This window comes from Haliotis rufescens, unplaced genomic scaffold, assembly GCF_023055435.1.
Source record: "Haliotis rufescens isolate VD_foot unplaced genomic scaffold, xgHalRufe1.0.p SCAF_39, whole genome shotgun sequence".
NCBI classification, from domain to species: Eukaryota; Metazoa; Mollusca; class Gastropoda; order Lepetellida; family Haliotidae; genus Haliotis; species Haliotis rufescens.
This window is the reverse complement of record NW_025964101.1, coordinates 2745333-2799645: the sequence shown is the minus strand read 5'-3', so window position 1 is coordinate 2799645 and position 54313 is coordinate 2745333. Positions and strand designations below refer to the sequence as shown.

At 41.2% G+C, this 54313-nt stretch overlaps 3 protein-coding genes across 6 annotated transcripts; all 3 read left to right on the top strand.

The window, feature by feature from the left end:
- Nucleotides 1-9866: 9866 nt before the first annotated feature.
- On the top strand, nt 9867-28248 carry LOC124147192. The gene is made up of 11 exons (XM_046517816.2): nt 9867-10045; nt 10422-10510; nt 14801-14896; nt 16088-16660; nt 18339-18461; nt 19204-19322; nt 22319-22394; nt 23757-23902; nt 24237-24339; nt 25170-25246; nt 28166-28248. Exons 1-11 carry the CDS (start codon nt 9979-9981, stop codon nt 28218-28220), a joined length of 1524 nt encoding a protein of 507 aa, XP_046373772.2. The 5' UTR covers nt 9867-9978; the 3' UTR covers nt 28221-28248.
- Nucleotides 28249-29483: 1235 nt separating this feature from the next.
- Nucleotides 29484-37037, top strand: LOC124147193 (E3 ubiquitin-protein ligase TRIM33-like). Its single transcript, XM_046517818.2, has 3 exons — nt 29484-29529; nt 32778-33866; nt 35744-37037. Exons 1-3 carry the CDS (start codon nt 29511-29513, stop codon nt 35806-35808), a joined length of 1173 nt encoding a protein of 390 aa, XP_046373774.2. The 5' UTR covers nt 29484-29510; the 3' UTR covers nt 35809-37037.
- Nucleotides 37038-40957: 3920 nt separating this feature from the next.
- On the top strand, nt 40958-53786 carry LOC124147195 (1,5-anhydro-D-fructose reductase-like). 4 transcript variants are annotated; one of them, XM_048381512.1, is made up of 11 exons: nt 40959-42373; nt 43805-43961; nt 45025-45141; nt 46408-46479; nt 47864-47986; nt 49198-49307; nt 50161-50221; nt 51725-51808; nt 52886-52968; nt 53316-53353; nt 53517-53786. In XM_048381512.1, the coding sequence occupies exons 1-10, from the start codon at nt 42324-42326 to the stop codon at nt 53344-53346; spliced, it is 888 nt and encodes a 295-aa protein (XP_048237469.1). In that variant the 5' UTR covers nt 40959-42323; the 3' UTR covers nt 53347-53353; nt 53517-53786. The 4 variants fall into 4 exon arrangements, 3 of the variants coding, with proteins under 3 accessions (XP_048237470.1, XP_048237469.1, XP_048237468.1); XR_007218036.1 differs by having other exon boundaries at nt 40960-42373; nt 43794-43961; nt 52886-52991; XM_048381511.1 differs by having other exon boundaries at nt 40965-42373; nt 43794-43961.
- The last annotated feature ends 527 nt before the right edge of the window (nt 53787-54313 follow it).

Genomic DNA, 54313 nt, shown 5'->3' with positions numbered 1-54313 from the left:
GTCTGGTACCGTTGCTGGAGCCTGTATATGGTCCTTACGTAGACTTGAAATGCATTGGCTACTTGCTGGGCAGTTTATCCAGCTTGCAATTGTCCAAGGGCTTGGTGTCGCTGATTTCTTGTCAGTCTTGGCATGTGGTAGCAATTCAATAACGTATGAATGTTATCTGATCTGGGCGGATTTATATAGGGCACGAAATGGGGGAACGTATGTGCATTTCAATTTACACAGAACTTACATGTATCGGGTTACCATGGATGTTGCCATGATGCGTTTGGGCGATCCGTTAAATTGTCATCTGCTTTGATTTTTTATCATCAAATTTCATTTTTCCGGACAAAGTAATGTTACATTTTAGAAACTTTGACAAAAATTACTCAGATATTTAAATGACAACTGTTCATGCAATGTTACTTTGGGTGACGTTTCTTTTGCGGTTCAGTATATATTACTATGTAACGCAACTTCATTTCTTTATTGCCTCTGAAATGGTTGCAGAAATGCCATTGCAGCAAGGGGGCAATTCCACTCAAAAACACCATCAGGTGTAATGAAGGCCTACTTGTGTTTTGTATCTGGATGGAGTGGTATTTGCCAAAAGCCACAAACACAATCAAGGACATTATAAACATTAGCAGGTTGAGGGTAGAGGGATAAATTTAGGCTTGTTAACTGCATTGAGGCGCCTATAATCTACGGCAAAGCGGCAAGAGCTATCATGTTTTTCAACCATGGCAATGGCTAAGTGCCCTTCAGAAGAACTGGGCTGAATGATATTGCCTTCTAATATTTCTTGCACCTGTGATGATGATGTAAGTGAGTGTGTCCTTATTCTGACCAATCAGAGGCAAAAACTAATCTTTGTGATTGGAGAAGTGCATTTTACTGTATACTTTCAATATTTTAAAAAAGATTTTGGGGACAAAAGTGGAACAATGTTCAGGGGTGTTGTTATGGTGCACGGCTAGTCACCAACGGTATCGCACGTCTCCCGTCCATCCTGCGTGCCTATAAAGGACCATGCCATCAGCCTGGTGACTGTCATTTAGCTACAGCCAAAACTCCCCTCAACTTGGTCATGCGTTGTTTCTTCCTGTATCATACCAATGGCTTGTTCTTTCAGTACTGTTAATCTTAGCGTGTTATTTGTCACAGTCCAACGGTTTTAGGTGTGAATGAACAGTACATCGTTCTTTTTATATCCATATCTTTGTTGCATACCTCAAGTTCAGCAAATGTTTCACTTCAAATTCAAGTTCCACTGATCTTGGTACATACTTTAGCACGTGCATTACTCAGCAAACCGTTTTGATTTGTGTTTGGGCAATTGATTTTCAACCATTTTGTAACAGTATTCAGGGTTTGGATCCAACATGTCCAAGTTTCAGTATAGAAACATTTCTTTTGTTCATCAGTTTACATCAAAAGTTATGTCCACCATCCACAATCTTAGTAATTGAAAAGTACATTCCTCCTGTAGATGTGAGTACAAACATGGCAATTTGACTGAGTTTTGCTACACTTGGTTTTGTAAAAAATAGTCTTTTATTTTATAAAAATGCCTTATTATACTGCTATTTTCATTGTTCTGTTTCAACATTACCTACGTCTTTACTGTTTTAATGAACAGTGAGAAAACTTAAACATTCTTTCCATAGATTGAATTTGAAATATGCCGTAAAAAACATCTCAGCCTTCTTTTCGGAAGAAAAAAATCTCAGCCCCTAAAAATGAAGAAAAAAACCATGACTTCCCTAAATATCAAATGGCCCGCCCCTTACCATGAGTACATCAGTACATCCAGGCATGCACCTGGTATGTACATTTATTTACATTAGGTCAAAGACTTCAAGAACACGATCAAACAAATTCCTTGGAATGAAGCATACACATTTCATATAAATCTTATACCACATAAACCAGACAAGAAAAAGACTGCTTCATACTAAGCTTTCCCTTTATGTCAAATCATATTCAAGCAGCTCCAGCCTTTGGTGTACGTTTCACACCTTTTGATGTAGAACTTTCACTTTGTGCATCGACGTGTGGGTGGATTTCCAAATTTGACGCATCAGTGACAAAAATGATATCAGATGCAATTCCCTATTTTGACCATATGTTCCCTTACTTTTTCAGTTGAACAATTGGGAGACTCATACATAGTATTCCTTGTCGTGTGAATGAATATTTGACTAATTGTGTCGGTATTACGCACTACGGATCCAAAAGCGTCAACTTTGAAATGCCCAAACTTAACCCTATGCCCCTTTAAAATCGTTGATGGTCATAATATCTACTCTGGGTCACTACCGAGTGTAATGTTTTCCTAATTCGTACATTATTATCATACAATTATAACTAGAAACTAAGATCTCCTATAATTTATGACATTTGAAGTAATTTCCGAGCACCCCCAACTTTCAGTGAAGAGTCTATAAAAGTCACACCTGTAACCAGCACGCAGTGTTGACATCCGGCCTAAGGAAACAAATCATACCTCCTTTTGGCGAAATCCTCGTTGCTAGCACTCTGGACAAATCCAATACGTATCCAAAACCAAAGGAAAAGAGCAAATACGTTCCCATGCCAACTTGTATATATGTAATCCTATCTTATTGTAAAAAAAGCCATGACTTTGACATGGTTTATGTACTGTGTTCTCTCCATAGTGAATTAGTTGATGGCATTCTATAACCCGTTTGCAAATTGTATTGTCATGTGTAATCATATCATTTCACGTTTACATATCAGTTTTAAGTACAACACTGTGATAAGATGGTTGTTTTACTTTCCTTTGTCGACAGATTATATGTAATATAAATGAATTGATTATTATTATATCATCGCTATATGGCTGCAGTATTGTTGATGTGATGAAAGTTTTTAACTCACTCACTCACTCTTTCACTCACTCTCTCACTCCATAGTGAATGTTCATAAAGCATATAGGAAACAGATGAGAATAATACGAAAGTAGGGTATTTCACAGCCTTCATGACCACTTGTCTTCTTGCACACTTGCACACCTGTTACTTATGTGATTATTATGTAGAAATACAGAGCAATTGGTAATAATGTGTAAATATCTAATAATTTCAAGTGCACAATTTGTCGATATCATTATACATTAAATTATTGTACTGGCTATACAAGGCACACCATCTCCTAAACAGCCAAACTATGTGTTCCATTGTAACCATTTTATTCCATCCTTTTTAAATACCATTATGTTATTATATGTTTTCATATTTCCCTTGTTATAGGTCTGAAGTATATACATGTATGAACAAGGCCCGACAAAGTGCTTGCCCACTGAGATCCCATGAGGCAGTTTTACATGGATACCTTACTCAGACACATTATACTGACACCAATTCAAGCAGTCCTTCTGCTCTTCTGGCAAACGCTTTATCCACCATCTCACGTCAGAGCTCTCTAATGATTATTGAAACGGTTTTGTCTCTTATATTTCTCTGCATACATCATACAGTGGCGGTTTGCTTTCAGGCTTTCCTGGCCTTTGTGATGCTTTTGTTTTAATAATGAGAACCTTAAAAGCATTGATCAACTTTCACGCCATTAACCATTTGTCTTTCTTACCATTGAGGAATATATCTGCCAAAACTACATCTGTAATTATTCACTTTAGACTTGACTCTAAAGCCTGAGGACATGACCACTACTCTTTTATACTGGATTCCAAATCCAAAACTCAGTACAAAGATAGAGATATTGTAGGGTCCAGTAAATGTACCTCCAAATCCTAATCTTCTATTGTCAGCATGATGCTTGATGCTTATCCCAGTTTTCACGTTTTGGCACCTAATCTTTATGTAAATTGTGTGAGTGGTAGAGCAGCACATGATTACCCCTATCATTGATTTCAATGATCCATTCATAATATTTTAATAAATAGTTTGCCTTTTTCGGTAGATATTCGAGTTGCTTTTAGGAGGTCTCTAAAATTCATTACTTGACAAAAAAAACATTCATTTATTCTATTTCATGAACATATCTTAAATTTAAAGATAACCCCGATGACGTCAAAGCAGTATCGAGGCATGACATCACAAGACAGTCGCTCCCATTTGTCTTTATCCTCTAGTATCTGCATCAGCTTCCTTAGCCTGTCCTTGTACTCCAAAACATTGTCCAGGTAGTCCTCACACATGACTATGCAGATGAGGCCTCCTGCCAAACATATTTACGAATAATAATGAACTGTACATACAATATTGAATTACAAGAGGGATGACTTCAACTTTCCAATAGTCCCCTTTCCCTTTATGTCAAGCAATAATCCAGCAGCCCCAGCCTCTGGTATCTACATTTCACACATTTTGAGTTACAATCGGTCCAATCAAAGTTGTTTGATCAAGGTTACAATATTCACGGCCTCATTAAAACTTTCATAAAGGTCTATGGTAGACTTGTGGATGACATTTCCATTAGTGACAAAAATATGCAATTTCCTATTTTACATTGTACCATATGTTTCAGGTGAACAATTGACTTGCGCTTGCATGTGTTTGTTACGAGTGTCACTGGTGGGGCAGGATATGCCAATCTCATTAAAATCAGATTTTAGTTCTCGCTACAGCTAAACAAAGATCTGAGGACATCCCATTAGGGTGTCACGTCAGAACGACCTTTCATCCGACCAATCAGAGCGTCGCTTACAAGATCATGAAAGTGGCAGACGGAATTGATTTCTAATCATGCAATCTCGAAAACTTTAACACAGGGTATTCCGAACGATAGTTACGTGTTTAACGACCGAATCTATACAATCTAGACCACATATTAGCTATCCCAGAATGTTCTTTTGTTCAGGTTTCAAATTTTTAATGGAGATATTGTCAAAATATGTTTTGAAGCGTAGTCGCCAATTTAAAATTAGTGCCGTAAAGCATGAGAAAGATGCCTTCTGATTGGCTAATGTCGACTTCTTGTCAGTCCTTTCATTGGTTGGTCCAAATTCGTGCAAGGTCGGTCTGACGTGACCCGTAATGGGATGTCCTCAGATCTTTGTTTAGCGATAGCGAGCACTAAGATCTGATTTTAATGAGATTAAGAATATGCTTACCTTTTCGCGAACCCCTGGTATCATGACTATGATGTGGTCGGAATTTTTCATATAATAATATACAATATTTAATCGACAATAAATATTTCTTGTGAATATTGAAAGGGTTTTGTTGCTTCTATTCTGATCATTGAGACACTGTTCTCATGTACTCGGCGTTTTTGGATACATTGGAAAGAGTGAGGGTGTTTGACTGCATGTTTGTGATCGAACACCCATCCCAGCAACAGAATAAAGAATTCCACACCCACACTATTGACTCGATCTGTGCCTTGACTGACAGTCAACGGCAATCTATGAATTTCAGTTTTATTATCACACTGCTTTATTTTTGTACTTTATCGATAGGTATTAGATATCCATTATTAAATGTTATATGTTAAATCACTAAATATAAACCATTCACAATTCAATATGAAATCATCTCATTCGGATGGGAATACATAACCCTCATCCATCACAACAGTTTATCAAACAAAATTGGATACTTACACTTGCCATCAGACTAGCAAGAACAGGAGGCATGTCGTGTCATAACTGTATTTATATAACATGCCATTAGCATTCATTTGCAAACATGTTTCGTAACATGATTCGCTATCCTTATATAACATCAATTACATATCAGTATTGCATTCTCATGAAATTATCTTCCAACTGATATACGAGAAATCATATATTTATCCTGAAGGCATAATTCAACTCATCTGCTTTGGTTATCCTAATGAGTTCGTGCAGCCCATGACACAGAATGTCTCCTTCTCCCATACCCCCAGACATAACACAGCAATGGTATGTGTCTGCAGAAATATGTTTCATGAAAAGCCTAACACCAGAGGTCATATATACATTATATGTTTTGCAGGAAAAGTATATATTTTTATTTAGATCATATTATGATTGCAGGAATACAAGTATATTTCATGTGGTAAATTATGTACAAAATATTCGAAGGTTGGTCCAAGGCTGACTAACTAAAAGTGAATTAGTCAATGTAGTACATTGTTTGAGTAGTTCATTGCAAGTGTATTTGGTCTGTGAAGGCCGTTTGTATATTTGTGAGAGCCAGTTGAACGTGATAGGGGTCCAAATGGACACAGAAATGGTAAACAACTAGCACCGAGCAGTCAAAATGTTTTTGACTTCAGAGAAAGGTACTCCCCAAGAAATTCATAACCACATGTCACAAGTGTATGGGGATAAGTGCCCTAGTTATTCCACTGTTACACGTTGGGCAGCCATGTTTGAGGCTGGGAGAAGATGCCTTGGGGATGACACTAGGTCCGGAAGTTCCTCAACCTCCCTGCCCGGAGAGTTGAAGGTCGTGGGTTCGATCCCCGGCCGCGTCTTACCAAAAGGTAAAAGGTGGTACTTGTTGTTACCCTGCCTGGGTGCTAAATTTAGGACTGGTGAGCTCAGAGTAGGGACACTGTGTCTGAGTTGGGTATCCATGTCAGACTGCGCCATGGTATCTCAATGGGCTAGCACTATAAAATCTGCATTAGTCCGGACTAGTACAAGCAGCCACACACACACACACACACACACACACACACACACGTGCATGTACGTCGCTATATAAGTGCAATAATCTTGATCGCGAAGTTAAACTTCATTTTAGCTCATCTGATGAATTGTTTGATAGGCATTACTTAAAGGTGACGGATGACAAAGTAGAGATAATTTATGCTTGACAACGGTATAAGTATCTACACTGGAACGTCGCCTTTATAGTAACTATAGAGACCCGTGAAGATTCTGGGGTAGAATAGGTCTTCAGCAACCCATGCTTGCCGTAAAAGGCGACTATGCTTGTCGTAAAAGGCGACTAACGGGATCGGGTGGTCAGGCTCGCTGACTTGGTTGATACATGTCATCGATCCCCATTGCGTGGATCGATGCTCATGATGTCAATCACTGGATTGTCTGGTCCAGACTCGATTATTTACAGACCGCCGTCATATAGCTGGAATATTGCTAGTGCTTTGTTAAACAACAAACCAACCAACCAACAAGTAAATAAAGAAGTTGTTATCCATAAGTTACCTCTACTCTAGCTTACCAGATGGTCTCGGAGTCTGAGTGAGTTAGGTTGAACGCCGCTTTAAGCATTATTTCAGTTACATCGCGGCGTGTCTGCTTAATGCCCCCCTTTCACTACGACAACGAATATCCCGAATCGGAAACTTTTGAAATTCGTGATGATTCGGACAATAATGCAAACTTTCGTGCCTAATCGGGTTGAAAAATATGAAGAATGCCAGGAATGGGTTAAGAAACATGTACGAATTACAAGATTCATGTACAGATCATGTACGAATTGTAAGAATCACCTACGACTAGGTTACGAATTTACCGAATGTTGTTCTTACTTAATTCTTATATGATTCGTAGTTGACTCGGGACATTCGTGGATGTTTCGGGATATTTTCGGGTTGAGGACAACACATTTTGGGAGCCACGAATCGCTAAGAATAGCCAAGAATGCAAAAGAATCGATTACGAAGCTGTTACTGAACATAAGAATTAATTACGAATGGATTACGATACAGCCACGAAATTGCAATTCGGGGACCCTTCCACGAAAGTTTTTGACGAACAAAAACTTTCTCGCCGATTCGACGAACTCCCGAGAACTGTATTTTATTTTGAACGTGTTGAAACAAAACATATTTTTTTCAACTTCGAAATAAACAATAAATATGTACAGAAGAAACATAACATGTGATACTGATGATTTTTGACTTTGTACTTTTCATTAAGGTGATAAGGACAACTCAATATTATAGGCTGTTGTTTGTTTGTGGCGATGCTCATGATATCAAGCACTGATTTGTCTGGCCCCATGTGAAGATCATAATAGGAAACAGATTAAATACAGTGAATAATCAAGGATGGTTATTTGGTAGAAGTAGGGAGTATATTTATATTTATTTGTGTGCGTGTGTGCGTGCGTGTGTGTGCGTGTGTGTGCGTGTGCGTGTGTGTGTAGAACTGAGGACAGCAGCTCCAAATTGACCATTTAAACAAATTGAAGAATACTAAATGTTTGGTACTTATGATACCAGTAACATACCCTGTAAGTATATAACCATGGTTGTGGGTCAGCCTTACCCTCACAGCGTTCGCTACATGCCGAAGGTCCTAGTCTCGTTCCGAACATGGATACAAAATACGTGACGCCCATTTATGGCCTCTGATCCCTCGTGATATTGCTGGACTGTTGCTCAAAGCGGCATTATAATAACTACTGACAAATCAAAGAAATGGCCGACAGGTTATCTCTATAGAATGAACAATTGTACATTTCGGTTGTAGCAAATGATTTTAACCAACATTGCTTTGTGCAAGTGCGGATGTTAGCAAGCTGGCAAATGCCAGTGTCATTGGATCCAAAACTTTATCGTCAACGGTTAACTGAAGCTACACTATCGGCATTTATCACGTCATGTGTTTAGTCCATGAATGTGGTTTACCTGTAAAGCGATACAACTCTGCAAACACCAAAGAAAACGACCCTGTCTTAACTGAGAAAACACACATGAACATACTCTTTCCATAAACTATTAATACATGGTACCGCGGCATTCGTCGTATCGCGGCATTTGTTATTTCCGGTAGTTCACGCGGGACACGCCTCTTAGCGGCTGTCCATTAATGCAAATCAGTAACCAGGAAGTGCTCACTTCGTAAACAATTTCAATTTCCTTGGAATGTTCCGTCTTCTGTTAGTAAGGAGTTATTAATGCGTTGATACTTACTTCTGGCATCTTTTTTAATATTGCCTTTTCGCTATCTATCAATGGACAACGATATAACCCCCAGTTTCCCAAGTAAACATTCTCTATCGACCTGAACTAGATCATCTGCATATTCATGGCGACTAATAAGGTAACGGAAGTTACGTACGTAGTCCGCACATTTTTTCCCGCTCCGTGGCTGGAATCTATTAGGAGATCATAATTATTAAGGGCCATTATGCCATACTTAGAAATACGTTCTTCACTAGTAGCCAAATCATAAATACATACTTTGGGCATACTAGGAGTGCTTTTTTAATATATTAAATGTTAACTTTTAACATTTTTTCATTTGTTGGACAAATTGATGTCATCCAATTTAAAAAAAATAAATCTTTAATATCATTTCTGATATTTTGTGGTAATATTTTAAAAATATTTTTTCTTACTTTTCGGTAAATATGCTTTGGATAACGCATTCAGAATTTTACTTGTGCTGTCTTTGCACTTGTCTGGACAAATCACAGAAGACTGGCATCATCATACTTAGTGGTTGGTAGAATTATGTCCTGCTTTTGTCCAATTCGGACCTTCATCACCTTGTTCATACACAACTTTTCCCTGTACCGCGATACTATGGAGTTCTCTCCCTTGTCAAACTGAGCGCCAAGCTCCTTCCCACCGCGTGACACCTTCGTTACACTCTCGGTAACATAATATAGATAGCTCCGCGAACGGGCTATCGCTATGAGGAGCTTGACTGAGCGCCAGGCCCGGCTTTTACTCGGCGAGACTAATGTAAATAATGAACTGTTATCAGTAAAATATGCATATCTAGATAAAATAAATGACACCTGATAAAGAGAACGCGAATAATCATAAAGGCTAGTGAGTCCATTTTGTTCCGTTTAGCGTACATGACAAGTACTGCGATACCCTGAGGTTGCAGGCTAATATTAGCGTAACGCTCTTCTCTGGGTATGTGAGCGATATTGGACCGGTCTTTCCCGAATGAAATCCGGGTTTATAGACGACTCCTGACAGCGTCATTTGTTGCAACGATGCGTGGAGTTGGAGATTCAGCGCGTCAACAAATGACTGGATGACCAGCTGATGACACTGACAGGAAAATGAGCTTTTCTAGTCACAGAAATGAAGCCAGCGGTGTCGGTGTTACTGAGTTGTCTATGCTTTGCACTCTGTCAAGATGACGAACCAGGTAGTGCCATGTCACTAATTGAGAGTCATGTTTCTATTTTTTGACAGATCCATTAAATGATTTTCCCAAAGAGATTCGCTCTGGCATATGTGTCATTAGATCTAGACTTACAAAGGAGAGTAGCCGTGTATTTATCTCTACATCATTCTGAATGTTGTTATTTCAGTGATAAAATTTAAATAAACGTCTACCTCAAATGAATTAACCCGGAATGCGCCACACACATTGTACCTTATATTTACCTTTTTTCAATATAAACATCTCAAATTATTTCAACAATGGTAATGTTTTATGCTATGGAAATGTATGCATAGCAAAATATGATGATGATGATGATGGTGATGATGATTATGATGGTGGCGGGCAAATGTTCCAGACTATGACAACCTTCTGTATGGTGGCATCTGGAGATTGCCAGCACCAAGTCCAACTCTTGGAGAAGAGGACATCTCAAAAGCTGTTGAGGTAAATCATGACCACCTGCTACTGCAATGCATGTATTTTCCCCTATTGTTGATACGTCTAGAAAATACACATTAAATAAAGTATGAAGGAAGGGGTGTAATGTATTCAAATGCAAATCAAGATTGGTAGCCTCATTTGTGTGATTATGCAAATGGAGGCTTAATTGACAATGGTGCAGTAACGCAAGATTTTGTAGGTTGCAAAAATTGAAAATACCGTATTCGACGTAATAAGCTCCCGGCTCCAATAAAAACCCACAGCGATATTTGCTAATATATTGGCTAGTGAACAATTCCAATTCCTTTCGATTGATCAATGTTCACAAGACTTATCTATTCGTGTATAGTAGTACACACTCGTGTGTAATATGCACCCTTAATTATGGGCAATTAAATTCTTGAAAAATATATATCTGTCATGTATGATACACACGCTTTTCTTTTGTATCATTTCAGGCTGTCAGCATAAACCACGAAATTCTTTCAACTCTGTTGTTTTTCACCAAAATTTAATTCTAATAAGAGCCCCCTATTTCTAATTTTGAGAGCGCCCTGGGCGCTTATTATGTCGAATACGGTATGGGATTATATCAGTTTGAACAGTTTAGATTTTGTAAGGAAAGTTTAGACAAATAATCATGGGTATTTTTGTATTTGCACCAGTACAGCTAGTACATTACATTATTAATGTACACTATATATCTTAGTGACCTGACGCAAGTAGAGGCCTGTGCATATGGTCATATCCCTATTGCGTAAATTGATGCTCAACTTGTCAATCACTGGATTGCCTGGCCCAGATTTTATTATTTGCCGACTGCCGTCATAGAACTGGTATATTGCTAGATGTGGCATTAAACAACAAACAAAATAGTTGTAATGTCAATGGATTATTTCATTAAGCAAGTGATAGGCAACTGGTTGGACCAAATATATATCTTTTCCTCTTCTTTGCACAAAGTTGAGTTGTAAATATTTTCTTTGTGCTTTGATAAGATAATGCGATCATTTGAAGCAAACATAAAATCCCTGCATCCAACGGTTGATGTACATCAGGTAACACTTCACTCAGTTGCCAGAAATTATGAAATGTTATTTTGTTTGTTTGTTGTTTAACACCACACTCAGTTATATTCCAGCTTTATGGCGGCAGTCTGTAAACAATCGAGTCTGGGCCAGACAATCCAGTGATTGACATCATGAACATCGATCCACGCAATGGGGATATGATGACATGCATCAACCAAGTCAGCAAGCCTGACCACCCAATCCTGTTAGTCGCCTATTACAACAAGCATGACTTGCTGAAGATCTATTCTACCCCGGATCTTCATGGGTCAATTGAATTATGAAATGAGTCCTGTAACTATGTAACTGTAACTATGATTACACATTGAAGCAATCACCCCAACATGTTTATATATTTGAATGAACAGTTTAATATATGCATGCACATTAAACCAGTTATATTTATAAGAATATTAAGTTTTGTTTTAAAAAACAATTATGTAAAAAAGACATGACTGGACGACTGGTGTTGATGATAACCTGCTGGTCTCATGCAAGGATAATCTTGGGGATTCAAACAAATAAAAAATAAAATAAGCTTCCTACATTAAAATATTTAGCCCTGGTTTTCTTTACAAAGTATTCACACAAGATTTAAAATTCCTTGTATTAGAGTGCCAATGGTGCAATTAGAATCGTAATAGCACAGTTAAAATAAGTTTAAAATTGGCCGCGTTACACAAAGTGACCCTAACGCTAAGACTTATGACAATCATAGCGCTATGATCGGTTCTTGTAACAGGGACCTGGTGCCTTAAGAGACACTTAGAGCTTATATATTTATTTATTGTTTATTATTTTGAGCCAGTGCTGACTGAACTTTCACAAACTAAGACTGTAGAAAGACGTGAAAACTGAAACCTAAATGCTTAGCGTGATGTATACATGCACTGGGAATTTAGAAATTGAACATGGCACAATGAAAGGGAAGAGGATAGTCTGTATAAACAAATCCTCAACAAATGAGTCCCAACTTAAAGGTTAACCCTATAATTTCAAAATAGCTGTATCCCCGTGAAGATCCAGGATGTAATTGGTCTTCAGCCTCCCGTGTTTGTCATAAGAGGCGACTAACGGGATCGGGTGGTCAGGCTGGCTGACTTGGTTGATGCATGTCATCGTATCCTAATTGTGAAGGTCGATGCTTGTGATCTCAGGACTGTCTGGTCCAGACTAAATTAATATAGACCTCTGTCATGAGGTTGGAATATTGCTTAGTGTGGTGTTAAACAAACCAACAAGTATAACAGCTGTCAGCCCAACAAGACAGTTGGTTAGGTGACCCAAAGTGTTGCCTGCCTATCTTCAAAATTACCTGCCCGCACTCAGGCGTTATAAATATTGAAAAAATCACACAAAATAAGTGATAAATCAAGTCTTGATTCATATGAAATAATGCAAAAAAACACTTGAGAATCTACAAGGAGTTATTATAAAACTGTATTTAAGTAGTCTTTTCTGCCAGACAGTTGGGCAGGTGGAGGGAAATTTCATGCAGCTGGACAGACTTGTGGAAACTGTCAAGGTTGACTGACTTGTGGAAACTGTCAAGGTTGACAGACTTGTGGAAACTGTCAAGGTTGACTGACTTGTGGAAACTGTCTAGGTTGACAGACTTGTGGAAACTGTCTAGGTTGACAGACTTGTGGAAACTGTAAAGGTTGACTGACTTGTGGAAACTGTCAAGGTTGACTGACTTGTGGAAACTGTCAAGGTTGACTGACTTGTGGAAACTGTCAAGGTTGACTGACTTGTGGAAACTGTCATAGTTGACTGACTTTGATGAAACTTTCAAGGTTGACTGACTTGTGGAAACTGTAAAGGTTGACTGACTTGTGGAAACTAAAGGTTGACTGACTTGTGGAAACTGTCAAGGTTGACTGACTTGTGGAAACTGTCAAGGTTGACTGACTTGTGGAAACTGTCATAGTTGACTGACTTTGATGAAACTGTCAAGGTTGACTGACTTGTTGAAACTGTCAAGGTTGACTGACTTGTGGAAACTGTAAAGGTTGACTGACTTGTGGAAACTAAAGGTTGACTGACTTGTGGAAACTGTCAAGGTTGACTGACTTGTGGAAACTGTCAAGGTTGACTGACTTGTGGAAACTGTCAAGGTTGACTGACTTGTGGAAACTGTCATAGTTGACTGACTTTGATGAAACTGTCAAGGTTGACTGACTTGTGGAAACTGTAAAGGTTGACTGACTTGTGGAAACTGTCAAGGTTGACTGACTTGTGGAAACTGTCAAGGTTGACTGACTTGTGGAAACTGTCAAGGTTGACTGACTTGTGGAAACTGTCATAGTTGACTGACCTTGATGAAACTGTCAAGGTTGACTGACTTGTGGAAACTGTCAAGGTTGACTGACTTGTGGAAACTGTCAAGGTTGACTGACTTGTGGAAACTGTCATAGTTGACTGACTTTGATGAAACTGTCAAGGTTGACTGACTTGTGGAAACTGATAAGGTTGACTGACTTGTGGAAACTGTCATAGTTGACTGACTTTGATGAAACTGTCAAGGTTGACTGACTTGTGGAAACTGTCAAGGTTGACTGACTGGTGGAAACTGTCAAGGTTGACCGACTTGTGGAAACTGTCAAGGTTGACCGACTTGTGGAAACTGTCAAGGTTGACTGACTTGTGGAAACTGTCAAGGTTGACTGACTTTGATGAAACTGTCATAGTTGACTGACTTGTTGAAACTGTCAAGGTTGACTGACTTGTGGAAACTGTCAAGGTTGACTGACTTGTGGAAACTGTCAAGGTTGACTGACTTGTGGAAACTGTCATAGTTGACTGACTTTGATGAAACTGTCAAGGTTGACTGACTTGTGGAAACTGTCAAGGTTGACTGACTTGTGGAAACTGTCAAGGTTGACTGACTTGTGGAAACTGTCAAGGTTGACTGACTTGTGGAAACTGTCAAGGTTGACTGACTTGTAACTCCATGTTGACTACATTGGGTGCAACACAAACATTGAATACAATAACTGAAGACAAACATCTTAGATAACATATTTTACTTGAATCTAAAGTATTATTCCTGTTGGCAGACCTACATTCCAAAGGGAAAACCTAAATATCTTAATGAGTACTATGTGCCACACCCGAAACAACAAACATTTCAGTCTCTGGTATCTGCTGAAGGTTTTGTGGGGTTGAGCTTGTTTTCAGTTATTATGGCGACACTTTTGAACTGACTCCACCTCTCTTTCAGACCGCCATAGCATTCCTGGAACAAAGAACGCGGCGTAATTTAAGGAAGCCTGATGGAAGTCTGCGTCCATACACCGTTCGAAACCTTCTCAAAATGGTGAGGCACATCATATTCAATGTTTATCATATACAGAGGGTCTTGAATTACAACTGTGTGTTTGTTTACTCATAGAATACTACTTGTATAATGTTGAACCCCGTTGTCTCCAACTCAGATGGGCCGAGTCCGTGGTTGTGTCAAACTTGCAGTCTGCTCCGATACCCTTATACCATATTTAGCACTGTTAACCCAAATGTGTCAAATTCGCTGTTGTCTGAAATGCAATTCATAATCCCAAGAGATAAAAATAAGCTAAAACTTACCCTGTGAGATGAACCACATTGACAGGATGGAGTTTTTTCCACAATTCATCTGTTTATGTAGCAGAGGCAACCTTACCTTGTCAGCTTGGTGACTGGTTTGTTTGTTTGTTTGTTGTTTAACGCCGCTCTCAGCAATATTGCAGATGTATGACGGCGGTCTGTAAATAATCGAGTCTGGACCAGACAATCCAGTGATTGATATCATGACCATCGATCTACGCAATTGAGATACGATGACACGCATCAACCAGGTCAGCGAGCCTGACCACCCGATACTTGGTGACTGGCTTAACATCTTTGGTCAACGAAGCACCTGACCTTGGGTCTGTTGTTTGAATTCGATCCTGAGAATTTGAAATTGTATGGCCGTTGCATTGGCGTCGAACACAGTGTTGAGCATTATTTTAGCATGATAAGTCACAGTTCCCTCCTTTGCGGTCTGGCACATACCATCTGTTGACAGGGGAGTATGTACGAGGTTCACCTCTTTGGTCATGTGGACAAGGTGTCCGACCTCGGATCAAAAGGTCCGGGGTATGAATCCTATTATTGGAATCGGAAATATTATGGAATATTTACATGAGTATAAATATAGTATAAATATAGTATAAACAATATTATTTAGATACAATGTGTGAAGCCCATCCTGGTGGGGTTTGTTGTAATGTTGAATCAGTAAATAATTCTGATAGCAGCCTCTCTCAAATAACAAGTGCGGTTGGGTTGCTTTGTGGTTAAAGTGTTCGCTTGTCATGCTGAAGACTTGGGTTCAATTCCCCACATGGATGCAATGTGTGAAGTCCATTTCTGGTGTTCCCCGCCATGATATTGATGTAATATAGCTAAAAGCGGCGTATGACCATGCTCATTCACTCTCACATAATATCATTTTTTTGTTAAGAGTTTGTTTTTTTGTTTTTTTCAGAAACTTGTATTTACAAGTGACGACCGAGAACCCTACCTTCACAGCGTCATGTCCCAAAGCGACAAACCCCAGCCGATGTCCACGTTACTTGTCTTCGGATCCACATACACATTCCACATTACTTGGACATCCAAGGATTTTGTCTTTGGGCACAATTTTATTGTTACCATGTATCCCAAAGGGAACTTTCACATATTTGCTCACACATCCACAAATGAGGAGTTTTCTCCTCATCGGAGGAAAAATCAAACCACAGTGCCATTCCATGAGGAGTCAAGCTCATCAGTGTGTTCCTTGTTGTCTAGTGGTGGATCTCAAGACGCTGCGCTGTTTGCGACGAGATCCTGCACGCTGAGGAGGGCGGACGTTTTGAGGGATCTACATTCTTGTGATAACAGCCCCCAGGGGAGTTTGTATACAGACTTTGGTGCTCAGACTGTTACAAAGTCCTGTGTTAAAAGATCTGATATTTATTTGAATTTTACAGTGATGACTTACAATACGTGGAACTTCAACTCCCGACCAGAGAAAGGGAGCCATCATTATGTGGACAGGATCAAAAGGCTTGGACAGGTAATTCTAAACTTTGTTAATGATTTTTGTTTGTTTGTTGTTAACACCGGACTCAGCAATATTCCAGATATATGACGGCGGTCTGTAAATAATCAAGACAATAATACCAGACAATCAATGATTTACATCATGAACATCGATCCACACAATTGGAATACGATGACATGCATCAGCCAAGTCAGCGAGCCTGAACCATCTGATTCCATTAGTCGCCACTTACAACAAGCACAATCGCCTTTTACAGCAAGCATGGGTTGCTGAAGATCTCTTCTAACCCGGATATTCACGGGTCACCATGTTAAGGATGTGATTGCTATCATTAAATAATCATGAGGAAAACCAGCATTTTTACCAATTAAAGTGTCCAAATTTGCTGTAAAATATTATTAAAAATGATATTTTTGATTGCATTTTTTGAATATTTTCTGAAGGAAATTGAGCTCAATATGCTCCTATCTAACTGACCAAGACTTTCATATATATAAAGAATGCAAACTGTTGTGGCCATCTGCTATTTGTCCCCATTAATATTTTCAGGCACATATTATGAATACCTGTGTATAGTACAGGCGACTGAACTGGTGATTGGCTGGACACAATGGCGTAGCGATGGTGCCAGGGTGGTTGTCCACTGGCAACTGCTATTAGCTGCAGGGCGTGTTCCTCATAGGGTTCATAGTAGGAGTGTCTTGACTGATCAAACAATCGATATCCATTCAGAAATCCTACCATTAATTTATGATTATTCAATTCTGATTGGTCGATCAAAGGTATCAAATCACAACCAGCTGATTGAAACCTGCAAATTGACAGCAACATCTCCTTTGGAAGCTAATACTTGTAGAAAAGTATTTTTTTCTCAGTCTTTGTAGGTAGGTATTATTGTTAATAATCATATGTACAACTATAGGTTTAAATATGACTATTTGTAGTTCTGTAATATTCATACTATATGATTATATATTTGGGGCAGAAAGCATGACAGAAGTTGACAAAGAAGTGTTTTTCAGGTTTTATGTATCCAGAGCTTGAAATCTGGATCCTACAGCCAACAGTGACAACCTTTCTTTTGCATCACAATGGTCGCCGTGACTTCAATATAGTGACATGGAGTATTGAAGTTAACCTTGCAAGGCTTAATTAAATTTCTTTGGGGTTGCCCACTGTTGCATTATGAAATTGACCGTGTGTTTCGTTACAGGTAACCTAATTCTTCTGAACAAAAAGTATGTTACTTCCTAAATGTGCCTGTCCCCATGATCTGGTGTATAGGATGTATGCTCAGAGAGCGGAAGGTTGGTGGTTCCATCCTAGGCCAGGTCAGACCAAAACATGTGAAAACGTGGTACTTGGTTTTAACGGTGCCTGGCACTTGGTATAAGGGGATTAATCAAGAATCGGACAAGTGCTGGCAGCTACTCACACTTGCATGCACATGGCTATATTAGTGCAATGATCTTGAATGCAACATTAAACACCATTTCACTTCACCTTACCTGAGCCGTCCACCAACATTATACTGGTGTCTCATCATATAACTGAAACAATGATTAAAGCAAATTCTTTCTCACTACATTTCATGGCAAGCAAGGATTAAGATTTATTTCCTTTGGCTAGATAGCAATAGATGTATTTAATTGTCAACACTGAAATAGATTTATCTTTGGTGTCTTTTAAGGTGATAAATGCCCATAAGCCAGACATCATAGCATTCCAGGAGGTGAGGTTCGAGTACCAGAAGGGAGGAGAGCTGGGACCAAACCAAGCTCAACACCTGGCTGACATGCTGCAGGGCTACCAGGTGAGGTTTGTGTACAGAAGGGAGATCTGGCTGACATGCTGCAGGGGTACCAGGTGAGGTTTGTGTAGAGAAGGGAGATCTGGCTGACATGCTGTGGGGGTACCAGGTGAGGTTTGTGTAGAGAAGGGAGATCTGGCTGACATGCTGTGGGGGTACCAGGTGAGGTTTGTGTACAGAAGGGAGATCTGGCTGACATGCTGCAGGGCTACCAGGTGAGGTTTGTGTAGAGAAGGGAGATCTGGCTGACATGCTGTGGGGGTACCAGGTGAGGTGTGTGTAGAGAAGGGAGATCTGGCTGACATGCTGTGGGGGTACCAGGTGAGGTTTGTGTACAGAAGGGAGATCTGGCTGACATGCTGCAGGGGTACCAGGTGAGGTGTGTGTAGAGAAGGGAGATCTGGCTGACATGCTGTGGGGGTACCAGGTGAGGTTTGTGTACAGAAGGGAGATCTGGCTGACATGCTGCAGGGCTACCAGGTGAGGTGTGTGTAGAGAAGGGAGATCTGGCTGACATGCTGTGGGGGTACCAGGTGAGGTTTGTGTACAGAAGGGAGATCTGGCTGACATGCTGTGGGGGTACCAGGTGCAGTTTGTGTGTTTCTCACATTTGTTTATAGTTTCATTGAATGAGCTTTGTCACAAGATATGTTGTTCAGGTACTGGGAGCTTATTTTAAGGAATTTTGAACCCAGGATTATTTAAACCCAGTTTAAGTGGCCATCTCCTGACTCTCGTGTTGCAGTTCGTGTATCAGCCTGCACAGCTCCAGCCTAACAGTGTAAAGGATGGGCGGACAGAGGAGGGTGTGGCCGTGTTCTCGCGCTACCCTATCACATCTCATCACTCGCTGCCTCTGTTCAGGTTGGTCTCATTAAAGCATTTGAAGTGGAATTTTCATCTTATTTGCGTCATTGTTTGGACCAGGATGTTACGTAACGGACAGGGACGGGGGGTCGGTATAGCCTAGAATATTGCTAAAACCATACTCACTTAACGGACAGGGACGGGGTGGTGGTATAGCCTAGAATATTGCTAAAACCATACTCACTTAACGGACGGGGACGGGGTGGTGGTATAGCCTAGAATATTGCTAAAACCAAAAGCACTTAACGGACAGGGACGGGGTGGTGGTATAGCCTAGAATATTGCTAAAACCATACTCACGTAACGGACATGGACGGGGTGGTGGTATAGCCTAGAATATTGCTAAAACCATACTCACTTAACGGACAGGGACGGGGTGGTGGTATAGCCTAGAATATTGCTAAAACCAAAAGCACTTAACGGACATGGACGGGGTGGTGGTATAGCCTAGAATATTGCTAAAACCATACTCACTTAACGGACATGGACGGGGTGGTGGTATAGCCTAGAATATTGCTAAAACCATACCCCCTTAACGGACGGGGACGGGGTGGTGGTATAGCCTAGAATATTGCTAAAACCATACTCACTTAACGGACATGGACGGGGTGGTGGTATAGCCTAGAATATTGCTAAAACCATACTCACTTAACGGACATGGACGGGGTGGTGGTATAGCCTAGAATATTGCTTAAACCAAAAGCACTTAACGGACGGGGACGGGGTGGTGGTATAGCCTAGAATATTGCTAAAACCATACCCCCTTAACGGACAGGGACGGGGTGGTGGTATAGCCTAGAATATTGCTAAAACCAAAAGCACTTAACGGACGGGGACGGGGTGGTGGTATAGCCTAGAATATTGCTAAAACCATACCCCCTTAACGGACAGGGACGGGGTGGTGGTATAGCCTAGAATATTGCTAAAACCATACCCCCTTAACGGACGGGGACGGGGTGGTGGTATAGCCTAGAATATTGCTAAAACCATACTCACTTAACAGACAGGGATTGGGTGGTGGTATAGCCTAGAATATTGCTAAAACCATACCCCCTTAACGGACGGGGACGGGGTGGTGGTATAGCCTAGAATATTGCTAAAACCATACTCACTTAACGGACAGGGACGGGGTGGTGGTATAGCCTAGAATATTGCTAAAACCATACCCCCTTAACGGACGGGGACGGGGTGGTGGTATAGCCTAGAATATTGCTAAAACCATACTCACTTAAAGGACAGGGACGGGGTGGTGGTATAGCCTAGAATATTGCTAAAACCATACTCACTTAACGGACATGGACGGGGTGGTGGTATTGCCTAGAATATTGCTAAAACCATACTCACTTAACGGACAGGGACGGGGTGGTGGTATAGCCTAGAATATTGCTAAAACCATACTCACTTAACAGACAGGGACGGGGCGGTGGTATAGCCTAGAATATTGCTAAAACCATACTCACTTAACGGACAGGGACGGGGTGGTGGTATAGCCTAGAATATTGCTAAAACCATACTCACTTTACAGAAATGCAGAAATTTGAACATTTCTACACACACCTGCTTTGAAGCTTTCCTAACGTTCAAACATTTGAAAGTCATTATTAGGTTTTCTGTGCATTACAATCTTACAACCCTAACTAACTCAACTGATGGGATTCCTAGGGACATTCCAGGTCAGAATAGGTTCCCAGGGCCCCATTCCATGAAGCTAGGATTGTCATGAGTCATATGTTAATGTATAGGAGTTACAGTTGTGTCTGTGCTGAGATGGAACAGGGTCCAGTGTCTCATGCATGTCGTAAGAGCTCACTTTAACTGAGACTGGATACAAATGATAGTGGTTTTCCTCATCCAAACAACTACGATTAATATTGCAGGCACAGGACAAAAAGTAATTGTAAATCAGTCAGCGGTATAAAAAACAATTTCAAATATCTTCTTTTTTTATCTACCCCCCCCCCGCCCCTCCCAAGTTATATGGGGGGATATAGTAATCACCCTGTCTGTCTGTCTGCCCATCTGTATTCATTTTTGTCCGGACCGTATCTCTCAGCCTAATAGGTATTCTTTCTTGAAACTTTGCACACACAAAGACTAGGTTGTCAAGTTAATGCTATTTAGGGAATTTTTATTTTCATTTTGACTCTGTTCATAGTGATGTGATGTGTGATATCTCTAAAACTAATAAGTACTCTTTCATGACATATTGCGTCACAAAGACCAGGTTGTCAACTGGTGCCCTTTGCTATTTAGGGACTTTTAGAATATCTTTTTTTGTTTCCACGGCAACAAGTTTGAATTTGAGTCTGTAAAGTCTACAAAATTGCCCAGATAGCTGTTCCTCAATGAAGGTAACCAAAGTAACAGAAGGGAAATGTTTTGTTAAATGTGAAAGGTGAGCTTAAGTAACTGTTGATAACTACAGTTGGTAATGCAACAGATTACAGCATAAGGCTTGTACCAGTTGTGTGACTCATACTGTTGCAAAAAAGCACATGGCATACAAATACAAAGTTCCGAATCCCAATTCCATGGTATTCTTTTGATATCTCAAGAGCTACTCTTGTATACAGACAGACAGATTAGACGGGAATACTCTCATCAAGTTGGACAGATCACTCTTTTGGGACTTGTTGTTTCAATCAAATGATTTGTTCTTTCCAATTTGTGGGGGCTTGGGGCATTTCTCATCTTATGATGACACTTGTGATGTCAGTGTTTATATTGGTTGGTTTTGTTAATTATCCTTTAAAAAAATGAAAGGCCTAACTGTACTTTGATCCCATTCAAAACCCAATGTGAAATTGTCATCCCAATCATGACAACTTGTGGTCACGATACATGATTATTTGCACCAATGTATTGTGATGCATATGTGTCACAACTCACTTGCCTGTATTGGGCAGTGGCTCTGAGAAGACACATTCTTGGTTTCTATTTACAACACTCTTGTCTGTGAGTAGTAAGGAGTGTGTGTGTCGTCCATGTTTCAGGAACCAGAGTAACAGTGCAGACCTTCATCAGAGGATGTGTCAACATGTCGAGGTTCAACTACCCAATCAGAAAACTGTAAGTCGGCTGTCCTCTTAATGTAGGTGGGGAACACATGGCCCAGTCGTGCAGAGTAGCCTCCCTTGTGCAGAGTAGCCTCCCTTGCACAACACTATACCAAGCTCTTTCACATAGCAATTACGCAATTACGTTGTAGTTGAAATGAAATGGAAATTCAAATTGACAAACAAAAAAACAAAATTAGCTGGTGGAAGAGTATTTCGCATCACGACAGTCATCACTTGTGTGTAAACGTACAGGTCAATTGGTTCAACTCCTTGCATGGTTGTAGACTGCCTAGCACAGTCAGGAGCTGTGACTGGTGAGAGCTCAGTGAATGGGCTATATCGCCGTGAGGAGCTTGGCACTATGAACAGTTTCTGTGCACATGAGGTGCTTCTTAATATGTTGAATTTGATAGTGGAGTTTTTATCCTAGTCAAATATTTCCTGAACTCCAGAATCAGATAATTGGGCACTTGAGCATTATTCATAAGTATTCAGAATATTCTGGAACTCTGTTTGACTCCTGTTGGACTGGTGTTGATGATGGAAAGAGAGGGTAAGACAGGGCTCCAGATAGATTTCTGAGGTATTGAGTATATACTGAAATGTTATCATTCACATTGGGTATTGATTGTTTTCTTTGGGTATTCAATATATTTGGAGAATTGGTCCCTGCCTAGCAACCTACGCTGGCCGTAAGAGATGACTGGATCTGGTGGTCTAAAACATGGTATTGGTTGATGGCACTTCAACATATCCCGACTGTGTGGATTCTTGCTCATATCAATCACTGGTTTAACTAATCCCGATTCAAGTAGTTTTATGTTGCTGTCATAAAGCTGGAATATTGCTGAGTGAGGTGTTAAAAGACAAACAAACAGTAAACTGGAATCAGTAAGTACCTCTGATACTGATACACTCGTCGATAAAAGTTTAAAACTCCTTGGAAAGCCTCGGAGTTTTAAACTATTATCGACGAGTGTTGATATATTTGATATCAAAAGACACAAGGTTGAGATTCTATTTATCATCCAACATCATTCTTCCAACTTTTTGAGTTTGTAGACAGTAAGAAGCAGTGTTCGTGTAAAAAACATTGCTAACAGCTTCAGTAGCAGAGCCATAAATGATGTCATTTGACTGTGATGTCACAATGGTCTGCATTGTGATGCAATTTCATTCTACAATGTAGATATCGCTTGACCCCGTCGTGATTTTGCTGGAATATTGCTAAAAGCGGCGGAATATTGCTAAAAGCAGCATGAAACCACACTTGCTCACTAGATACCACTTGATCTCACCAAAGCGATATGTCCTGTGGGAGCCAGTTTTGGACGATAAATGATCTTATACCATGCCACATTCCTGCTTCCAGGTCCACATCTTCAACACCCACCTGTCTTTGAGTCACGAGGCCAGGGAGCAGTCAGTGATGGAAATGTGGAACTACATGCGCATGTTTGAGGGAGCAGCCATTTTGACAGGAGACTTAAATGCTGAACCACAAGAAAATGCAATCAGGTTTGTCATGGCAACTTTGTAATACTTTCCTCTCTTGAAAATGAAGATTTCTTCACTGAAGTTGCCAGACTTAGGTTTTACTTGTATGTTTTTCCTTGATATGTCAAAGTTTTGTTCCATTAAACTTTCAGTCATTAGTGTTTATACAGAAACATGTGAAGGTCAATGCTGACAGCCATGTGTCTGTCCGTGTTCACATTTATAACTGTTGACTATATATCCAGGTGAGTCTCTGTGCTGGGGCACTATGTTTGTGTCAATACTGAATTCATTATCTAAAATTAAGAATTACTTTTGTATCCCTATATTAAAAGGAAGACTTTTTTCACTATAGATATCTGCGAGAGAAAACCTCTCTGATAGACACGTGGCAGCATCTCCATGGCAACAGAGGCGGATACACATTCAACACTTTAAATAAGGCCCTCACCAAAAGGGTAAATTATTATTGCTGTCATTCCTATTCATATGTCAAGTGGATACTACTAAAAGGAGGCAAAGGACCACCCTATTCTTTATTGTTACTCAAATTAATATGCCGTGCCATGAGGAGCTGTCGACAGCAGTGTGTGGAGTTCCAGAATTGATTTGTACAGTTATCTGCCCTTGTTGTACACATGACCAGGCAGACTTGATCATTCTAGACGTTTATGGATGGGACAGTTTCTAGAAGCCTGTTTGTACCTAATAAGAGTGACAAGACCCCCCAATTTTCATCCACAAATACATTTACGCTTTTTATTGTCATTGCCTTGCTGTACTGCCATACCACAACACTATGACAATGAAGGTCTGCATATAATATAGTATGTGTCGTTTCTGAGCATCATGGCATCGACACTCAAAAGAGGGTGCTGTCAAGGGTATGTTCGTGTTCTGGGGAAGATTAAAATCCTAAGATAAAAATTCCAAACTGAAGCCGAATCTGATTGGCTCAAGAACCCTTTCATCCTTCATTATATCTGAGTGGTCAAACAGGGATCCATCTAGGATTCCAAACTTCTTTAATGGTCCTGTTATCAGTGAAATACAAGCCATAACATCTGTGGAGGCTTTTTCAACATGAATTGGGAAACTTTTAATTGTAATTTAGGATTTTTGACTGCCATTTGCTGCAGGCTTGGAGCCAAATATCGGCCAACGAGCAGGTCTTAATAGATCCCTGTCAAGGTGTCTCAGATATTCATGCAGAGAGGTATCGTGTCGGAATAAAGGATCTGATTATTATTGTTGTTCCCTGATTTGTGAAACTGGTCCTTACTTGCAGATTGATTACATCTTTGTGAGAAGGCAGAACAATGTCCACATCTTGGACACGGAGGTGCTTGATGATGGAAAGAGAGGGTAAGACAGGGCTCCGGATAATTTTCTGAGCCATTGAGTATTACTCAAATGTTATCTTTCACTTCTTGTATTAGTTTTCTTTGGGTATTCAATATATTTTACTACCTTGGCTTGAGTCTATTGGGTATTTATAAACCATAAACCAATCATTTTTAGAATAATTTTGCTTAACATGCTGTTTCTGGTGAGAATTTGTGCATTATTCACTGCAGCAGAATTCATGCAGATGTGATAAATGAATTTGATGGGCAAATAAAAAACTGAAATAAAGAAATTTAGAGACCCAAACTGAAAAGGCTACATTGGGTACTAATGCACAATGTTGTTTAACTATTGGGTTTTCGAGTTTTATTTGTGTATTTGTAGGCAACTCAAAATTAACTGAGTAATGACAATTTATTTATAGATAACATATGGATAGTTTTCTGTAGGTATTCGATATATTTTAACTCACTTGGGTCCAGTCTGTTTGATATTTTTACACCAATGAGTAGATATTTAAAAAAAAATTCTGCTTGAAATGTTGTTCCAGATGACTTCTAATTTGTATCTGGTTATTAATCCCTAGCAACTTGGGCTGGTACTGGTAACTCATGTATTTGTGGGGTCCTTAGTAGGACCCGAGTACCCACAGGACTACCCGAAACCGTGATTAGTCATGTGATATACTGTTTAAACTTCATGGTAACATTACAAGTCGCTTATGTCTTTCTGGGGGCATGGGTGCCCCGTCGTCTAGGGCACCACAATTCGCTGTTCAGAGTTGCATCCCTTTGGCATACCAGAAACGTATGATTGTGGGTTCGAATCCCGGTTCGCCCCGATTATGTTTCTAGGTTTGTCAGCACCATACCCATGCTCGTGGGTTTCACCGAAGTGGTAAACGTCTGAGACCTGCATCACTTCGGGCTTTCCTCTCACATTAAGCTGACATGCCGCGATATAACTGGAACACTGTTAAAAGCGGCGTTAAACCCAACTCACTCACTCTTTCTGACTATGCCCACATTCTTTCTGACTTTTGAGTAAAGCCTAAATCAACTCCAGATTGTTTTATATGTGTATCTAAATTGTTTTTGCCAGGGATCTGGTAAAACATTTCCCAATCAGATATTTTGTACCCAACTCTGGAGACCTAAAGCGGGTACCTTGATAGGGACAGGTAATAGGGCTCTGGTACCAGGGAAGTAAATTTGGACCCGTCCCAGCCATTATACCTTGGGACACTGACAACAACAAGGGTAGAAAATGTAATAATGATTGTTGGATAATATGAAATTTGGTTGCCCCCAAAATAAGAGTCTGATTGCTGATGTAAGTATTACCTTCACGTCCTGTCAATCAGAGAGTCTGGCGCGAGAGCTACCAATCAGAAAGTCTGACATTTATACGTAACCTCATGATCGGCCAATCAGACAATTTGACGTGATACTTTAAAGGGCCAAATTAAACAGCAGGTCATGACCTAGTGAGACTTTTAATTTGATTTTACATTTATGTTTAGGATTTAGTTGTTAATATTGCCTTGTTAGTGTTCAAAGAAAGATGGAAGATCATAATTTGATGAGGCAACTCCAGTCTTACTTGACTCCACAAACTTGTGGAGATTCTGTGTTAGATTTAGAATTGGTCCCGAGCATATTAAGCTTCTCATTCGTGAGTGAGTAAGTATGTTTTTACGCCGCTTTTAGCAATATTCCAGCAATATCACGGCAGGGGACACCAGAAATGGGCTTCACACATTGTACCCATGTCGGGAATTGAACCCAGGTCGTGAAAAGCATATTCAATATCTTGAATGGACTGTGAAAGATGTGAGGAATCGTCACATGGCACTGGCCTGTGGCAGAGGTACTATGCCACTCTCCTACCCAGAGTTCCATGCGGCCTGCAGCCAGCCAGCATAGTACCTCTGCCACAGGCAAGCGCCATGTGACGATTCCTCACATCTTTCACAGTCCATTCAAGATATTGAATATGCTTTTCATCCGTTTCATGTTTGACAAATCTACCCATTTTCATAAACAAATGTCAAAGAATGATTACGGTTCATAAAGAAAGTAACCTTATATGTGAAAATCTACTTGTTTTTGCGTAGTTTTCCTTTGTTCACATTGGTTGTACGGCTCCACGTGCTGTCATCGAAGCCCAACAGAGAGCTAGCGATACGGTCACTTTGATGTATAAATATATATTGTCATGAAATTCACTGTCGCAGTTCTAGTGGCATATCTATATAATTATGCAAAACAATATGTTAAGCACCCCAAAATACTTGCATTAGTCCGTTCTATACTGATTTCTGAAAAACCGCGTTTATTTACAAAGAAGAGAAAAGTCTGGTCACGCGATATGCAAATTAGCCTGTGGCACACACTCCGGCGCAGTGGTGACTCAGCCTTCTTTGACATTTGTTTATGAAAATGTTTAGACTTGTCAAACATGAAACGGATGAAAAGCATATGCAATATCTTGAATGGACTGTGAAAGATGTGACGAATCGTCACATGGCACTGGCCTGTGGCAGAGGTACTATGCTGGCTGCCGGCCGCATGGAACGCTGGGTAGGAGAGTGCGTGTGGCAGTGGTGTTATGCTGAGTCACCACTGCGCCGGAGTGTGGTACTATCCTGGCTGGCTGCCGGCCGCACGGAACTCTGGGTAAGAGAGTGAATATCGTCGTCCAATATATGACGAATCTCCAGACGTGACGTCATGATAGAACGTTTTATCGTGAAATAAATCCCGCTTCCTTCTTTATTCTTCTTTGCGATTGCGTAGCTATCTTATATTATTATATTTTACCATGATTACACTGGTGTTTGTCCGATCACACAACACAGCCACACTTTCCTTACTTGGGTGGTTGTTGATTTCACTATGTTTATATAACATTTATATTCTGTGTTTTCTGTTTCAGAGAGAAGGCGGCTTCAGACCATGTTCCACTAGTTGCAAACTTTGGTTTTTCATAAATCAAAATAAAACAATTAGTACATGAAACATGTTATTCTTTCATTTGTTGGTGTTGATTCTGTGGTCATTAGAGGCAACTAAATAGCCTTGGCTGGTTAGATTTAGTGACTTGGTGGATGGCATGTCATTGTTTGTTTGTTTGTTGTTTATCGCCACACTCAAACGGCGGTCTGTAAATAACAGGTTTTTCGACTTTGACAAATAATACCCCACAAAGACCACCCATTTTCCATTGATTGTACTCCCTATTGGATGTAAAAGCCAAAGCACACAGTAACATGTTTGCTTTTTTTAGACATCACCAAACAGTTTTGTGCACCTAAGCAAACGTTTCTTACGTTCACATGACACAAAGTATACACTATGTAAAAATACTTATGAGTAAAAATCCTTTTGCATGACATCTTGAGGTCATGGGAATACACCCCAGGAGCAATGTTGCATGTGTAAGTAAATGCGTTCACATGGCCCATTTGCACACCAGGAGTAAATGTACTCACATATGTATAGATACTCACATGAGTATCAGCTTGCATGTGAACGAGGTATTAGTCAATAGCGTGTCTTCGTACCCAGACGTGTGCTCAAAATATCAATCACACATATAAGCGGTCGACTTATCAGCCTGGTAGGAGTGCTGATGACAATGGCTTGACATCTATTTGTTTGTTTGACTATTCAGTGACTGACATCATGAAAATCGATCCACGCAGTTGGGGTAGGCTGACATGCATCAACCAGCCGATCCCGTTAGTCGCCTCTTAGGACAGGCATGGGTCACTGAAGACCTATTCTATCCCAGATCTTCACGGTGTTACGCTTGAGAATGAGAATGTTCTGGAACATTCGCTTGTAAATTCTGTCTTGAATTGTAAGAAGGCAGATAACGACATGAGAATTGTATAGGTGTGCATCGTATCACGCTGAAACCTCAGTCACCGAAGACAAAGTGTAACATGGAACAGCTGGCTAGTGCCATACAACAGGCATTAGTCCGGACTAGCACGAGCACACACACACACACACACACACGTCTATTGGTAAAACGAAATAAAACATTTTCTAGTATCCATCTAACTTAATAATTACAAGTGTATGATTATGTCCTGTCCATAGACCGCTGTGCACACTCGGTGTAAGTTCTGGTACGTATTAACGATCCCCACAGTTTTCAGGAAAGAACTGCTTTTGAAATGAATCCAATACGAATTGTCCGTCTTGTTCCGAAATGACACGAGTGGTCACTATTGAACGGTTTTGTGACGTATATTAATTGTGTGTCTGACAACATGGCGGAAGGCGGTGCAGGTAGGCATACTTTACCTGGTATTTTCTTTTCTGTCATTTACACCCACTGAATAAATATATTCCTGTATCACTTGTTAAACTGCATTGGGAATTTGCTGAATTCATTTTCAGTAACGTCAGTGGGAAGCTTTTGTATATGTCAGATAAGCTAAGAATTCTAGACTAGGAGGGTATACAATTGTTATTGACGAGTAAACACGTTTATAAGTGTTCGATACATGACGGCAACCTTAGTTACTGCAGGAACATATTCCCATGGCTCCGATTCGCAACACTATGAACAGTGTTATAGGTTATACAATTATGGCAGTATATGTGACCTATTTCGCGTATACACCAAGGACATCGGGACGCATACCAGTTTATCAAACAGAAAGTAGGAAATTTCCGCTGAAGAAGCCTCACTTTCAAACCGGAAGTGGTGATCCCGCCCCTTACCGTAACCTACCAAAAGACACAAATGTTCGAAAATTGATCCCGTAAATTATTTGTTTACACAGTTATGCCCTCGATCTATGTTAATTTACTTCGTGCATAGTGTGTGCAATGGAGCCAAGTGTTCACAGCAGCTACTGATGTTAGCCTCATCTAAGAGACACTTATCAAGACAGAGTTATTTTCTCCAAAGAAGGGTCCTTTTGTGCGTATTAATTTAACATTTAATAAATGTTTCTGATGACATAACGCGGAACAAGTGGCTATCTCCTTTTAAGGCTTTGTGGGACTTTTATATAATTTGTATTCACTACTACATGAACAATTCTAATGTGCCCTATGGCGGCGGGTAGTTGGTTATATTCTTGTGGAGGACGGAAGGGGACGAGTGGTGATGTATTGGAGAAAACACGCTCACTAGGTTTTGGTAGACAGAGCATGCCCTTTGGAGAGGGAAAAACCAAGGGGGCGAAGCCCCCGCGGTTTTTCCCGACCACTAGGGCATGCTCTGTCTACCAAAACCGAGGAAAAGTGTTTTTCCATGCTTATAATCCGAAAAAAGAAACTTAAAACAACATTATCAACATTTTTATGTTTCGAACATACTTTCCATGAACCTTAGGAAACGCGCGAAAATATCTGTTGCTGGCGTACGGTTCTTGAAAAGGACATTCTAAAAACCATAGAGGTTATCAACACCTCTGTAGCCTCGTGGTACACTCACTGGGGTACAAATGTGAAGGTTGCGAGTTCGATCCTCGGGAATATAAAGAAAACATTGGTGATTTGATTTTACATTTCATTACATGTTACAATCTGAACGGAACTTATATTAATAAAATACCCGGGACATTATATAAAATCCCAGGGACATTACAACGTCCCTGTTTATGAGATTTAACCCGACTGGAAAGTAAAACCTCACAATAGGTTTTAATGCCTATCGAAAGAAGTCTCTTAATAGCGATCCCAATGAATAGGTTTATAAGAGTGGGTGAAAGGAGATATAGGAATGGGTCCTGATTTCCGGATCACAATTAAAGAAATATCTTTCTAGTTCAGGTGGGTAAATCAGTAGAGGGGAATCGGCTATTTGATGGTTATTGAACTTCCTGAAACTTAAGTTAACTTCTTGGCCATATTACCTTGTTTAGATTTGGTCATCCGAGCACTGGCGAGCAGAAATTCATAGTCATATGCATAGAGAAACAAGCAAGAAGGATGCACAATCGGTTCCCACAGCCATCTTTGATTTAAGTTACTGAAGTCTACTTTTTGGTTCTCCAATCATAACCTTTGGTGATAGAATTTGGCACCTTACCTTGACAAGTTTTTAGACATTGTATTGCGATACGGCTGTAATATTGAAATACATTGCTGCATTAAACAACAAACAAACAATGATATATCACATGCACATGCATGGTAAGAATTTCTTGTTTTCTTTTATTCTTTATGAAAAGTGTAATCAATTATTCTAGCTGAATACCAAATGAGCGTATGACATGGTTTTGTATATCCATTATCGGGCAGCGACATCATCCTCATAGCTCACAGAACTAAATAAAAAACTGAAATATTGCGCCAGTTTGTATATAAAAGGTCCGAAATGGATTTCCCAATGGCTGAAAATATAATGACACACCTATGTTGCAAAATATAATGATATTTGGTATATGAATAGTCTGGCGATATATTGATATTTGACATTAACGCGTTGACAGTGCCTTCTAATTTACCCCCAATTGAAGTCTTGACTCTGTAAATATCGTCTCCAACACTGCAATTAGTTTCAAATACAAATCTGTTATGTGGTGCTGTCTTTTGTCAGCAGTTGTTGATATACTTATTATTTACATGTTTTACTTTACCTAGGCTGAAATACAATAATACCTCAAACTTTCACACTCAAACACTACTGTACTGATGACGCTGAACTTCGTTTGACAGTCGCGTTGCTTCTTATGACGACCGGCTCCGAGGTCTAATGGATTGAGCCTCTACCCGGAGAGTCGAAGGTTGGGGGTTCAAAGCCCGACCGCGTCACTCCTAAAGACGTTAAAAGATGGTACTTTTTGATACCCTGTCTAGGAGCTCGGCTTGAAGGGACTTAAACATGGACTGGTCGTCTCGGAGTCAGCAGACTGTGTCTGAGTGGGATATTCATGTTAATCTGCGACATGGTATCTCAGTGGGCTAGCACTATAATAGCAGCAATAGTCCGGACTAGTACAAACAAGCACACACACCGCATATATGTGCAATAACCTTGAACGCGACGTTAGACTCCATTTCACCTAACCCATCCTCCTTATGACGGCATGGTGTTTTGTTCAAACATTGTGATTCAATTATTATTTTGTTATATTTTATAATACACTTGAAATATAAAGCACCCGATGTTGTGGAGGATGTTTCTTAATTCATGCTCAGTATCCATTGAACCAAATTTGCTGAGACATGCATCAAAAGATTGACTTGTCATAAATTTAACAAAACTAATAATTTCCTCACTTTTTGTTAAAAAAGAGGAAAATATCAACAATTAACTTTAAGCGTTGTGCATTGCATCGGTGTTGTGCAATCTATAGTCATATAAGTTGAATGACGTGGCGTTAAACAAACAAACAAACAAACATTACATTTATTAGTTTGAATAAACATGCAGTTACTAGCTTTGGGTTTGTTGACATTCGGAACATTTTACTGCATATCCAGGTGAACTACAGTGCTGTGGCACTATTTTTAATTCTTTTAATGTCTTTTTAGTACACGTATGTCAAAAAGCAAACATATCTGTTTTACATCAATAGCGAGGCACGTCCATGGTCAACTTGACGTCGCAGATTTCAAGGATACCTTCTTGGAATGCCCTGTTTGCGTTGAACACTTCAACCAGACAGGCCGACGTCCCCGTCTTCTCAATTCCTGTCTACATGCGTTCTGTACATCTTGTCTGCAGACCCTGCTTTCAAAAGAGGGGGGGAGCAAAATCACATGTCCATTGTGTCGACACGTTCAAGCCGTCAAAGGAAATGCTAACACCTTGCCGATTGATCCAGTGAGGGATAAACTGACAGAATATCTACAGATCAAGCTTGAAAAGAAAACCCTTTGCACGGATTGTCCAGATGGAAATGAAGCTGAATTTAGATGTCAGGAATGCTTGTCTTTCATCTGTACAGCATGTCTTTCGGCACATAGACGTCACCGCTTGACCAAGAACCATAAAGTCATCACTTTAGATGAATTATTAAGAGATCCCCAGGCACACTTTCAGAGAGGTCACTTCTGTCAAAGTCACCCAACTCATCAGATTGAGTTCTACTGCAACACTGATGAGCATCTCTGCTGTGTGTCTTGCTGCATTGTGGATCATAAAGACCATGATATCAAGAAACTTGAAAATGCAGCAGAAGCTAAAAGAGGTCAGATCGAAAGAAACCTTCAGCTTATTTCAAAGACGTCAGTGTCAACAAAACAAGCACTACAAAAAGGCGCTGAACAGAAGCGGACTATACTCGACATTACAAAACAGAGTGAAGACGACATAAACACCATATACAATAGCTTGAAGGATGCATTGGAATATCACAGAAAACGACAATTAGCAAATCTTCAAGAGGAAAGACAGCAGGCATTGACCAGCGTACAAACTAGAACAAAAGCTCAAGAACAGACCATCGCTATGATTGAAACAACACAGGGATATTTCACAAAATGGAAGGAGTCTGCAGATGCTGTCGAGATGATACAGATGTATCCTACGATAATGAGGAGTCTGGAGGGGATCAGGGAAGTTCCTGATCAAGATATTGAGTACACAAAACTCAGATTTAAAGCCGACGTACCCGCTTTAAATAAATGTCTATCGGGATTTGTAGATAGTGCAATCTTTGAAGGTATGTATCGCCATGCAAATTGACATTATTGATGCCCATGTCTACCTGTCGAATTTAATATTCCTGTTGCTATTTCGAGAGTTTCTTCAGATCTTGTTGTTTTCATTTTTAGCATTAACATTGAATTAAGTTTGATCCTACAAAACCGAATGCAATATTTCTTCAAAGACAATTTCTCGATTTTGTTGAGATGATTTAGGAAATTGTAATAATGAATGGTTCCCCAACTCATCTCAGAACTGGAATGATTGGTTTGCCTTCTGATTGAAGACTTCATCAAGGATCTGAGGAAAAAGCCCTCTGTAAAGAAACTGTTTGGATATTGCTTAAAGCTGTGTAAAACTATCTATACACAGTCTCCATTTCTGCATGAAACTTACTTAAGAGAGAAATGCAATCGTTTTTATATATCTGTACTTCAGTTGAAAAATACATCGTAAGGGTTACTAAATGTTCTCCTACTGGAATTCGTCCTGAAGACATCGTGGATAACTTTAACAGTAAACTGGAAAAACAAGAATGAATGAGACGGGGCAAAAACTGCTTTCTTCATTATTTGTAACATACATTATTTTGTTTCTGTTGTCATAGCACAATTATTGTTGAGTGCATGGATTAGAGACAATTGTCGACATGTTCTTTACTTTATTTTTCAACCACGAGAGCAGCTTTAAAGAATTCATTTCTAGTGATCAGTAAATCACCTGCGGAAGTTACAATAGTCACTGAACATGAGATGGAACTTACTCAGTATGTAGTGACTTTTATAAATATTTTGAACATATGGCCATGGCCATGAGAATACAATTGGTTACCATTTGGTTACCCACGAGTGCAGATATAGTGGCCGTAAAAGGCGACTATGCTTGTCGTAAGAGGCGACCAACAGGATCGGATGGTCAGGCTTGCTGCCATGATTGATGCATGTCATCCATCCCAATTGCGTTGATCGATGCTCATGATATTAATCACTGGATTGTCTGGTCAAGACTCGATTATTTACAGACCGCCGTCATGTAGCTGGAATATTGCTGAGTGCGGCGTTAAACAACAAACAAACCAAGCAACCAAAAGACATAGTTCCAAGCTCCTCACAGCTATATAGCCCGTTTACAGAGCTCGCACCAGCTCCTGACTGTGCTAGGTAGTCTGCAACTATGCATGGAGTTGAACCAATTGACCTGTACGTTTACACACAAGTGATGACTGTCGTGACGCCAAATACTCTTTCGTTTTTGTTTGTTTGTCAATTTGAATTTCTATTTCATTTCAAATGTAATGTAATTGGTATCATGAGAATGTAAGGGGGAGTTACGTGAAAGAGCTTGGTATAGTGTTGTGCAAGGGAGGCTACTCTGCACAAGGGAGGCTACTCTGCACCCGTGACTTGGTCACCTGTACCCCACCTACATTAAGAGGACAGCCGACTTACAGTTTTCTGATTGGGTAGTTGAACCTCGACATGTTGACACATCCTCTGATGAAGGTCTGCACTGTTACTCTGGTTCCTGAAACATGGGAGACACACGCACAGAAAAGTGACGTGAGCTTATACATGTCTAAAATGATTTATTTTCAGCTTTTCATTCCCACCCGCCTCACCTCGCTTTTTATTTCATTCCAATGCCCTCAAGTACCTACGGACGGTAGAAACTAGCTACGTGTGTTGCTTTGTTACTACACTTGCCATGATTGACACCTGCATGGAACCCAGTCATACTAAGCATTCATGCTTCAAAGGCATTGCCAGTTAATGTCAACAGGTGCCCTGTATATAGATATAGATGTAACAAATGCCTTCTGCTGCACATATGTACAATAAACTAAATGAACATGTAATAATTCATTTATTGAGGCCTAATACTTTATTCTTGCAGCTATGACTAAAAGCCGGGCACGAACTGAAGGATGGACAGCATTGGTGAAAAAGATTGCTCGATAAGGTCACATGCCAGTGTCACAAGCAGAGCCTAAAGCTAAGGCCACTATATTTTGATTCTATGATTTATGTCCAGTGGTTTTGGTCAGTCGAAACAATAATCAAAAATCAAAAATAAATAAAATAAATAATTTGTGTGGCTGAATAAAAGTGCAGAGATTTTGCATTTTTACAATAACACGTATATGTAGTTACTTTTGTGAAGGCTTATGAAGTTAAATAATAATAAATGTATTTTGCTTTGATTTTGTTTTTCATCGTGACTGTTTCCAGCTGTTGGTGGAATCCGTAAGCAAACAATAAGAAAGTGTCACTATTAGTCTTTCACAGGTATCAGTGTTGTAAATATAAACAGCAAAACTCTGATATTTTGTTGGTCAAACCTTTAGGAGCCTATTCACCACTTTTATGTGCCTATTCACTACTATTATGTGCCTATTCACCACTAATATGTTCCTGTTCTCCACGAATATGTGCCTATTCACCACTAGTATCTGCCTATTCACCACTAACATCTGCCTATTCATCACTAGTGTCTGCCTATTCACCACTAGTATCTGCCTATTCACCACTAGTATCTGCCTATTTACCACTAGTATCTGCCTTTTCACCACTAGTATCTGCCTATTCACCACTAGTATCTGCCTATTCACCGCTATTATCTGCCTATTCACCACTATTATCTGCCTATTCACCACTAGTATCTGCCTATTCACCACTAGTATCTGCCTATTCACCACTAGTATCTGCCTATTCACCACTTGTATCTGCCTATTCACCGCTAGTATCTGCCTATTCACCGCTATTATCTGCCTATTCACCACTATTATCTGCCTATTCACCACTAGTATCTGCCTATTCACCACTAGTATCTGCCTATTTACCACTAGTATCTGCCTATTCACCACTTTTTTGCCTTTTACGCCTTATGGAATCTGTTGCGGCAGATAATCGAGACTGATAATTCTCTGGCGTTGATGTTGTATGTTTAGCCTACATGTTTTAAGTTCTCGTTGAATAGGGTTAAATGTTCTATTTCAGTTATTGAATAACAATAACTGTACACAATACAATGATACACACCATGTGTACACACCAACGATACATTAATGCGGACACCGTGCGTCGACGATTGACGAGCAGACACTTCCACTGTCACAGGCCACACCGAGGACCCATTCTGACACCACGTCATCGCCGGGACCGTCTTCAGTGGGCAACACAGCACCAGCATTGGCGCCACCAGCAGTGGAGAAGAGTCCTCTTCTCAGACGAGAGCCGTTACTGTATCTCAACAGCAGAAGAGAGAGAGAGAGAGAGAGAGAGAGAGAGAGAGAGAGAGAGAGAGAGAGAGAGAGAGAGAGAGAGAAAGAGTCTAGCGACGCCGCGGGGAACGTTATTCGGATGCTTGTGTTGTTGAGAGAGACTCGTGGGGTTGTCCGAGCATCATGGTGTGAGGTGGAATTGGTCTTGCACAAAGGTTCGGCCCTGTGGTCTTCCAGAACATCGGTCCAGGGAGAGGCAATGGTGTCACAGCAGCTCTGTAAATTGATCAAGTCTTGAGACCACATACCATACCTCATTTGGCAAGTCGCCGCAACCACGAGTTTCACCGTTATAACGCCCGTGCCCGCACTGCGAGAGCAACAAGAGACTTCCTCCAGCAGGATGACATCAGAACCATGCAGTGGCCTGCCCTCAGTCCCGATTTAAATCCCATTGAGCACCTGTGGGACGAGATTCAAAGACGGCTGAATGACGTCCGACCAAGGCCGACAACTGCAGCAGAACTGCGTAAGGCGTTCCTCAGAGTGTGGGCTCAAGTGCCTATGGCCTTCATCAACCGCCTCATCCATTCCATGTATCGACGATGCACGGCAGTCATCGATGCACATGGCGGACACACGAGATACTGACTTGTGATGCCATTTTCTCAGAGACTAGTGTTGCGTTTCACTTTAAGAACATTTGACACTTTAATTTCAACCTTGATGATCAGTTTTTGCCAAGTTTCATCTTTTTAATATGTCTCAAAGTATATTTACAATGTTTGGACAAATAAGGTTTCTCATATATCTATCGATGGTGACGTTTCTTTTGCGGTTCAGTATACTTTTCAATGTTCTTGACTTCTGGTTTTGTAATACATGAGAGTTGCCACCTAGAAGTTAGTCATTTTCCTGACTTCAGGGCTTAGTGTGATTTCTCCTACTCGCGATCCCATCTCGGACATTTATCACGGACCTTTAAATTGGACACCTGAACATGTGTAATAAGGACATTTGAATGTTATGACAGAATTCTATTTTAGTGTGGAATGTTATATTCATATTTGGACCCTGTAGGAACAGTGTTTGTATGACTATACTGCTTTTCTGTGTAAAACAAGGAACTCTCAACACTATTATCTTTTGTAATATAATGTCATTTAATCTGATGTGAAATATTGCTGAGTGTAATAAATGTAATCAGCCTAAAGTATTTGTATTTTCGTTTGTAATAATGTGTGCTGTATATCCTTAGTTCTGCTTTTTATATGTGACAATCCATATAAGGTTGAATTGTATCCTACACCAACCTCATAATAATAATCATAATCCTCATCATAATAATAGTGCATATGTATAATGCTTTAACTCCACGCCCTAATAACATGCTCAAGGCTCTTCTTCATTACTGCAGTCAATGGATCAGTACTAGTGTGTACTCGATTTACATTCTCAGCTTCCTTGGGAGTATACCACTTGAGCTACCTGTGAGGCGCTAGAAGGTTGCAGCCACATTCCCATCTCATCCTACCAGGTACTCATTCACTAATGGGTGAACAAAGCCACTTGACTGAAGAGACACCACATGTGTTACATGTGCTTCAGTGTGGGACATGACCGAAGCCCACATTCCCATCTCATCCTACCAGATACTCATTCACTAATGGATGAACAAAGCCACTTGACTGAAGAGACACCACATGTGTTACATGTGCTTCAGTGTGGGACATGACCGAAGCCCACATTCCCATCTCATCCTACCAGATACTCATTCACTAATGGATGAACAAAGCCACTTGACTGAAGAGACACCACATGTGTTACATGTGCTTCAGTGTGGGACATGACCGAAGCCCACATTCCCATCTCATCCTACCAGAAACTCATTCACTAATGGATGAACAAAGCCACTTGACTGAAGAGACACCACATGTGTTACATGTGCTTCAGTGTGGGACATGACCGAAGCCCACATTCCCATCTCATCCTACCAGATACTCATTCACTAATGGATGAACAAAGCCACTTGACTGAAGAGACACCACATGTGTTACATGTGCTTCAGTGTGGGACATGACCGAAGCCCACATTCCCATCTCATCCTACCAGATACTCATTCACTAATGGGTGAACAAAGCCACTTGACTGAAGAGACACCACATGTGCTACATGTGCTTCAGTGTGGGACATGACCGAAGCCCACATTCCCATCTCATCCTACCAGATACTCATTCACTAATGGATGAACAAAGCCACTTGACTGAAGAGACACCACATGTGTTACATGTGCTTCAGTGTGGGACATGACCGAAGCCCACATTCCCATCTCATCCTACCAGATACTCATTCACTAATGGATGAACAAAGCCACTTGACTGAAGAGACACCACATGTGTTACATGTGCTTCAGTGTGGGACATGACCGAAGCCCACATTCCCATCTCATCCTACCAGATACTCATTCACTAATGGATGAACAAAGGCACTTGACTGAAGAGACACCACATGTGTTACATGTGCTTCAGTGTGGGACATGACCGAAACCCACATTCCCATCTCATCCTACCAGATACTCGTTCACTAATGGATGAACAAAGCCACTTGACTGAAGAGACACCACATGTGTTACATGTGCTTCAGTGTGGGACATGACCGAAGCCCACATTCCCATCTCATCCTACCAGATACTCATTCACTAATGGGTGAACAAAGCCACTTGACTGAAGAGACACCACATGTGTTACATGTGCTTCAGTGTGGGACATGACCGAAGCCCACATTCCCATCTCATCCTACCAGATACTCATTCACTAATGGATGAACAAAGCCACTTGACTGAAGAGACACCACATGTGTTAAATGTGCTTCAGTGTGGGACATGACCGAAGCCCACATTCCCATCTCATCCTACCAGATACTCATTCACTAATGGATGAACAAAGGCACTTGACTGAAGAGACACCACATGTGTTACATGTGCTTCAGTGTGGGACATGACCGAAGCCCACATTCCCATCTCATCCTACCAGATACTCATTCACTAATGGATGAACAAAGCCACTTGACTGAAGAGACACCACATGTGTTACATGTGCTTCAGTGTGGGACATGACCGAAGCCCACATTCCCATCTCATCCTACCAGATACTCATTCACTAATGGATGAACAAAGCCACTTGACTGAAGAGACACCACATGTGTTACATGTGCTTCAGTGTGGGACATTACCGAAGCCCACATTCCCATCTCATCCTACCAGGTACCCATTCACTAATGGATGAACAAAGCCACTTGACTGAAGAGACACCACATGTGCTACATGTGCTTCAGTGTGGGACATGACCGAAGCCCTAGAAACTCTCGGAAGTCAAACTGGCGAACACGGTCACCCAACTACTCTCCGAGGTCGATGATGCTAAACCTCACCTGATCGGTGACCCGTGGTCTATCACAAGTTCACGTGCTACCACGTAGGTCGTATTACGTGTATGGTGCCATTTGTATTACTACTCGTTATGTAGTGCTCGAATAGGTGACAGTCACAATTGAACGTGCCGGGGTTCATATACCAACTCAAGTAGGATTTAAATGCTCTTCTCCCTGGGCCGAGGACCGAGAAACAGGGGCATCATGTTTAATGTTATACTATATGCTGTTCACAGGCAAGAGCATTATTGTATTTCACTTAATCTCTCAAACGAAATACAATTCAGCCTCAGTATTACATGATGGACGTACGCATCGGTCAGTGACTCCTATGTAAATATTTCAGGCGATTATGCTTGTAAGCGGCGACTAACAGGATCAGGTAGTCAAGCTCGCTGACTTGGTTCATACATGTCCTCGTATCCCAAATGCGTAGATCGATGCTCATGGAGTCAATCACTGGATTGTCTTTTATCAGACTTGATTATTTACAGACAGCCGTCATATTGCTGAGAGTGGCGTTATACAACAAACAAACAACTCCTATGTAAATCATAGCTTGGTGTTAACAAATATCTGTCAACGAAAGTAAATAGTTTAACATGTTTCTGCCTCAGAGGGACAAGTTGATAGTAACTGTACGCATATCTTTTATTGATGTACATAAGACAATGAAATGCTTACAACACGAGAATTAGAGAATGTTTTGATTTGTTTTGTGATTTCAAAAAATATTTGCTTAAATTTTCATCCATACTTTTAATGTGAAATGTTATGGGTTTTTTGGTTCACAAAAACTAGCAAAGAAACACGGTGGAAACTCATGTTGAACCGCATACTTCCATCCATCGCAGTTGACGAACAGAGTTTGTAGCCATCGGATCGCGGGTTAGGATGTCTCTACGTGGTATTTTTCATTTGATTTCGAGAATAAATAATAATGTATAATGAGCGGAACATTTGTACAATATTGTAAACATATGGAAGATTAATTCATTTGGGACAAAAAAGTTCCTTTCGTTGGAGTTACAAGTAAGGTTTTCTATTCATTTACTTATAAGGAGCGGTCGGGTAGCCTAGTGGTTCGCGTTCGCTCGTCACACCGAAGACCCGGGTTCAATTCCAAATATTGGTACAATGTGTGAAGCTCATTTCTGGTGTTACCCGCCGAGATATTGCTGGGATATTGGTAAAAGTGGCGAAACATTACATTGCTGCGTCACACTGTATCAAACAAACAAACAAACAAACAAAAAGGATATGGTATAGGTATCAGCACCTATAAAGAAAGAAAGAAACAAGTTGAAATCCATTGTTTAATAGGCATTACTTTAAAGTTGACGGATGGGCTTGCTTGACAACAATATAAGGATCTTTATACAAACGTCGCCTTTACAGTAAATAAAGAAGTTGTTGTCCATAGAATATCTCTACTTAATCAAGTTGAAATCCATACGTCGCATGTCTACTCAACATGTACTTTCGAAACGATACGTACCTTTCTTATGATTACTACCCTACGACACAATCTCCATTCAAGTACCCTTCAGTGTACCTACAAGTGCCGCTTGTGGAGTGATGGGTCACCTCGGTCCTTCAACCCTGTTTATCGCATGCTAAATACGTTATATTCCCACCGTATCATTCACATCCGCGACGACACGTTAAAGACACGTGCTACACACATGATCAGGATTTATTTAGTAGGTCATACACTATCGCTTACCCGTACTGTCATTGCCGTCGGTCAGCGTCTCCTTTCAACCAGAAGCTAACCTGTTAACGCTATGGCCGAACACACCCCCATGACCATGTCACTAAATAATGGCCTTTCTATGCCTGCAGTGGGATTTGGGACATTCAACAAGCTGGTGGTATGGTATTTACGTGTTCCTTTAAAACTTGTACTATAAAGTGTTCTAGGAAACGCCTGACCCGTGAAGATCCGGGCTAGAATTTTCCGTCGACAACCCATTCATGTGGTAATAGGCGACTAACGGGATCGGGTGGTCTGACTTGCTGACTTGGTTGATGCATGTCATTATTTCAAAGTTGTGGAGATCAATGGTCTTGTCATCACTGGATTGTCTGGTCCAGACTCTGGTGCGATTATATACAGACCGCCTTCATAAAACTGGAATATCGACAAACGAAGGAATACTCCTGCCAAATGAGGGCGGACAGTAAACAATCAAGACTCCAGTGATTGTTGACCAGACGGTCTACCGACACGATAGTGCGTTTACTGATTTTATTGAAACTGGAAGAGATACGATAATTTTGAAATGCGTCTGCTGAATTCGCTTGGGTTGACTCAATATTTCAGCAACATCACGGTGAGGAACTCCAGAAACGGGCTTCATAAATTGTGCCCGTGTGGGAATCGAACCCGAGCCATCGGTGTAATGAGCGAACTCTTTTACCACTACGTTGTCCACTTAAGTTGTATGTTATACGCATTCCTCCACCACCAATGGCCTCCTCGGTTAGAATTGGTCCTCGGGGCGGTCGGGTAGCCTAGTGGTTAAAGCGTTCGCTCGTCACGCCGAAGACCCGGGTTCGATTCCCGACATGGGTACAATGTGTGAAGCCCATTTCCGGTGTCCCCCCGCCGTGATATTGCTGGAATATTGCTAAATGCGGCGTAAAACCATACTCACTCACTCACTAGAATTGGTCCCAGCACTCTGTTGCTTGCCGTCAGAGGCGACTAAGTTTAATCAGGCTGTCGCGGTGTGTCATCATACCCTGACGGCGTAGATCGTTGTTCGTGCTATCAGCCACTGAGAATCATGCCCACTATATGCAAACCTCCGGCATATACATATAGCTGGTATGTCTTACTACGACGTAAAACAACATTAGCTTACTCGTTCATTTGCTATCAGATAAGGGTGGTAAGGGCTTAGTGGTTAAGGTGTTCGCTCGTCACGCCGAAGAGCTTGAAGCGGCGTAAAACTATACTCAATTACTCCCGCTAATCGGATTGTTGCTTGAAAGAAATAATATATAATGTACCCGTGAAGATCCGGGGTAGAATACGTCTTCAGCAACCCATGCTGGCCGTGAAAGGCGACTATACTTGTCTTAAAAGGCGACTAACGGGATCGGGTGGTCAGGCTCGCTGACTTGGTTGATGCATGTCATCGTATCCCAATTGCGTGGATCTATGCTCATGATGTCAATCACTGAATTGTCTGGTCCAGACTCGTTTATTTACAGACCACCGTCATATAGCTGGAATATTGCTGAGTGCAGCGTTAAACAACAAACATAATGATGTCTACACTGTAGGTCAATGACAGGGTCATGATAGACGCTGTGAAGACAGCCATTGACGTCGGCTTCCGTCATTTGGATGCAGCGTGGTATTACAACAACGAGACAGACGTAGGTCAGGCCATCAAGGAGAAGATACAAGACAAAACAGTGACGAGAGAGGAGCTCTTCATTACGTCAAAAGTAAGTCACATTATTACACGAACTATGCACTGGATCACAAACTGTTGTTGCGAGTTGATTCCCAAGTTTGACCCAGAAATCTGTTCGTTAAGAACTCAAACAGGGTTACGTTGACCATCACAAGAGGCAATACAACTGGTCAAAGCTGTGACTGCAATGAGTAACAAACCCGATAACAAATGTTAATAAACTCACGAATGTCCATAAATTGACACTGTACATGTCGATTGTGTTGAGAGATTTAATAATCTCGTAACAGTAGCTGTTGACATTCATTCACTTGCCGTCACAAACTCTCATCACTATCTTCTACAATATATACTGCTACATAACACCAGCCTCAAAGCCAAAATTAACCATGTTCTTATGTATAAGAGATAAACGATACAGGTTAAATACGTATATGGTTTTAAACCCAGCTCACGCACTCGTTAAGGTTTGTTTGTTAGACACAGAGCTAATTACGTTACATAAACAGTTTTTAGGAAGCAAAGCAATGGATATACCCATGTTTCAAAAACATTTCTGGTGATAGATAAGAAAACATTATCTGTTGACATACACAGATACACACAGTGGAAACCCTAGTCAGAACTCCGTTAAACCGGGAACCCAATATTCGGACGATTACTATTTGAGTTGTACGCCGCTATTATCAATATTCAAACAATTCCACGGCGGGCGTCACCAGAAATAGGTTTCACACAGTGCACCCATGTGGGGATCCGAACCCGGTTCTTCGGCGAGACGAATGAAAGCTTTAACCACTAGGCTACCCCGCCGCCCGATTACTATTTCAAACACAGTTCAAGGGTCAATACTATGTACCCAAGACGCATTAATTCAGATAATTTCATTTGGAAGATAAATCCCGGGGATTTCATGCTGATCAATTATGAAGTCAAAAACTGATATACGAGATTTGAAACGCCGTCGTAATGTTGCCTGATGCAACGTTAAACAAACAAACGCTATTTTGAGTCGCCGTCGTGATGTTGCTTATTGCAGCGTTAAGCTTCTAAAGAGATTTTACCATTGGACTGACACTTTTGCGTTGTTTCAGCTGTGGTCCAACTTCATGGCACCGGGGAGAGTTGAGGAAGCGGTGAGGCTGTCTCTGGAAGACCTTGGTGTAGCCTATCTGGATCTGTACCTGGTACACTGGCCTACACCCACAGAGGTGAGATAGTCATAGCACATGCTGACTGGAAACCACCATCAGGATTGTGGTTAGAATTTATCTCATTCAACCGATACTGGTAGTAAGATGCGACTGACTGAAGTGGGTAGTCAGGCCCAGTGACTTTCTTGACTGCATATCTTGAAGGCGTGGGATGAGCGGCGCTGAACCAAGGCACTCACTCACTCACTCACTACGGATCATGAAGTTGAATGATTATTTGTCCTGAGTGAGTGAGTATGGTAATACACCGCTTTTAGCAATATTCCAGCAATATCACGGCGGGGGGTACCAGAAATGGGCTTCACACATTGTACCCATGTCGGGAATCGAACCCGGGTCTTCGGCATGACGAGCGAACGCTTTAACCACTAGGCTACCCCACCGCCCGTTTGTCCTTAGTGTTCTGTCAAAATGCTGAGCACGATATTCCATAGATAAAACTACGAGCATTACAACTTTATTCCCTTGAGCCGCCGAGGTTTACCGAAAAGAGGGGGCACGGGTAGCCCAGTCGTCTAATGCGTCGCGATTCGCTGTGCAGAGTTGCGTCCCATGGGCCCGCCAGAAACCTATGATTGTGGGTTCGAATCCCGGTTCTCCCCGATTATGTTTCTAGGTTTGTCAGCACCATACCCGTGCTCGTGGGTTTCACCGAAGTGGTAAACGTCTGAGACCTGCATCACTTCGGGCTTTCCTCCCACATTAAGCTGACACGCTGCGATATAACTGGAATATTGTTAAAAGCGGCGTTAAACCTAACTCACTCACACACTCACTGAAAACCGAAAAGAACAGTACCCCAGTATTCCGCGCTTATCTTAGAGTCGACTTCAATAGGGTTTGAAAACTTTTAGATCAGTCCGATAAGCCAGAAAACCAATTAACAAACGAGTTTGTCTCAATAGTTATCTGGCTATATCGTGTGGCTAAATGAGGAATAAACAACATTAACTTCTTTGTCATCAGACTGGAAGCAGTTCCTTCTTCCAATGTCAATTTGGATAAATGGTATTAAATATCCTTACGTATATTTTAATCCCCGTCAATAGTGTGTTCCGAATGGACAACCTCTGTAAACATGAATTTGGAAAATAATTAAAACAATTTGTTTCAAATTATTGCTTTGGTTACATTTTGTTTGTGTGATTGGTTACGGTAACATAAAATGTCAATTGCACTTTATTATGATAAGTTTGAGACTGAGCATTTGAACTGTACCATTTTTTTAATGAAATATCAATACTCAGATTTACCGTTTTCAAGGACAGCCCCGATGACCGGACCTTCAGTGCTCCGGTTCATGACCACAAGATCGATTACCTGGACACGTGGAAGGTATGACCAGAGGTTGTAGACCGGTCCGATTAGGGGGCAGGTCCCTAATAATCCCTTATGGCATGACCTCTCAAGCATAAGTCTGTTACAGAGATCCAATAATTATGCCCCAATACCTATCCTATATGCACCGTCGAAATAATGATATGTCTCAAAAAACGTAGTCCAAATACATATATGAACACACAATGCCATTTAGAAAGAGGTCAAATGTAACAAATGTTATATTGGGGATAACACTTACTTTGTAAAGTACAGATTCTCGTTCTTGTTTTGGTTGAGTCCCGTGCTGGCGATTAGGTGCCTCACTCTGGCAGTGTGGGTTCGAAAAACCCGGACAGGTCTCAACCCAAAAAAATACGAGAATCTGTACTTTACAAAGAAAGTGTTATCCCAAATATATCAATTGTTACAAATACATATAGTTGTAATAGTAATTTCTCATTTCGCTTATTCAGTGTATCAAATCTCCATTCTTTTATTGTTATTGCCGACATAACGCCAAATTAGACATAACGTCGGGAGATGGTGATGTCACTTGTATCAGAATAGATTGGAGGTATAATACATTGGATAATCAAAGATTCTTTATTGTGACGAGTCATACAGCTGTCAGACTGACCATAAATCCCAAAAGCATATTCTTAAATAATGTGTTCAGGTGAATGCTTGACTTGCCTTTGCGTGTGTTTTTGATTGGAGACATTGGTTGAGCATGATACGCTCACCTCTGTGTCATCACTATTTGGTAGTGATACATAAACACATGCTAATGATGTCGGAATCGTACAAAGTACTCTGCTTTGAGAGGAGATTTCTTGTGATCAAAAGGCACAAAGGCACTCAGACTGTTGTTATTCCATATTCAGAAATCTGCCTCAACATAGATATGTCTGGTAAAAGAAAACATACACTATGAGGAATTCTGTTCGTCAAGCTTGGGTCCGATTCCCAGCATCCGTACAAAGACCTACACTGTCTGTGTTACCGCTCAGATATCGCTGAAGACCTTCTCAAACTGTCAAACGCTCAGTGAGAAAGTGAGTTTGGTGAAACGTTGCTTTCAGCAGTATTTCAGTTATATCACAGCGTGTCATCTTCATGTGGGAGGAAAGTGATGCGGGTCTTAGATCTTTACCACATTGATGAAACCCACGATCACGGGTATGGTACTGAAACCCCACAAACTTAATTAGCACGAACCGGGACTTTGAACCCACAATCATAGGAATTTGGTATCCTTAAGGGTCGCAACTTTGCACAGCGATTGCGATGCCTTAAACGAGTGGGCGACCAATGTTTTACCTGTTGATGCTTCCCGTGTGTATGCGTGTGTAAACGCTGTTTTATACTTTGACTTAAAGCTTCAATGTATCTGTTTAAGGCAATGGAGAAACTTGTGGAGAAGGGACTTGTTCGCAGTATCGGAATTAGCAATTTTAATTTAAGCCAGGTTGAAAGACTACTGAACATGGATGGGCTGAAAATCACACCTTCAAACCACCAAGTAAGTTACTATTGAATCGCAGCCTGGAACTCAGTGGATGTCATAGTCAATTATATGTTCTACCTATTGAAGAAATGTATGGACCGTACAATTACACAGAAACTAATACATCAGAATGCAGTGCAAAGGGTGAGGTGAGGTGAAATGGGGATTAACGGCGCGTCCAAGATTATTGCATTTACGTGCATGTACGTGTATGTGTGGCTGCTTGTACTGGTCCGGACCAAAGCCGATGTTATAGTGCTAGCCCACTGAGATATCATGCCGCAGTTTAACACGAACACAACACTCAGACACAGTATACTGACTCCGAGCCGACCATTCCTTGTATTTGCCCCTTACTGCCAAGCGCCAGGCAGGGTATCAACAAGTACCATATTTCAACGTATTTTGGTATGACGCGACTGGGGATCGAACCCCGGATCTTTCGCTCTTCAGGCGGTCCAGTACGAAGCGAGCCCATGTGACTGAGTGTATAAAGGGGGAACGTTCTGGTTAATTGGTAGTCCGGGCAAGTTATATAAAAACATTTCAACACCATAGTATACGGTATGCATCAATCTAACGATTCGCCTGTTATGATTCCGTGATAGTACTTGGTCCCGAGCAACCTATGCTTGACGCAAGAGCAGGTGATCAAGTTCGAGGACTTGCAAATGGTTCGGTGATGGAATATTGCTGAGTGCCATCTAAGCAACAAACAGTCAAACATTACATCATAAACACCATATCATAGGATAGCATAAAGTGACATGTAACAATTGTGTTACACCCGATAATAGGGCCGTGAAGATCCGGGATAGAATATGTCTTCAGCAAGCCATGCGTGCCGTAAAAGGCGACTAACGGGATCGGATGGTCAGGCCCGCTGACTTGGTTTATGCCTGTCAGCGATTCCAATTGCGTGGATCGATGCTCATGTTGTCAATCACTGGATTGTCTGGACCAGACTTTACTTGAGTGGCGTTAAAGAACAAACCAAACCAAACCAAACCAAAACGACCGACAATAAATCGCATTCCCCATATCGATGGCTGAAGGAACACGAAGATGGCTCACACGTGCAGCGTACCTTGTATTAGCTGGAACAAACTATTTTCATATAGTATTTTTCATAACTGTCAGTTTCATTTTCATGTATATTGTTTCACACGAGCACACCCATGGATGGGCAGACAATGGTGTGTACAGGGACTGACTTTACCTTTCAGATTGAGATCCACCCGCTTCTGAACAACAAAGACCTTGTACAATACTGTCAGAGTAAGGGAATATCCGTCACGGCATACTGCCCTCTCGGGGGTATGTCGGGAAATGTAGGGTGAGTGTCAGATGAAGTCACGGCATACTGCCCCCTCGGGGGTATGTCGGGAAATGTAGGGTGAGTGTCAGATGAAGTCACGGCATACTGCCCTCTCGGGGGTATGTCGGGAAATGTAGGGTGAGTGTCAGATGAAGTCACGGCATACTGCCCCCTCGGGGGTATGTCGGGAAATGTAGGGTGAGTGTCAGATGAAGTCACGGCATACTGCCCCCTCGGGGGTATGTCGGGAAATGTAGGGTGAGTGTCAGATGAAGTCACGGCATACTGCCCCCTCGGGGGTATGTCGGGAAATGTAGGGTGAGTGTCAGATGAAGTCACGGCGATGAAGCGATGTTAATTTTATGTATAACTGATGCCACAAATCATGCCGATGACCTCCCTAAACGCGGACGCTATTGGAGTTTTACACCTTATATTTCGCAATCTTGCCATCATTTGGTTATCAGTGGTTTTTTCCCTTTTATTTTATTTTATATAAATTTAAATTGTCAAATTAAATGAAATTATTATTAAAACTAATTTCATCAACCCTCTTTGTTTTATTAGGATGGGTTTTTATGTGTTTTTTTTTTTCAATCCGTAGTAATTAGTATATTAAAATATGTAATGAATATGGTATTATTAATATAATTATTTTCATTTAAGAATTCACTGTAGCGTTCGCTCGTCAAGCCGGAGGCTCGGGTTCGATTCCCTACATATATGCAATGTGTGAAGCCCATTTCTGGTGTCCCCCGCCATGATATTGCTGGAATGTTGCTCGATCGCTCACTCACTCAGCAACAACTGATGTATTAGTGTATGTGATATTCTACCAGTCTATACTTACCTGTTGCTCGGTTTCTCGTAGGATTGTCAACAACCCGACACTGGCAGCAGTGGGCAAGAAGTATGGAAGGTCTGCAGCTCAGGTACATGAGTGGCTACGAAGAAAACATAAGACCCGTGAAGATCCGGCGTAGAATAGGTCCTCAGATTGCCGTAACCATACACGAGTAACTGTGAAGTGTGTGAGTGAGTTGTGTTTAACGCCGCTTTTAACCGTATTCCAGTTATATCGCGGCGTGTCAGCTTCATGTGTGAGGAAAGCCCGAAGTGATGCAGGTCTCAGACGTTTACCACTTCGGTGAAACCCACGAGCACGGGTATGGTGCTGACAATCCTAGAAACATAATCGGGGCGAACCGGGATTCGAACCCACAATCATAGGTTTCTGGCGTGCCCAGGGGACGCAACTCTGCACAGCGAATTGCGGCGCCTTAGGCTACTGGGCCACCCGTGCCCCGATCAACTATGAAGTGAGATTGATAATAATAACGAGAAATTGTTTTTCGTTCATTTGACCCATGGACGCGCTAAGGTGTTGCCCCAAATTCACCGTTACATATTCGTGCTGTAATACCTCCACAGAGTGCTGTCGTTGGTCTGTCAGCATTAAACTTGCATTGATGGGTTGCAGCAACGTAGTAAACGTCGCCGACCTGCGTCAAGTTTGATTTCCACACATATTTAGCTGGCAAGCTATGTTATAACTGAAATGGAGTTTCAAGGGGTGTTTATCCCCCAATAGCGACGCCACATAAGGACCTCCGTAGGGGTGGAGGAGAAGTGGGATCTTTTTGTGAGAAATACAATTTTTCCTGAAATGATGGTTTTTTTCCCCAAAGTAATTTTTCACTGGTCCTGTTGGATGTACAGGGAGCAAATGTGTTGTGTTTCTCCCTAAATGTAGAGGCCCGGCGAAAAAGGCGGTATGTCTTGAAGCAGTGACCAAACAACTGTCCTCGAACGTCACCCGATTACCTTTGCCGCACCTGTGCCACAACTTTTACAGCACCTATGCCACAACTTTTACAGCACCTGTGCCACAACTTTTACAGCACCTGTGCCACACCTTTTACAGCACCTGTGCCACACCTTTTACAGCACCTGTGCCACAACTTTTACAGTACCTGTGCCACACCTTTTACAGCACCTGTGCCACACCTTTTACAGCACCCGTGCCACACCTTTTACAGCACCTGTGCCACACCTTTTACAGCACCTGTGCCACACCTTTTACAGCACCTGTGCCACAACTTTTACAGTACCTGTGCCACAACTTTTACAGCACCTGTGCCACAACTTTTACAGCACCTGTGCCACAACTTTTACAGCACCTGTGCCACAACTTTTACAGCACTTGTGCAACAACTTTTACAGCACCTATGCCGAAACTTTTACAGCACCTATGCCACACCTCATCTTTTCGCGAACACCTGGAGTCATACCTATTTGGTCATGGTTCATGAACACATGCTTATGATATAGTCGGAATCGTACAATTGTATCTGCTTTCAGCAGTGATATATATGATTATAGAAATGTTTTTGTCACTTTTATTAGCAGAATATGGTATATTTGTTTCCCCGCAGGTAGCCCTGAGATGGGGGCTACAGAGAGGATATGCAGTTCTGACGAAGAGTATGAAAGCGGAGCGGATAAAGCATAATTTCCAGGTAAGATGTGTCGTTTTTACTGTACACCGAGTCGTTTTGCTGAGTTGCTTCCCTTGGGCGTGACATGATCCTACTATCGTGGCATCGAATCTCAGATTCGTCTGTACTTGATCTTTAGGTTCCAACAAAGAACTTCTTCGACCTATTCGTGAAATCATTTCGAGCTTTCCTGACACCAAACAAATAACTGAAATACGTGGCGTTAAACACGTCTCACCCTAGCAACATTGTCATTTCATTGTTTGTTTGTCTGTTGTTTAACGCCGCACTCAGCAATGTTCCAGCTAGATGACGGCGGTCCGTAAATTGTAGAGTCTGGACCAGACAATCCATGTGATTGAGATCATGAGCATCGATCTACGCAATTGGGATACGATGACATGCTTCAACCAAGTCAGCGAGCCTGACCACCCGATCCCGTTAGTCGCCTTTTACGACAAGCATGGGTTGCTGTACTCGCCGCGATAGCTGCAAGTTTGTTGATGCGGCGTTGAGCACAAATCACTCACTAAGTCAAATTTGTCCAAATGAGTCCAAATATCGGCTGTGGCTGATGTAATGCTATTTTATCAATCTGTTATTTTGAACCCATTGTTACCATCAAGTCCTTTCTCCACCCTTCAAAGTGGCATTCTTCCTGTCTTCCTCCTCCTCCTCATCATCCGCCACCTCCTACTCTTCTTCTTCTTACCCACCTTCTCATCATCATCATCTACCTCCTCCCCCTCCCCCGTCACCTGGCGGCACGGGTGGCCCAGTCGTCTAAGGCGCCGCGATTCGCTGTGCAGAGTTGAGTCCCTTGGACACGCCAGAAACCTATGATTGTGGGTTCGAATCCCGGTTCGCCCCGATTATGTTTCTAGCTTTGTCAGCACCATACCCGTGCTCATGGGTTTCACCGAAGTGGAAAACGTCTTGGACCTGCATCACTTCGGGCTTTCCTCCCACATTAAGCTGACACGCCGTGATATAACTGGAATAATGTTAAAAGCGGCGTTAAAACCTAACTCACTCACTCCCCCGTCACCTCCTCCTCACACGAACATGTATTCCTGACACTGTTTTTATTTCCTACAGTTGTCTGACTTTGAATTAAGTGACGAGGATATGGACGTGGTCTATTCTGTCAATAGTGACACACGCATGGTGGTACCAGCCATGTAAGTTTTGTTCAGTTCCTGCCGTAAGTGTATAGGAGCTGTTTCAGCACAGTCAAATACTTTCAAATATACTTGCGCTCCTCAATACTGTTAATGTGGCAAGGCAAACTTTAAGAAAAAGGTACAAAATTCTATAGTAAAGCTCAAGTTGGGACCGAATCCAAAGTTCGAAATAGCGCTTTGTATAGTTATCTCGAATTCGAGATAAGCGGGCAAATAGGGACCAAAGAATAGGTTCGAGATTTGGGTACATTCGAGATAACGGGGTTCGAGATAAAGAGGTCCGACGGTATATGGTATGGTATACGCTAAGAAGAATGTCCCTCATATTTCATGTTTATTTGCAGGTTCAAGGGTCATCGGTTCTGTCCTTTCTAGATCGCAGGTAAGAGGGGTTGTTGTGCATTATGCTAATACATGTAGGTTGAGTGTAATACTTTGAGTGGGCTGTCACTTAAAATATAGGTAACACTAATATAAGTGATGTATGGGGCTGTAGACTCAAACATTGTATATTTTATCCTTATTCTTTGTTTCATATATTACAGGCTTTGGAAGCGTATACTACAGCTAAAAGGAAATAAAACAAGGCTTGCAAGGTTCTACCTCACACGTCATTAGTATGACGTCACACCACTCAGTGACGCAAACCATATGACGTCACAGTCGGATATAGAAAATCGCCAAGTCTCAAGACCTCTGTCTCTCCTCAAACCTGAAATACAAATTCTTTGTCGATATCTATCGCGAGTTCTGCTCAAAATGCTTTGCCACAATTACGTTGAATATTATTTAACCGCAAATATATGTTTGTACAATATAACGGAAGCCTTCAAATCTTTCGTATGAATCAGTAGTGGTTATTGTGCTTTGAAACCTCTGTCTGAACAATTAGTATCTTGTAGTTTCTAACTAAGTTGTAGAATCTAGGATATCCTGCATACAATGAACATTCAATTACTATCAAGGAGTTCTGAAGGAAACGTATGGTGTATTTACCTATCCAGCAACGAAGCAATACCATGTCATACTTCCTGTTGCTATTGTTTGCATGTATGCGCATTTATTACCCACAGGGTAAGATATAACAGAGTTCATAAAAAGTGTATGTGCACTAGTGCAAATACCTGTTCACGCCTTCACGCGCACCAGTGCATTGTTTACTTCATCCGGATTCAAATCGTAAGGTCGGAATGACGTCACACTAGAAACGACGTCATCGCTGAAGATGACGTCATTCGACAATTTATGTTTTTCTGAGGCGGAGGTGCATTTTCTTCTAAAGGGGAGCTCAAAATGAATAGGAAATAACGGGTAAAAATCAATTATAACACTCTCATATGCG

What these genes read in the sequence shown, in the direction of transcription:
- LOC124147195 (XM_048381511.1), top strand. Translation starts at nt 42,287, where the DNA reads ATGGCCGAACACACCCCCATGACCATGTCACTAAATAATGGCCTTTCT. An exon ending in GGACATTCAACAAGCTGGTG is followed by an intron (nt 42,374 to 43,793) that starts GTATGGTATTTA and finishes TCTACACTGTAG; the next exon opens with GTCAATGACAGGGTCATGAT. An exon ending in CGCATGGTGGTACCAGCCAT is followed by an intron (nt 52,969 to 53,315) that starts GTAAGTTTTGTT and finishes GTTTATTTGCAG; the next exon opens with GTTCAAGGGTCATCGGTTCT.
- LOC124147193 (XM_046517818.2), top strand. An exon ending in AGATAGTGCAATCTTTGAAG is followed by an intron (nt 33,867 to 35,743) that starts GTATGTATCGCC and finishes TTATTCTTGCAG; the next exon opens with CTATGACTAAAAGCCGGGCA.
- LOC124147192 (XM_046517816.2), top strand. Translation starts at nt 9,979, where the DNA reads ATGAAGCCAGCGGTGTCGGTGTTACTGAGTTGTCTATGCTTTGCACTC. An exon ending in CCACAAGAAAATGCAATCAG is followed by an intron (nt 23,903 to 24,236) that starts GTTTGTCATGGC and finishes TTTTCACTATAG; the next exon opens with ATATCTGCGAGAGAAAACCT. An exon ending in CTTGATGATGGAAAGAGAGG is followed by an intron (nt 25,247 to 28,165) that starts GTAAGACAGGGC and finishes TTTCTGTTTCAG; the next exon opens with AGAGAAGGCGGCTTCAGACC.